At 43.7% G+C, this 71618-nt stretch overlaps 2 protein-coding genes across 2 annotated transcripts; both read right to left on the minus strand.

Annotated features, from left to right (window-relative positions):
- Nucleotides 1-19516: 19516 nt before the first annotated feature.
- Nucleotides 19517-33031, minus strand: SDR16C5 (short chain dehydrogenase/reductase family 16C member 5). Its single transcript, XM_060035396.1, has 7 exons — nucleotides 32927-33031; nucleotides 29901-30247; nucleotides 26834-26965; nucleotides 24276-24375; nucleotides 22074-22218; nucleotides 21090-21215; nucleotides 19517-19814 (listed from the first exon to the last, which is right to left on the minus strand). The coding sequence occupies exons 2-7, from the start codon at nucleotides 30231-30233 to the stop codon at nucleotides 19721-19723; spliced, it is 930 nt and encodes a 309-aa protein (XP_059891379.1). The 5' UTR covers nucleotides 30234-30247; nucleotides 32927-33031; the 3' UTR covers nucleotides 19517-19720.
- A 15821-nt stretch (nucleotides 33032-48852) lies between these two features.
- LOC132413397 (short-chain dehydrogenase/reductase family 16C member 6-like) lies at nucleotides 48853-56656 on the minus strand. The gene is made up of 4 exons (XM_069540008.1): nucleotides 56336-56656; nucleotides 51827-51837; nucleotides 50804-50965; nucleotides 48853-48922 (listed from the first exon to the last, which is right to left on the minus strand). The coding sequence occupies exons 1-4, from the start codon at nucleotides 56654-56656 to the stop codon at nucleotides 48853-48855; spliced, it is 564 nt and encodes a 187-aa protein (XP_069396109.1).
- Between the last annotated feature and the right edge of the window lie 14962 nt (nucleotides 56657-71618).

The raw sequence follows: 71618 nt of genomic DNA on the forward strand, positions 1-71618 counted from the left end.
ACAGACTAAAAAATGTTCATTGGTGATAGTATTATAAAGGAATATAGGATGATGCTGGTAGAATGCAAGGAACCTGTTGATCTGAGGAGAAAGGCATAAATCTTTTGAGGGAAGTAGAGGGACAGACCCTGTGATCAGAATGGGAAACTGAAACCTAGGGCATCAGGGACAAGGCAATCTGGCAGGCAAATGTCTTAGCTTTTGGGCTGCTATAAAAAATAAGCTAGCTCTCGGGCTTTCCTGGTGGCGCAGTGGTTGAGAGTCCACCTGCCGATGCAGGGGACACGGGTTCGTGCCCCGGTCCGGGAAGATCCCACATGCCGCGGAGCGGCTGGGCCCGTGAGGCATGGCCGCTGAGCCTGTGCGTCCGGAGCCTGTGCTCCGCAACGGGAGAGGCCACAGCAGTGAGAGGCCCGCGTACCACAAAAAAAAAAAAAAAAAAAAAAAAAAAACCCAACAAAACAAACAAACAAAAAATAAGCTAGCTCTCTTCTTCTTATAGGGACACTAATCCTACCTTGTGGGCTCTGTCCTCAAGGCCTAATTACCACCCAAAGCCCTACCTCTGAATACCATTACACTGGGGGCCTAGGATTTCAACATGTGAATTTTGAAGGGACACATTCAGCACATAACAGTGAGCTCTAGGGAAGCCCACAAACAAGGGGGTTCCTCAAGTACCACTGATGCTCGAGTACTGGATTAGTCATGGGGACAGCATCGTCTGAGCTACCCCAAAGGGTGGTAACATGGGGGGTGGGGGATGGATCCATGAGCCAGGGAACCAGGTTCAAATTCTATGAATGAGGGAAAACTTGGGGGCATTGTTAGATATCAGAGTGACAGAAGATGGTTTAAATTGTAGATGTAACTTATGGGAAAACATTGTTTCCGCTCAAAGCTGGAGGAGTAATATCCTAGAATCTTGTAAACTAATATTTGTTGAGTGCTTCCTATATGCTAGGCACTATTTTAAGCTTTTTTAAAAACCTATATCAACTTGTTTAATGGTCACAGCAACTTTATAGGGTAAATATTGTCATTATCTGCATATTACAGATGAAGTTGTAAAAAATTAATAAACAGAAATCTCAGTTAAATAGCGCCAGGATACCAGCAGGGGGAGCTCTCACACCCTGTGACTCTAGCGGAGCAGAACAGGAAGAAGCCCGACTCCTCTTTTTTTCTGGAAGGACTCAGCCAATGACAAGCCGTGGGCTCCGTTTAATGCATCCCTCTCCACTTTTCCCCTCCATAAAAGCTTCCCTTGCCTTGCAGGGACTTGCTGTGGCTGCCGTGGTTGCCCACCCCAAGTTGCAATGCTCTGCTATCCCAGGGAAGCCCCTCTTTGCTAGAGAAGCATCTGGTGGTCTGCCTATTTTGGGTCAACGTTTTGGGGGCCTGGTGGGGGCACCAGAGAAGACCACTGCCAGCTCTGGGGCCAGTGAGCAAACAGGTGCAGGACCCACAGTGGACCCCACTGAGGTCATGGTTTTTCTCCAAGACCCTGGAGTCTTTCTCCTCAGTCTGAACCTCCACCCTCTTTGCATTTGAAGCTCTCTGGGCTTTAATGGGGATCTATTTTACGGTTTTGTTTTCTTCTGGTGAAGGCCTTGTTCTGTATGAGCGTACTTGTTTGGTTCTTTGGTGTGATTTTTGTAGTATTTGTTTTACTGAAACTGTCCCACCATGCTTTTGGAAGAGGAGTTGATCTATAGGCCCTGGTGAAAAGCCCTTGACCCTGCTCCTCTGGGACCAAGCTGTTGCCTTAGAACTGGCTGGCATTAGGCCTGCAGGTGGTTTGAGTTGTCTGAACTCTTTAAGCTGCTTGAATTGAGTTATTTGAGCTGTAATGAGCTATTTAGGTTGTTTGAAAATTATTCTTTTACTCTAGAGAAAAAAAAGAGAGAGAGAGAGAGAGAAAGGGGATCCTGGTTATCTAAAGATTTTGAGCATGTGCCCCCCTACAGGGATTCTAGCTGATTTTATGTTTAAAAACCCTGGTCCTACCTCATGCCCATTTCTAACTTAATGGACCCACCTGACCAAAGGCAGATTAGCACATCAATGGCTATGATGGGGAACCTTGGAAATCCCCAAACCTAATCTTCTTAAACCCAAATTGGACATCTAGAGGTCTAGAATTTCTGGAAGTGAATGGAATGCCTATTTCGAATGGTATTTTGAGGCTTCTATACGTTATCAGGGGTTTGCCTCTCTGTAAAATGAGATTTTAAGATTAACTGAGGCAAACTAATGATTAAAGAAAGATAAAATGGCTCCTGAAGTGTCAGGCTCTTCTTCCTTGGCTTCTTTTCCTCAGACCCCACCTCCTCCTCCATCTCAGCTCTCTCCCTTGTCTCCTTGTGGTCACACTCTGCCTCTCGTACTATCTTTCTCTTTCCTTTCTTGCCACTTACACCTCCTCTAGACCCTCAGTTCCTCCGTACTAATCTCTCTCCAAACTTCCCTTTCTCTCTGAAACTCTCCCTACATCCTTTTCCTCTTAACGAATCAGAAACTGTCCCTTTAAAATTAAGACTTCTCATCAGCCAAAGGCTAAACCCTTGATTTCTTATATTCCTGGGCTAGAGCTGAACTGCAAACCATAGAGATTCTCCCAAAGTAACCGAAGAGCCTCATAGATTTGCTGAGGAATTTAATTAGTCATTCAAACGGATCAACCTGGTTTTCTCTGACTTACAGCATATGCTTGTCAGTGAAGGTCAGGCCCAATATTGGATAAAAATTGTCAATTGGGAAAATCCTGGACTCTCCAGAATTACACCTGGGTGACCAGCCGGCTAGCTTATTATATGATCAGGCTCAGGCAATTGCTAGGTGACTACATTGGGCAATTCCTAGGGCTTTTCCAAAGTCTGTTGATTGGAACAAAATTCAGGCTTGCGCACAGAAATCTGATGAATCTGTTTATGAATATTACGATCGACTTCAGATTGCTTTTAAAGAAAATCCTGGTCTTCCTTCAGATGTTGATTCCCCCTGGGTAGCTTGAACTCTATGTTAATGGGAAATTAGTAAAAATTCTAGTAAAAAGAATGGGAAATTACGTCCGCTCCAGACTTAGCTAATTTGGCAAACCAGCTCTCTTGCTCTCTAGATGAATCACCAAAAGGAAGACCGCCAAAATTCTTAATCTTCAACTCCAGCAAATGAAGTCTTCTAGACAAAACCAAACCCTCCTAGTTTCTGCTATTGTTGCAAAGATCCAGGACACTGGAAAAGAGATTGTTAGAAATTTTAGAGCTTTAGACGCCTTCAGCCTTCTAACCAGCCTTTCCAATGTCCTCCCATTCACAACGGTAAGGCTCTGAGGAACTCCAGGGGCTTTTGCCAATTCTCCCTTTTAATTGGCTTGGAGAAACATTTCCCCAGATCAGGGATGAATCTCGTCCAGTCCTACCTGGCACCGGAGCCACACTCTCTGTGCTCAACCCCACTATATACAGTAGCCCCTGCCTCGGAGGACTAAAACAGTTCACATTGTGGGTATCTCTAACGAACCTCGAGAGGTTCCTGTCTCTGAACCTGTTCCCTTTTGTTTAGGTCCTTTGAGAGATACACGCCACTTTCTCCTTAGTTAGTCTGCCCCTAGCCATCTGTTAGGCCAAGACTTCTTAGAGAAGAATCATGCTGGGATTTCTTTCTCCCAAAAGGAGAAATAATCCTAGAATTTGACAGTAGTCATCCAAGCAGCCAACCAGGTGAATTAAATCACCCTTTGATTTAATTTGTTCCATCTCTTATGGTACTAGAACTGATTCTGGAAACACTGACCATTTGGCCCTGTTGAATCAGCTACCACCCTCCTTATGGGCAAAAGCTGCAACTGATATCGGCAAAATTCACAGTGCACCTTCCGTCAAGATTCAAACAGAGGCATCCAAATCTCTTCCCAGAATTAATCAATACTTGATAAGTAAAGAAGACTTTCAAGGTATACAACCCATAACAGAAGATTGAAAGTCTCTCAAGGCCCCATTATCCCAGCGCTCTAGCCCCTGTAACACTCCCATATTGCCCATGAGGAGACTGAAGGGCTGAGGGTGGAGGTTTGTCCAGGACCTCTGAGCAGTAAACACCTTCTTATCCCTCAACACCCTGTGGTTCTAACCCTCAGACTTTACTACCATCCATTCCCACCAGAAGAAAATTCTTTACTGTAATTGACTTATGCAGTGCCTTCTTTAGTATTCCAGTTGACAAGGTTACCCAGTACCTTTTTGCCTTCACTTGGGAAGAACAACAGTTCACCTGGACAGTAATGCCTCAGAGTTTTACTGAGAATCTTCTTATTTCTCACAAATCCTGAAGGTCGATCTGGGTAATATAAAGCTCCTTAGAGGTTCTACTTTGTTGCAATATATGGATGATTTCCCTCTCTGCTCTCTTTCTCAAGCCTTCTCACAGGAAGACAGCATCTACTTGCTAACACTTTTAGCCTTAAAGGGACATTCTGTCACCAAAGAAGAATTGCAGTTTGCCCAAATCCAGAGAGACTTTTTGATGATAGCCATTCTGACAGGTATAAGGTGATATCTCACTGTGGTTCTGATTTGCATTTCTCTGATTCATGATGTTGAACAGCTTTTCATGTGCCTGTTGGCCATCTGTGTATCACCTTGGGCAAGGTGTCTATTCAGGTCTTCTGCCATTTTTTCATCAGGTTATTTGTTTTTTTTTGATATTGAGCTGTGTGAGCTGTTTATATATTATGGATATTAACCCCTTATTGATCATATCATTTGCAAATACTTTCTCCCATTCAGTAGGTTGTCTTTTCATTTTGTCAATGCTTTCCTTTGCTGTGCAATGTTTTTAGGTTAATTAGGTCCCATTTGTTTATTTTGCCTCGGGAGACCACCTGGGGAGAATATGTTATAGTGGGATGAGAAAGGAGTTAAAGATGGGACACTGAGAACAGCAACATGCAACAGACAGCATTTTATGGACTGAATATTTGTGTCTCTCCCTGCCCCCAATTTGTATGTTGAAATTCTAATCCCCAATGTGATGGTGTTTGGAGGTGGGGCCTTTGGGAGGTGCTTAGGTCATGTGGGTGGAGCCCTCATGAATGGGATTAGTGCCCTTATAAGAACAGACACAAGAGGGCCCCTCTACCCCATGCTCTCTTTTTCTCTCCCTCTCCCTTGAGAGGGTACAGCAAGAAGGTGGCTGTCTGCAAGCCAGGAAGCTGGTCTGCCAATCTACTGGCAACTTCATCTTGGACTTCTCAGCTCCCAGAACCGGGATAAATAAGTTTATTTTTTAAGCCACCCAGTCAGTGGTATTTTTTATTATTGTAGCCTGAACTAAGAAACAGGCTGCACAAGTGAACTGGCATGGAAGATGGAGGAGGGGCTATCAGAAAGATGAGACTTGAGTCAGGAAAGTGTGATGTGCTAGAGGGATATCAAGAAGAAATGCATTAGCAGTCAAGAATTCAGTACTTGTGCAGGATGCAGAAGAAACATCTACACCCAGCAGAAGAGAATCTTAGGGTAAAGAAGGAACATGGGAACGATCAGAACACAAACTACACTCTCAAAAAAGTGTTTTAGACTCTGTTAAGCTTCCTGATTATGTTTCTACATAACCCATGAATCTGGGGGGTGTGTGTGTGTCTGTGTGTGTGTGTGTGTGTGTGTGTGTGTGTGTGTTTGGGGGAAGGATCACTCTGCATTTCCACATCCCTCAGATTTCTGTACCCCTTGACTAGAGTCCTCTCTTAATGTATCATGAATAATGTTTGTTGTTGTTGTTGTTTTGGCCATGCCATGCAGCTTGTGGGATCTTAGTTTCCCAACCAGAGATGGAACCCGTCTTAATGTATCCTGGATGGTTGGGAAGTGTGATTCTGAGCCATGAGGTATATACAGAATATTGCCCAATTTCTTCTCTTTCAAGTCTCACCCCTGCTGTTGGCAGCAACAGCCTTAGCTCACCTTTCTCCTTTGGGGAGTGATTGGCAACTTCCTGCATCTGCCTAGGGTTGATTTTATTTTGAATTTGCCTAATTTGGGACAAAATGTGCTTTCCTGATTGTCTCACAACTAGTGTCACATGAAGATTGACACTGTGCTCATTATTTGGGTTGTGCTGGCCCCTGATCACCAATGAGCCATTTCCCAATGCACGTGAGTCCGTGCGTGACGGTGGAAACTTGGAAGATGAGATTTGTCAGTGCTGGTCTAGAATGTGGCTGTAGGTTCCCTCCAAGGCACAGGTGTGCTGTACATGGTAAATGGAAAAACATCAAGCTAAGCAAATGATAAACTCCACGTAACTATAAAATTCTAGGCTTACAACACAGATTGTTCTCTAGGTGAACAATCTTGTCCAAATCCCTTTAAAGTGCGATTCTACATCCTCTGGTTTGACAGCGCAGACACTCAGGTGCATGCCTTTTATCTGTAATCATGGTTAGACAATGTTGGTGATGTTTGTAATTGTCAGGTATTGCTCAACAGTGCTGCAGAACAAGTCATCCCAAAGCTCAGGGTTCATAAAAGTAGGCATTTATTTATGTATTCACAGTTTGATTATAGGTCTCAAGTCATTGGGAGGCTTTGCTTCAGGCTATGAGTCAGCCCAAGGCCATGCCTCTTAAGACATCTGATTAGATCACTTCCACTGATCACATCACCTCTTCTGTCCAAACCAAGACACATGGCAAAGCCCAGGTCAGTGGAGTGTGGAAGTGTGCTCTGCCCCAAGGGGAAAGGGGAAGGGAGTGAATAGTAAATTCATCCTTCTGAATTAAATTCTGACTGAACAGGAATCTAATCCTTCGTAGTGCTCAGATCGGAGAATGTTTTTAACAAATGAAATTCAGAAAAGTCATCTTGTTTTTTTTTTTGGCCGTGTTGGGTCTTTGTTGCTGTGCGTGGGCTTTTCTCTAGTTGCAGTGAGCGGGGGCTACTCTTCATTGCAGTGCGTGGGCTTCTCATTGCAGTGGCTTCTCTCGTTGCGGAGCACGGGCTCTAGGCGCGTGGTCTTCAGTAGTTGCAGCATGCAGGCTCAGTAGTTGTGGCTTACGGGCTCTAGAGCACGGGCTTAGTAGTTGTGGCACACGGGCTTAGTTGCTCCGCGGCATGTGGGATGTTCCCGGACTGGGGCTCGAACCAGTGTGCCCTGCATTGGCAGGTGGGTTCTCAACCACTGTGCCACCAGGGAAGCCCCAGAAAAGTCGTCTTTTAACGACTTTTAAAAGACGTTAAAAACCTTGTTCCAACTCTAATGAAATCCCCTGAGAAATCTCAAATCATTACCTTAAAAAAAAAAATACAGTATTCCTTGCTTTTCACATATTCTTAATAAAATGAGTAAACTTAGCAGGGGAAAAAACAATTACAAACAATCTAATTCATCAAAATTCTACTCACACATAACTGCAGTGATACAGGTATTGTGAATCTGTAGCAATACAAAAAATCATTTTTTCAATTTGCATAGTTTATGATGTATGGTATTGTTATCTAACCTTCTAGACTGGTCAGGAGGCACCGCTGACCCTGCCAGGATGGAAGGGATCCAATGTAATCACTTGCCATGAAGGGCCTGGTTAGTGTCCCTGAGGGACAGTGTTGTAATGGAGGGCTCGGCATCCGTCTCCGTAGCAGCTGCTAGATCAGCCTCAGCGGAAGGGAGCCTGTGGTGAAAGGCAGCCGTGCTGGGACATGCCTGGCTTCCTTCTCTGCTACCATGGCTGTTCCAGTCTATGGCCATTGTACAAAGACTGGGGTAGCTGAGGACAGAGGCTGGCTGATGTCTCCTAGCCGAGCCATCCTGTCTGTTCAGTTTAACGTCTCTGCTAAAGGGATGCTCTGTGGTGGACATTAACATGAGGTAAAAGACCTCACATGCTACGGCCACTCCCATAGGTTTATCTCCATGCCCCTTCCCCAGACCTTCTTGTCTCTGATATCCCAGATTTGCTCCTTCTAGGTCCTGATCACCCACCAAGGCATTTCCACTGCATGAGTCTCTGTGTATCCTGGCTATGAACCCCCCTCTCTTACAAAGGAGATGGCTGGGTACACCGCCTGGACCCCTGCGCAACTGGGATGGTTTCCATCCCACTCGATCTCCTAACACCCTCCCCTTCCTCCCACAGGGGGTTGAGGTGATGCATCGCTCCTTTGTTGACTTGTACCAACACTGAACATCCCCGTGTGAACAAAGCTTGGGGTTTTCCTCTGTCATCTGGCCACAGGGGACTTCCCCTATGTGTGAGCTGACAGAATGGAACTCGTGCAGCAGTGGAAGGTGACAGGGAGCCTGAGTGGCCTATCTGTGCCCCTTCCTTGTCCCTTCTGGGCCTGTCAAGCTCGATCCTGGATATACCACTTCCATCTTGTGCTAGACTGAAGCTGGCTTTGCCTGATCCTATGTCCTGGTGAGTGGGACGTTCCTCATTTAACGTGGGGAGTTCTTGCTGCATAGTTACTTGATGCTCTACAGCCAGATGCTTCATCTCTACCAGGGCCCAGCTGGACCCAGGAGCTAATTTCCTACTACGGATGGTGTGGTCTTGCTCCAGAAACCAGGAAGCGTGCCTGCATGTCTCCTATTGGATTTCCAGTATCATGGGATCTTCTGGGTCGTATGGCCCAGGTAGCGGGGCTGCTTATCCCACAGCTTATACAGCTCTGCTGCAGAGCCCTTTCTTATTCTAGGCCACTGAAAACCCCTAGCCTGCCCCAGCACTTAGTATGGGTTGGTTGCTAAAACCCTGCACGGCAGTGAGGGAAGCTTTATAAGGAAGGGGAAAGAGCAAAGCCAGGCGTGGGCAGGTAAAGCCTTACCTTGAGCCCGGCTCCGTTGGAGTGCAGAGGGCACTCTGGAGCTTAAACTGTATCCCGAGTCCACTCCTTGTACCCTGAGTCAAACAAATACAGGCCCTGAAGGTGGGGCATTGGCTCAGTCAGGCAGGAAGGAGTCTGGGGAGAAGGTCCCAAGCCTCAGCTGCTAGGAATCCCTTGCAGCAGCTGGGGTGGGTGTATCACGGGGAAAAAGGGATCTGGGTAGGGGCCCCCTGGCAGAGCTCCTCATTACAATTTGAGAGATACAGGAAGGAGAATTAGGGATAAAAGAGAACTTGATAAAGTTTATATACTAAAAGATTTTATACTTGTGGAACTACAAGTGTTTAAGTGTATAAACTTTATACTTAATGAAGAAGCTTTACACACATTCCTCTTAAAAGCAATATAAAGCTTTTTTTCTTTGCTGTAAGGAAGGCTTTTATGTTTATGTATTTGGACTTGTTAGCCCTTCCTTTGAGGTTTAACTAGAAAGGCTTCCCCTACTCCAAGGCTCTAGTTGAATTTTCTTATGTTTTTCTTCCAATACTTTCATGTATTTTGAATTAAAGTTTCTCATGTTTTTCTTTATGAATTGAATTTATAAATTGAATATTCTCATGTTTTTCTTCTGGTCCATTTACATCTTCTATTTATTTGAAGTTTGTTTTACTGTTGTGTAAGGTATCTAGTTTGTTTTCCTATTGTCCCAATTCCATTAATTAAAAATCCCATCTTTCTACCACTTTGCTGCAGAGCCCTTTCTTACTCTGGGCCACTGAAAACTCCCAGCCTTCCACCCACTCTACAAATAGGTTGGTTGATTAATACTGAAATAAAAGCCAGTTAGATTTATAAATGGACTTTTATACACTTGCTCTAAAAATTTTATACAGGAGTTAAGATCTAAGGTCCATGATAATTTAAGTCAACCTTAGAAAGAATGCATTGATGACTTTTCCACCAGACATTGAGAAAACTAGAGGCTTATCAATTTTGTTGATCTCCTTTGCTGCTTCCTCTGGTTTTGAGCATTTTTTATGATTCCATTTTATCTCCTCTGTTAGCATTATATTGATTTTTTCCTACTGTTTTCCTCTTTTCGTTTTATTGATTTCTATTCTATTTTTTACTCTTTCTTTACTTGTGCTTTTACTTTAGGCTTAAATTGCTCTTCTTGTTTCTGGTTTCTTACGGTGGAAGCTTAGGTTGTTGTCTTGAGAGCTTTCTTCTTTTCTAATTGATAACTTTTAATGATGTAAATTTCCCTGCCTACATTTTGGTAAGTTGTATTTTCATTTTCACTTAGTTCAAAAGATGTTTCATGTTTAAGTTTCTCTTGAGACAGGTTATTTAGAAATATGTTGTTTAATTTCCACCTATTTGTGGGCTTTCCAGATAGTTTTCTGTTACTGGTTTCGAGTTTAATTCCACTTCGGTCAGAGTACATATTTTGTATGGTTTCCATTTTTGTAAATTTGATGTGGTATCTTTTATGGCTTGGTATGTGGTCTCTCTTGGTGGATGTTCCAGATGACCTTGAGAAGAATGTATATTTTGCTGTTGTTGGATGGCATATTTTATACATGTCAGTTAGGTCCACTGATAGTGCTGTATCCTTATTGATGTTCTACTTGCTTTATCTATGCACTACTGATTGAGGGGTATTGAAGCCTCTAACTATAATAGTAGATTTAAAATTTCTCCTTTCAGTTCTATCAGTTTTTGCCTTATATATTTTGACTCTCTGTTGTTAGATGTATACACATTTAAAATTGTTACATCTTCAGAGAGAACTGACCCCTTTATCATTAAGTAATGCTTCTCTCTATCCCTGATAAACTCCCTTGTTCTGAAGTCTGCTTTGTCTGAAGTTCATATAACTACTCCAGCTTTCTTTTGATTAGTAGTATTATGGTGTATCTTTCTTCATCCCTTTACTTTTAACCTGAGTCTTTATATTTAATATATAAATTATATATGTAATATATAGTTGAGTCCTGGTTTTTTAATCTACTATGACAATCTCTGTCTTTTAATTGGTGTATTTAATCATTCACATTTAAAGTGATTATTTATGTAGATGAATTAAGGATTTCTACTGTTGCATTTGTTCTTTGTTTCTTTTTTTCCCCTCTTTTTCTGCCTTCTCTGGTTTTAATTGAACATTTTATGATTCTGTTTGGTCTCCCCACTTATCATATTGATTATACATCAAAAATTTTTTTAACAGTTGCTCTCAAGTTTACAATATGTAGTTTTAACTAATCTAAGTCCACTCTGAAGTAAACCATATAGTGTTGTGTGGCCTGCAGGTACCTTATAACAGAGTATCACCAATTCTTTCCTCCTATTCTCTGTGGCATTGCTGTTATTCATTCCACTAATCTACACGCTATAACCATATAATACATTGATGCTATTATTCCTTTAAGCACATAATTATCTTTTAGGTCAATTAAATAATAAAAATAAAAAGTTTTGTTGTACCTTCATTTATTCCTAACATTATTCCTTTCTTTATATAGATCCAAATTCAGACCTATATAGCATTCTTCTTCTCTCTGAAGAACTCCTTTTAACATTTCTTGCTTATAAGATAGGTTTACTGGTGATGAATTCCTTCAGTTTTTGTTTGTGTGAGAAAGTCTTTCTTTCTCCTTTACTTTTGAGGGATAATTTTGCTGGATATAGAGTTCTAGGTTGGTAGTTTTTTTCCTTGAACACTTTACATATTTAAATTCCACATTCTTCTTTCTCACATAGTTTGTAATGAAAGCACCCTGAAATTCTTATCCTTGTTCCTTTAGCTGTAAGGTGTTTTTGTTCTTTGGCTTCTTTAAAGATTTTTCTTTAAAGATTGTCTCTTTTTTTTGTCTTTGATTTTTCTGTAGTTAGCATATGATATATGTGTGTGTGTACGTGTGTGTTTGGTATTTATCCTGCTGTTGTTCTCTGAGCCTTCTGAATCTGTGGTTTGGTGTTTGTCATTAATTTTGGAAAGTTCTCAGCCATTATTACTTGGAATATTTCTTCTGCTTTCTACTCTCTTTCTTTAGGTTCTGGTATTCCAGTTATGCCTATGATACACATTTGAAATTGCCCCAGAGTTCTTGGATGTCTTTTCCCCCATCGTTTCCTCTTTCCATTTCAATTTGGGAACTTTCCATTGACTCATCTTTAATTTCATTGATTCTTTCCTTGGCTGTGTCTAGTCTACTAATGAGCCCATTAAAGGCATTCATTTCTGTTATGGTGCTTTTGAGTTCTAACTTTTTTTTGATTCTTTCTTAGAGTTTCCATCTCTCTGTTTACATTACTCTGATGGGTGTTTTCCAACACCACCAACTGAGTTGGGAAGACTACCACACTCACAACACTTCTGACACCAGATGTGTGGGGGTTTTTTCCCCACACAAAGCAATTTTCCAGTTCTCAGTGGACACTGACCAGGTGTCTTATAAATTAACACAGTTCTGACGCTATCTACCTGGAGATAGCATCTGATCCTACAGGTTATGGACTCCGTCCCATAAGACTGCCCCCACTGCAGATGCCAATTGTAAGCACAGGTTGTCACCTGTGTTTCTGACCAACTGGCTTGACACTGCAGCTTCCCATGACTCCTTTTTCCAGTTTGATTAATTTGCTAGAATGGCTCACAGAAATCAGAGAAACATTTACTTACATTTATAAGTTTATTTTAAAGGATACAGATGAATAGCCAGGAGAAGAGGTCCATAGGGTAGAGCTGGGAAGGGTCTCGAGTGCAGGAGCCTCTGTGCCCATGGAACTGGGGGTGCCCATCCTCCAGCCATGGGGATGCATTCACCAACATGGAAGCTTTCTGAAGGCTGTCCTTTGGGTTTCATGGAGGCTTCATTACATAGGCATGATTGATTACATCATTGGCCATTGGTGACTGATTCAACCTCTGGTCCCTCTTCCCTCCCCAAAGGCTTCCCAGGCAACCAGCTTGCACCCTTACGGGCTTTCCAAAAGTCCCCTCATTAATATAAACTCAGGTGTGGGTGAAAGGAACTTGTCAGATGAACAATAGGGCACCCATTTCATCTTTATCACTCTTATCACTTAGGAATCGTGAGGGTTTTAGGAGCTCTGTGCCAGAAACGGGGAAGAGGAATATATATATCCCAATATAAGTCACAGTATCACACTTATGTGCATGTTTGTGCATGTTATCTACTTTTTCCATTAGAGTCCTTAATATATTAATCATAGTTATTTTAAATTCCTTGCCCAATAATTTGAACATCTGTGTCATATCTGAGTCTGGTTTCGATAATAACTTTGTCTCTTTAGACTGTTTTTTCTTGCTTTTTGGCATGCTTTGTAATTTTTGGTTGAAAGCCAAGCATGTTTTATTGGGTTATGGGAACTGGGGTAAATAGGCTTTTGGTGTGAGGGTTGATGTTAATCTATTTAGGGGCTGGGCTATATTTAATGTTTACTGTAGCTCTAAGTGCCAGAGGTTTCAAATCCCTCCACGGCCCTTGTTTCTGTCTCCCCTCTGGTCTTTGGGTTGCCCTAAGTATTTCTCTTTAGAGAGAGAGCTTGTATGTTGCAGTGTTTTCAGCTATAATCCACTGTTATTACACTGGAGCTCTGTTGGTGTGCAGTAAGGTGTGGGGAGAAGTGTAGCAGTCTACAGACTTCTGACTGAACCTCACCTTCTAGGGGACCTGTTTCTCAGAGCTGTAATCTTCCTAAATGTTTTCCAGGAGTGTAGCTTTTTCCCTGTCCGTCTTCGTTCCCTGGCTGCAGTGTTCCCAATCCACTTCCTGGAAGCTCTGGCCCGACTTGACTACTTTCTCCTCTTAGGTGAGACAGCAGAGCTGGAAGCGGGTAGAATGACCTTCGTCCTGCTGAGATAAGGCTTTGGCAAAGTTCTTTCCCCTGGAGAGTGCTTTGTGTGGGGAAGGCCCTGGGCTTCCTTCACAATGATCCCTCTTCCCCAGAGCCAGGAAGGGATCTTTCTCAGACCTTCACTGTGAGAACCTGCTAGGATGCCCAGAGGTAAAGCCCACGTGAGTGTGAGGGCCCTTAACACTTTGATTCCCAAGAGTTTCTCACTGTCATATTAGTTCATCCTCAGCCTCTAGCAATTTGTCAGAATTGCCATTTAAGTGTTCCGACCACTTTATAGCTCCAGTGGTTTCTGCTCCAGGTAAGTAGCTCTTGGCTCCATCTCTCTGAACCAACTTCTCCAGAGCCTGCAGTGGTGGTTTGCCCTCAGTTTTCTTCTTCTTCTTTTTTTTAATGTTAATTTCTTTTTATTGGGAGGTTTAAATCATTAAACTAGTGACCTCATCCATATTTTGCAGCAAGATAATAAACCGCATGCAGCTATAATCACATTTAACCCCAAAACTACACAGAATTTGGTATAAAAGATTCCATTATATATTTTATTATTTTTTCTTAAAAATTTTCATTGAAGTATAGTTGATTTACAATGTTGTGTTAGTTTCAGGTGTACAGCAAAGTGATTCAGTTTTATATATATGTAATATATATATAAATTAAATATATATATATATATTTTTTCAGATTATTTTCCCTTATAGGTTATTACAAAATACTGAGTATAGTTCCCTGTGCTGTACAGTAGGTTTTGCCCTCAGTTTTCTGATGGGTCAAAGAAAAGTAATTTATTTTCAGTTTATCCAGATTTTGTTGTTTAAGATAGGAATGATGACTTCATGTCAGAAATGAAACCTGACATTTAGAAGACGAAACCCAACGTTCGGAAGATGAAACCTGAAACCAGAAGTTGGCATTTATCAGCTAGTCCTGCGTGCTTATATTTAGCACTGTCTTTTAGAAGATAAACGTCCTTACCCTCCGTGTTTACAGCTTTGTGGCTTCAGCCAAAATTTTAAGATGTCAAGAAAATGTTCCATTTAATATCCTGTAACATATATTAAATATTTGCATACCTAGTACATAGTACTTTGCAAAGTGACTGAAATGTAATTTTTTGAAAGGAAGAAAGGAAGAGATAGAGAGACAGAGAAGTTAGAAAGGAGGAAGTCAGAAGGAAAGAGAGAACAAATAGGAACCATAAGGAGAAAGAGAATTAAGATCCAAAGTTTATCCAAAATTATATCAACATAAGTGGCCTACGTATACTGAATAGTAACATGAATAAAAATCAAAGTAGAACATTATATTTTCTTTTTTTTTGGTATACTCCCAAAGGCAGCCAAATTCTTTTAGATAACAAAGAATTAAAATATTTATTCTATAAAAATCCATAGCTCCAGGACTTCCCTGGTGGCGCAGTGTTTAAGAATCCGCCTACCAATGCAGGGGACACGAGTTTGAGCCCTGGTCCGGGAAGATCCCACATGCCGCGGAGCAACTAAGCCAGTGCGCCACAACTACTGAGCCTGAGCTCTAGAGCCCGTGAGCCACAACTACTGAGCCCGTGTGCCACGACTACTGAAGCCCACGTGCCTAGAGCCTGAGCTCTGCAACGAGAAGCCACTGCAATGAGAAGCCCGCGCACCACAATGAAAAGTAGCCCCCGCTCGCCACAACTAGAGAAAGCCTATGTGCAGCAGTGAAGACCCAACGCAGCCAAAAATAAATAAATAAATTTATATATATAAAAAATCCATAGCTCTAAATAAATACTGAAATACCCTTAACAAACAGGTTAAAAAATGTCAACGGAAATGTGTTATAAAGAGATTTCAATGAGTCTGGTACCAGACTCATTGCTACAAACTAGAAGTTTAAGGTCAGAGTTTACATAGGGGACATAGTAGAAACTGATGTTTATTGAGTGTTGGTATGTACCAGACCCTACATTAGGCATTTTATCACTGTCAACTCATTTAATCCTTGTAGCAGTCAAAAGAATTACAGCCATTTGCAGAATTGGAAAAGGGTTTCAGAAAGTTCAAGTCACTTGACCTAAGTTGCATAGCTAAACTGATTCAAAACCTCTTCTATGACTTGGTAGCGCTTGTGGCCAAGATTACTAATGCCCATTTTCCCACATTTAGAAATCTCTGCTGTTATTAGATGGAGTCATGGCTGCTGTAATCAAAGCTACAATCCCCAGTCTCACTTGCATCTAATAATGTTTGAAGAGAGTGTTATGTGGCTGTTTCTAGAAATATCCTTTAAAGGCAAATTGGTGCCTATGTCATTTTCATCCTTACCCTTCCTACATTTGCTGCCTGGAAGGTTCTATGATGGCTGCCATCTTGGTGGTGATGGTGGTGGCCACACTGCAGGGATGGCCGAGTGAGGAGCTGTCCGTAGCCCAGGTCCCTGGAAATTCATAGAGCAGAACCAGCAGAGAAGGTATCATCCACTCACCTCTGGACTTTCACACAACAGAGAGAACACACTCATAGTTCCTACCTCACTGTTATTTACGATCATTATTATAGCTGAACATCATTTTAAAATTAATATAGAACTCAGTACCTTGTCGAGCAGTGCTGCATATGGCAGAAATGAAAATATGAGGTGTAAGTTCAAGTTCTCAGGTGGGAGGTGGCAAGGGTTCATAATCGTACAGACTAGAAACCTGGTGATCTGTGTTTGGCAGTGGAAACATTTAGTTCAAACTGACCTTACTCTACCTTGAAAGCTCTGTCACCTGGTGAGGGAGATTGTAGCATGAAGGGAAAAGGTAAGACAAATTCAGAATCTTGCTATGACTTGGATGTTTCTGCTGCTTTAAGTGGAGTCTCCCAGAGTTGAACCCAGGCTGGAGAGCACCCGTGTGCAAACGGAGGTGTGAGGGAATAAAAGTCTGTCCCAGGAGGCCCTCTCTACCTACAATCTAGAGCCTCAGATGGTTGAAACAGCCAACACCTTCTGTGTCTGATGAGAAGCCCTTGGAAGGGTGGATTCCAGACAATGGCCTTAGCAGAGTAAGACTGTGGTCCTAAGCCTTTTTCCAGCACCTTCCACTAAAGGTTGTTTGCCAGACATGGTATGCAGCACCGTAGCAATCATCAAGTGATAGGTTTTTCCCCTAAAGCTATGCTTCAGATGGTCCCAAGAGAGTCTTTACTAGATGGGGAGGGACACGGGGAGAGAGAGAGGCAGAGCATAGATGCCAGTAGCAGAGCAGAGCCAGGACAGAGCAAAGTTCTGGACTTCGCAAGACATGCGGTGAGTGGGAAGGGCTTTGAGGCGGAGTGGGTCTGTGGGTTCCATCTGATAAGAGGATACATAGATATTTAGGGAAGCAGACTGTGACAGAACTGTAAGTTGACACCAACACCTGTTTTTATCCTTTTCTACAGTGATATAACCCCTGATCTATAGCTGGTTCATTCAGGGCCAAACGGGGACCACACTTAGCATCCATGGCAGGCTGGTTTAGTCATGTGACTAATTCTGGCTGATAGGATGTGGTGTTTGAAGCCCTGACTCCTAGTGTGATGATATTTGGAGATGGAGCCTTGGGGAGGTAACTAGGGTCATTCGGTCATGAGGGTTGAGCCCTCGTGATAGGGTTAGTGCCCTTATAGGAAGAGGGAGAGCATGATCTCCCTCTCCATGGCCACACATGGAAGAAAGGCCATGTGAGAACACAGTGGGAAGAGGGCTGACCGCAAGCCAGGAAGAGCCCTCACGAGAAACTGAACCAGCTGGCACCTTGATCTTGCCCTTCCCAGCCTTCAAAACTGTGAGAAAAATAAACGTTTGTTGTTTAAGCCCCCCAGTCTGTGGTATTTTGTCATGGCAGCCTGAGCTAACTAATACAACATCACAATGTAAAAACCAAGCCCCCAAAACCTCCCCAAACCACGGTCACACGTGTTCCCCAGCCAAACTCCTTCTAATAGCAAGCGTTCTTCCTCATTCTTGAGCAGCGCGCCCACTACAGGATGATGCCATCCGGAGGGCAGCGTGCCCACTTCTGGGGACAGCCCTTGTTTTCCAGCCTTTCCAGTCTTAAGGCCTCCTGAGGTGTTGGGCTCTTGATCGTGGCTTCATTAGGATTAAATTTCAGATGGAAGCTGCTGGGAAACACACGCTGAGGACACTTGCTCCTCAGTGGTGTTAAATCAGCTTGTTATTTGTTACCCTCTAGAATCCTCTAATTTACATGTGGTCTCTTCTCCCGTGAACGCTTCAAATAAATCTGAATTCACTTAGACAATCGTACGGGTACTGTAAAACCACAATTAAATTTCAGGCCTTTGTAGTCGTCCAGCCAAGATGCACTCCAATTAGAAATAATTGCTGTTAACGCTGTTACGATGTGGTACGGCCCACTCTGCCCCAGACCTTTGTTCTACAAAATCCCCTGAGAGTCTCTTCTTTATTCTTCAACTAAATAGATAGGCGCCTAGAATATACGCTTTTGGAATTGTAATACAGGAGCAATATTGTGCCTCTCTCTTAATTAACCTTGTTAACCAAGGATTTGGAACATGAGTTGGTTGGCGTAAGCGGGCCTTTGATCCTCTGAATGCACGTCTCTGGTTGAGGAGGAAATAAAACGCTTTTTCTTCTTCGGCGTACGCCAAATACCTTTATGATTCTGGCTTAATGAAATAACGTGTGTAAAGCGCTCAGCTTCGTGCCAGGCGCGTTAATATGAGCTATCGTTTTTAGGATCACAAAAGGAGTTTTTAAAAGGCTTTCTGAAGGGACAGGAAATACAGGGGCGGAGCTGTCGGAGCCATGCAGGAAGCTCAAGAGAAATCAGTCCACAATGAATCCCAGACGCCGCATTCCCTGAGACGGTTGCTCCTCTAAGAGAATCTTACCCCCAAGATACTCAAACTCTCATTTCTTTTGACTCTCACAGGGTCTTCCGGGATACTTCTCATCCCTTCCCACGCGCCACCAAAGGATGGGAAGAGACAAAGGCTGCTCTTTCTCTTGCAAGGTAGGTGCTCCCACCAGCCTGGGAAGGAGCTCCAGGGATACGGTAATTAACGTGTTTCTCTTAATCGTGCTTTTATAGTTAATCTCCAAAGCGTGAAAACAGTTGGCCAGTTGATTAAACTGTAAGCATACAATAGATCTGAAATGAAGGCAGCCCTGAGGAATGCAAATGGATAAAATTTTTCATTCTGTGATAAAAATACCTCACAACGACCCCAACTTGAAATACTAAATGAAGCACTTGAAATTACCCACATGAATATGATTTCTGGCTTAATAGGGAACAGGTCATCTAACTCAGTAGAATATCATTTCTTCAGGGTAAGAAGCAACCATTCTTGAATCTCTTCTAGGAAAGAAATGTGACCCTATTTAGAGTGTGGTCTAGAATCACTGCCCCTCGGGTCACCCAGGGAATGTGCAGGAAGGCTCCCTGACACAGTGGCCCTGGTGCACCCTCACCAGGATACCCAGGGCTAGAAGCAAGCATTTGTGTGGCTACTGTGCAGAGGGGGACATGGGAGGCTGGCCTTTCTACACCAGGCGGCACAGTTTCAACAAGGCCAGGGCTGAGAGCAGGGCAAGGGGGAATCCAGAGCTCTGTGTCCTCTGGAGAGAGGGCACCCAGTTCAGCACTCACCCATCAGCCCTCATCTCCGCTGCCCAGCGCGGGCTCAGCCACAGCCAGCCCCATTTGAGCCACCTCCCCAAAGACCAAAGCGAAAGGCAGTTCACGAGAGAGAGGATTATCTCACTTTCACATCTGTTGCAAGCAAATGACAAAAATGGGCTGTTTTTTTTTTGTTTGTTTGTTTTTAATTTAAAAAACTCAACAGAAAAGCAGTACACAACATTATTTTCAAAGGCATTGGTTGAAAATACTAGTCCGGACAGCAGACGAAGAACTTGTGGTTTCCAGATACATTCGGTCGGACAAACACTTCTTCATTGAAACAGACATTGCGTAGCTTTGGGTATCAGGTGACATCAGCCAGAGTTGGTCTTTAGTCTTTCTTCTTATGGCCACAGAAGCCATCCATTGCATTAAAGACACCCATATACTCAGCCAAAAGCATTCCAAGCTTGAGGGGCAAGAAACTAAAGAGAACACAAGAGTGAACTTTCCCGGTTATAATTCACGAAAGCATCTTTACTGGCTCCGCTGAAAAGCAGGGCCACTGACTTGTTGCAGAAGTCATTCACACACGCCCACCTGAATGTCCCTGCCTCATGGTCACTCGGGGCTTGTCCACCACGTGGGAGGACACTGGCCCAGGGTCTCTGGATCTCTCCTTGCTTTATTTACACTATTCAGCCTCCAGGGCCTCACTACACTCTGTAACGATGGACAGGAAGCCGTGAAGTCCTGTGGAGTCGTGAGCCTGGCTTGCATCCCAGTTCTGTCACCCGCAGTGTCACTGGCCTCTGGAGACTCAGTTCCTTCCACTGTCAAAAGAGGTCATCGCTCTTTCTTTCTGGGACCACTGGGAGGATTAGATGCAATAGCTCCTCCGAGCTTTGGCGTGACCCAACTAAGACTGTTCATCTTCTCCACCCTGCTCACCCCTCCTGACACTCTGACCCCGTCCATCCAGATGTTCACACAGCAGGGCGAGGAGAGGCACAGCAAACAAACTGGAGACTTGTCCTGGGAGTGAGGTGAAGAAAAGGGCCCCTCCGAGGGCAGCCCAAGATATCCAGGTGGCTCCTGCCCTCCCCGGCTTCTGGCCTCTGGTCAAATGTTACCCTTCTCCATGAGACGCCCGTGCGGACCTTACTGACAATTCAGTCCTGCCGTGCTCTCTTCCACCTCTTGCTCTGGGATCACCTTCTCCTGCTTTGTATTTCCTTCATAGCACTGAGGACCACCCAGAATATCTTTCTTTTACTTTACTTTCTTGTTTGTTTGTTCCCTCCACCAGCCCCCTGAGAAGAGAATCTCCAGTGAGAGCAGGGACTCTTGTCTCTCTTGTTCTTTGCTGTAACCCAGATCCTGGGATGGCCAACAGAGCACGGCACACACACTAGCCACTCTACTGATGATTGAATAGATATTTGAAGGAGTGTGTGATGTGGTTCCCTGTCACTGAACTTCTTCAGGTTTCCAAAGCCTTCTCAGGACCTATGCAGATAGCTCCCCAACTGGGCCCAGAACTAACAGCCTATGAAAGTAAACGTAACCTCCATTTTCTGACTCATGGGAAGCACCGCAAGTATGCAAATTTGAGATTGTGTCAGCAAATGGGAACAATCGAGGGATCAAAATCCATTCATTTAACAGGTAGTTTTTAAGTGGCTCCCCTCTGTAGGACCTGGAGTCATTTGTTGATACGATTGACACATTACAGAAGTAATAGAAGCAGATACTGTTACCTTTTTAAAAACACTATGAAGTATATAAACCTTGGCATATATAAGTACGATTTTTCTTGCAGGATAGCATCTACTATCTTCCTGACTGCATATTCTGGTTCCAGAATCGGTAACAGAGAAGGACAGCTAGGGGGTCAAAAAAAAAAAAAAGCCGTATATTAAGAAATTAATAAAAGCAATTCTTAAAAATAGGATAAAACAGTTGTAAGACATTATCATTTATTTGCTTCTTTCCCTGCCAGATTTGATCTTTTTCTATACTTACTTCCTTATTACCTACCTGGCAAATAATAGCATAACTAGGATTCGAAATGGAAAATGATTCTAATTAATACACTGATGTTACAATATGCACATATGTGAAACCATATTAAATGAATGGTCTAAATGTTGTAAAGCGAGTCTTTGAGAAATCACTGCTGGGACTTCCCTGGGAGTCCGGTGGTTAAGACTCCACGCTCCCAATGCAGGGGGCCCAGGTTTGATCCCTGATCAGGGAACTAGATCCCACATGCGCGCCGCAACTAAGACCCGGCGCAGCCAAATACATAAATAAATGAATATTTAACAAAAATAACAAAAAAAGAAAGAAAAGAAAACTACCTGCCTGTCATCTCATGAGTGCAGACTGGGTATTTATGCCCCTTCAACAATTTCTGGTCCTTCTGTGGAATCAGGGAGAAGGCAGGATGGAGTCAGGTGGCAGAAAGGGGGTGCGATGGGAGTGCCGAGGAGATGGGGGAGGAGGTCTGGGCCACAGGGTGGCTGCAACTTGGATACAGCCTTGATAACCCATTGCTTATTAAACCCAGTATCTTAAACACAACTGCATTTGAGGAAGGAAATTCTGAAACCATTTATAAATCAGGCTGCATGCTGGAAAAATCTTTTTAAACAACTTTAGAAAACAGATAGAACAAAATAAAATGGATGGCTAATCATTTTTCAAAACATAGTTTCTTTGAAATCAGAGGACATGCTTACCCAGTAGTACAGCCGTCAAACATTCCAGTGTTTATAAAAAATGGGCACACAATAGTGGTTTTGATCCCGTTTTGTTTCTTGGCAAATGTTTCCATAAATACCGATTCAGCAAATCCAAAGGCTGCAAATTTACTTGCACAATAATCTGAAAAAAGACAAACGATGCTAACGTATAGCGTAAAGTTTTTAAATGTCATTACATTAAGGTTTCCTCGTAACATGAATATCAGCAGAGAATGGGACGGCAATTTCAGAGTCCTTATTCTGTATGATCTTGGTCTGCTCCACCTGGAAGGGGCCAGGAGTGAGCGGGAAGGACCACGGTCACCTCAAGGTCAGATTACAATGACCACGTGGATTCGCGGAGAAGCAGGGCTGCGGGGAGCCTCCTGAGGGGCGGGTCACACAGCCGGCCTTTACTCCCGTGTTAGTGATGGTCAGACACTCTGCCAGCCATGACACGCGGCACAAGATGTGCATCCTGTCCCTGTCCCTGTCCCAAAGAACTGCAGCCCAGTCGGGGCAGGAAGACACACAAAAGGAGAAATAAAATAATAGGTCAAGTGGGAGTCTGGGCAGTGGAGATCAGTGTGGGCCATGATACTCAGATCAAATTTTCTTCCAACTCTAATTCTTCCACTTCCAGAAAAAAAACAAAGGACTCTGTCCCTTCCGCCTCAACTGCTCAAGTTATCTTCAAGTGCAGGGGGAGGGGAAACTGGTATTTGTGTCAGTTTTGAGCTCTCTGTCCTCAGGTACACTCACTTCAAGTAAACACCTGAATATTCAATTTACTAAATGGAAACGTGGGGAGAAGAGGAGTTTAGGTGGACTTATCCTTTCCTCTGCCTCACACGATGCACACCTCCTGGCTTCGGTGGGAAGCAGCTCCTCCAGCTGGCAAGATCCAGGCTACACGTGCCAGGTGTGGGCTGGTGGGGGCCCGCTGCTGCCCAAGACAGTGGGAAAGCCAACAGAAGAAGGGGCCGGGGGGGGTGTCCTGAGCCGCTTCTGGGATCATCTGAGTCGTTTGGTAGAAATGCAGCTCTCTGAGCTCCTCGACCCGCGAGATGAAGAGGTGTGGGTACGGCCCAGGGCCAGGGAATCTGCATTCTAAATAGCATATCTGAGGTTCTGACACAGGGGAGCCACCACTCACACTGTGGGAACTCAAAAGGCTTACACTTGTTCCTAAGGGGAGCACGGGTGGGAGAGACGTCCGTCTGAAGACAGAGATGTTGTGTCCAAGAAAAGGATTAAGACGAGCTGTAAATACACTTGTATGATTTCAAGACCCGTGATTTCTCAGATGTACGACAGAGGTAATAATAACACCTGATGAATTCTAAGGAGGACAGAGGAAGGGAAATCCAGGGTACAGGGAGATGTGTACAGACTGCTAATATTTTGGGTGATGGGTGGTTCCGGAAACCTATCCACGTAGCTGAGACGTACTTGCTGAGACTAGTGTTGTGAACCTTCCACCACACTACTCAGCTCCAAAGCACTAGGCAGGGCCCAGTCAGCCAGCTGGGCCGTCCACTACTGAGTGCTGCAGTTAGGGTTCCGGTGGGTGAGCCTCCAAGAGGGACAGGACTTCCGCTCCTCCTAGAACCAGCTCCCCAGTGGGCCGCCTTCACCGAAGATCTTGGCGTACGTCTTTGTCCCCTCCCCACCGCTAATGTCAAGTCAGTTGCCAGGGAAATGGAAGTCACAACAAGTTCCTGCAAGTCTCCAACCAATGGAAAAGCAAAGAGGTTAATTTTAGGTTTCCTGGGGTGAAGACATTTTCTCTAAACTCACGGCTAGGGGAGATCACTTAATGGAAACTTAGGAGGGGTGAGAGTCCTCCTGGTATCATCCTGATAACAGTGCCGGGTGAGCTTTGGGGGACGGTGACTATGCTGATCACTTGTGTAAGAAATTTATCAGTAGGGTCTCTCTCTTTCTCTCTTTTTAAACCCAAGGGATTGCCTAAGACCTAACGCTTCCGAAGTGCACAGTTCAACTTCGTGTACGTATAAACTGCTGGGTGATTTGGCCGGACCGTGAAGTTCTCAACCACTTACCTTACTTGAATATCCCTCTTCATCTATTATCCTTCATTATGAGTGCATAAGGTCAGTGCTGATTATTCAGAGCTATTACTCAAGTTAAAGTTACAAGAAACTTTGCAATTGTGAAATATCACATTTCTCTTACCGGCCAGTCCATTTACTCCAATTAATCCAGCTGAACTCGAAATGCAAACCAAATGTCCATGGTCGTTAGCGATCATCGCAGGTAGAAAGGCTTTATAAGTCTAAGAAGATCAAGGTGAAATGTTTAACATTTGATGCCACATTTTATATTTTTTCCAGATGTTTATAAGATCACTGTGATTGAAAAAAAAATTAAGCTCAAAAAAATACCTGAAGGCACTGGGATATTCAAACTTAACCGTCTGGGAAATAACCATCTTAACTGGTTTAACCTGTATCGATGCTTTCCTGATGGCAATTCCAATATTATTAAAAATAACTTATTCAGACGTATATTTTGCTCATGTTTGACTTTTAAAAACACAGTATTAAGACAATAATTGAAGCAGTATAGGAAACTCTTAGTTGTGGCAGCCACGACCCACAAACCAATAAGAACACTCAAGGATATGATTATTTCAACTCATGGTGCCTTTTTTCCTCCCTGGGCTTATAGCTGAATTTCAAATTTTTCTGAACATTGTTCACAGGACATGCGACTGCTGGCTTCAGTTTAAAAATATCACTTTATTTTTAAACTCATCTATACTTCTCTGAATAATGGTTTCTTATTTTTATTCCATGTCATAAAGGAGAATATCTGTTAGACAGGAGACACACACTGTGTCTCAGTATGTATTATATAGAATACCTTCACCTTTCCTGTGGGACCTGGGAAAAAAAGCTAAAAGAGAAATAAACTTTGGGACATGTATTCTGCAACAAAGGAACAATGAATCAAATATGGATAGTTGCATATTTATATGAAATAAATTTATATTCGTATTTTCAAATAGGAATAATATGAATAAATATGAGAAAAGGGATCTCTAATAAAAGTCAAACAACCTTTGTTCGTCTGCATCTCGCTGAGTTTCAGAGAGAAACTAACAGAGAGAGAGAGAAGTGGAAAGTCAAAGAGGCACCAACAGCTCAGCGTGACCCACGGCATCCTGAGTTCCGATGGTCCATGGTGATGGGCATCACTGCTCCGTGGGACACGCCCCTTGGAAGCACGGTCACCACGAGCTCTCTGACCCTCAGCAGTCACGTGCCTACTCCGGGCAGGTGCTCAAAGGGCGTTTGCGAACCCGCCTGGGAAGAGTGTACAGAGTGTGAGGACTCGAGGGCATGACAGGAGCCAGGGAAATACCAGCAGCTCAGGAGCAACTAGCAGGGGAGAGAGAAAGAGGAGACCAGGATGGGGACACGGACAGCGGTGGGGAAGGAACACAACGCCCCGGGGGTGGACACTTAGGAGACGACGCCCTCACATTCATGCTGACCGTACCTTCTAACCTCTGTCTCGAGAAGGAGCGGGGCATTTGCAACAAGACAACATCAATCCCGTGCAGTCGTTCCTGAAGGAACTCGGTGGCCCCTTAGCTCGGAATCTTTCCATCTTTCTCCCCAAAACTATACGGAACGCTGAAACTACCACCAGCAGCGTTACATTTTTGGTGAAACCAGGGGACACAAAACCTACAAACTCCAAATGGCATGTGAAGGCTGTCACAGGAGAGCTGGGCAGGAGCCCCTGAGGTTGGCGTGGGGAGAAAGGAGGGGGTCTCTGAAATGTCTGGCAAACTCTCACTCCCCGATGGAGAGAGCTGGTCTGGGGGACGGGCTGTGGGCAAGAGCCGGGTGCGGGGGCAGAACGAGGGCACGTGTGTGGCTGGGGAAGCTGACGTGACTGGTCTTTGCAAAAGCCAGGAAGACGCAGCCTGAATGTGGGCACGTCGCCTTGGAAGTCAGGGCTGTGCCTCAATGTTCAAGGCCCCTAGTCACCAGGTGGGACTGGTGGGAACTCTCCTTTCCCTGGTTAGGTACCGAGTAAGGTGACCATGCGTCTTGGTTTGCCCCGAACAGACCTGATTGATGCTTGCTTGTTAATTACGCCTCCTTTCACTTCAAGAGAGTTCTAGCCAGGAACTCTCTTAGGCAAACGATAAGGTCACCTGGTCATGTCTAAGCACGGTCACTTTTAACTTCTATGGTCCCTTGTCTCACTGCTGTTTTAAGGCTTCTTCATGAGGTGCCTGGGATAGTACCTGACACAAGTTGGCCTTCAGTTCATGATTATGACAGGAGGAGAGGACAGTTGTGTCTTTGTAGGATTCTCTGAGCAGAGGCGCTGGGAGGTGTAGGTTAAGTTGGATCTGGAGAGGACAGCTCAAGCTAGAATTAAGAAGTCTGTGCTTTATTTATAGACCAATACTACTGTAAGAGAACATGAGGAAGGCACTTTAAGATGACAGAGTAGGGGCTTCCCTGGTGGCACAGTGGTTGAGAGTCCGCCTGCCGAGGTATGGGACACGGGTTCGTGCCCCGGTCCGGGAAGATCCTACATGCCGCGGAGCGGCTGGGCCCGTGAGCCATGGCCGCTGAGCCTGCGCGTCTGGAGCCTGTGCTCCGCAACGAGAGAGGACACAACAGTGAGAGGCCCACGTACCGCAAAAAAAAAAAAAGGTAAAATGACAGAGTAACTTTATATTTATAATGAGAAGAAAAAATAATTACCCATAAATGTGCTTTGAAATTCACATCGAAAGACTTTTCCATAAGCTCATCCGGGCAGTCGAGGAACTTTTTGCCTGTTACGATTCCGGCATTGTTGATGAGGATTGAAACGTCGCCAACTTCTTTCTTAACCTGAATTGAATAAGGAGAACAGCATCACCAGTGCAGTGCAGGCAGACCTCGGAGATACTTCGGGTTCGGTTCCAGACCTCCGCAAAAAAGCAAATACCGCAATAAAGCGGGGTCACACGAATTTTTCGGTTTCCCAGTGCATATACAAGTTATGTTTACACTATACTGTAGCCTATTAAGTGTGCAATAGCATTATGTCTTAGAGACAAGTTGCCTTAATTAAATTTTTTTTTTTTTGCTAAAAATACTAACCATCACCTGAGCCTTCAGTGAATTATCGTAGTAACAAAGATCACTGATTGCAGATTACCAGAACAGACATAATAATGATGAAAAAGTGTGAAATACTGTGAGAATTACCAAAATGTGACCCCGAGACATGAAGTGAGCAAATGTTGGAAAGATGGTGCCAACACTGTTGCTCAAGGCAGGGCTGCCACAAACCTTCAATCTGTTAAAAACCTTCAGATGGAAAAAAAAAAACACAGTACCTTTGAAGTGCAATGAAATGAGGTATGCCTGTAATTCCTTACATCATCCAGGTTCACTTCCCCATAGTTTTATATGCTTCCTGTCCTTGTTAACTCAGACTGAGTTCATGTGCTCTAAAAACAAAGTATGTTTATCTCCTTTGCAGAGTTTATGGCGCACCAGAAATCTAGGTCTGATGCCTCTCTACTCATGCTCCTCCCGTCCTATGATGGTTCCAACACTGCAATGCTACTTTCCTTCTACAGGTAGAGCTGCTCTTATACTCAGTGGTCCTATGTTAAATGACGTATAAGCAGCACCCCATTTTAATTAATGCAGTGGCACACCAGGCATGACAGCCATGCCACATAAATCACGACCTGGCCCGCACAGCGATGGGGGCGGGCGGTGGGGGAAACGGAGGGTTTACGATATTCACATGCATAGTTGAAACACACTGTTGAGCTCAGAACCCGTCCGTCCTGTTCTCACCAGCTGGCTGGTTCCCTTCTCCCCAACACAGACTTTCAGGTGTAAGATCTGTGAAAGGAGGATCAGAGGGGGCCCCGTCTGCTGCTGTCACACTGGCCAGAGTAGGTGTCAATAACCTTCAGGAATAAAAATTCTGGGAGCGCCGCTGGAGCCTTCCCCTTAGAGCAGACCTTCAGCATGTGACCCAGGCCCTTTGTCAGAAATGAGCAACAGGATTTTCTAGGCTTGACGACAGGGGATGCGGCTGTCCCTCTGCCTTTGTGTTTTGAATTTCATTCCTGTAATGTGTCGCACAGCAGGGGCCCTGTCCCCCGCGAATCAGAGGGCGCCACTGGTTGCAGCACCACTTACATCTCTAGCTCTGTGTGTTGTGTGCACACGTGTGGGTGTGCACGTATGGGGGTGAACCTGCCTATGAGAATGGTGCAGCTGGGCACAGGGAGGCGGTACTACTGAAGCCAGGCGGATGCTGCCACCTTCCCCATCTGCTGTTGCAGAAGGCCCGGGTCCCAGCAAGGAGGCTGACGTGCTGGGTATCCACCAGCCAATGAGATCCACAGCCTGGGGGGATGCAATCGAGAAGTTTCCGGATCTGAAAGTTTGCCCCTTGTTTACTCCTTTTTATGGGAAAAAAATCTCTGGTCCCTATCGTCTATCAAGAACAAGAAGTGGAAATGGTTGCTTTATAGTATCAATATCTTAAGGTCTTTTGTGTTTAAATATGAACCAGTCACTGCTTAAGAGTGGCTGGAGACGTCAGTCATAGCCAGCGGAAGTCAATGTGCCGGGCCATTGGCGCTCCAAGTGCAAAGAGCTTACTCTGCGAGGGTGACCAGAGCAAACACCCCTGCGCTTTGAAGGGTGGTCCCTGCACAAGCCCATGCCAGTTTGTTAGGTCTGGATCCCCAGACTCTGCTGGGCAGCCTGCGACTGATGACGGTGGTGGTCACGGACGTATAAAATGTAAAGACAAACTTAAAACAAAAGAAACTCACTGGCCAGGGATCTGCGCTAGGGAGTGAGGTGAGAAGCCGCAAGGGGATCCGGGTTCGAGCCGACAAGCTGTGCAGGAACTTCCCACAGGCCGGTCTGCTTCCTTCCTTCTCGCTGAACTGGGGAATTCTGAGAGCCGCAGAGAGTGATGTGTGGAGCGCTCGTGCCGGTGAGCGGGATTTCCCTGAAATCCTTCTCAGGGAAAAGAGGCGGCCACCAAACAGGTGCGTGCCTCCATGAGCTAAGAACGCCCGTACCGCTGGCCTGCCGGAGCTCGGGTTTCCTGAAAGCGTTCTTTCTAAGTGCATCTGTGTCACTGCCAGAGCAGCAGCTGCAGTTGAGTCTTTAGGATGAATATTCTGATTTTCATAGGACCACTTAAGAGAAATACACGTAAATGGAAAGCACTGATGGGGGCAGGGGGGACAGCTGGACTTACGATGAGGCTAGATATGGGTTCACATCCTGGCTTGGTCCCATGCTAGCTCTGTGACCCCAAACAGGTTATTTAATAGCCCTGTTTCTCAGTTTCTTTAGCCTCAAAGAAGGGTGCTACGGCCCATCTCTCGCACGGTAATGGGGGCCAGCACAGCCAGCACACGCGCTGGTTAGAGTGCATTCTTCAGAGTTAGAAGACTCAAGTCCCAGCTGTAGCTCTGCTACTTATTACCTGTGTTTCTCAGGTAAGCGACTCACCTGCCCTAAGTTTCCATTTTCTTATGTGTGATGTGGAGATAATAAGAGGCCTGACTTTACAGGATTGTGATATAACTCACACAGGGTGCTAAGCACGGTGTATTGCACGCAGTGAGAACTCCAAAATCCTAATTCCCACTCTCCAATATTTTTTAAAGTAAAGGGATGCGGGAGAGGTACATCAGCACTGAGGAAGGCGAACAGACAAAGAAACTGACGGATGTCAAAGAATTTACGTAGCGGTCTCACTACCCGTAGGAAACAGCAAGCACCCAAGATGTACCTGATCGGCCACTCTATACACTTCCTCCTTCCGGCTGCAATCACAGGTATACGCATAAACCGCTGTGGCTCCAGCTTCCTGAGCCATCTTGCAGGTCTCCTCATTCCCCTCCTGGCTGACATCCCAGAGAACAAGCACCGATCCCAGGCGGGCAAATTTGAGGGCTAAGAGCCTTCCAAGTCCACTCCCAGAGCCTGTTATAAGTACGATTTCACCAGCAACATTCTTCTGTGGCCTTGGGATTATGGCAAAAACCAGAACCTCCAGAAGGGCAAACACTGATTTTCCCAAGAAAACGAAAAACGTCTTGACTGAGTTCAGGTTGGGCGCCATGTTCTGGCTGACACCTGTAAAGCAAGAGAGACTCACGTGAGGACCTCGGTATCCATTCCCTCCGAGCTTGCTTACTCCACGGAGCTCACACTTTCTGCAACAGTGAAAGAAACCAAGAAGCGTGATGTAAACATCTCTCCTGGCAGCAGACTCTCAACTTAGAAAGGGGAGGGAACCCACAGGGACCATCTCGGCCAACCTGCCTTCATAGCAGCAAGGTCATCGCTATCCGCACACCTGCTAAGCATTACACGGGACAGAAATGTTCAGTAATCAGGAACTGTACACGTGCCCAGATTTAACCCAAAGGAGAAGTTCACTGTTTCTCATAGTTAACCTGTCTTCATAATAATCACAGGTCCTGACTATTCACGGGCAAAGCCTTGACCATGTGGTGTTTATGACGTAACTGCTCCCTTCTGGTTTTATTTTTACCTCCGTTTAGGTTTCTTATTTGCACTGTTTTCTTATTTGCGCTGTCGTTCTTTAAAATCTGAGATTCAAGAGGAAAATGTAAGGAGGGGAATAACCAGACGTTCGAAAGCTTTCCCCCGGACTTGCTGTCAGCACACCGTACCCCTTCCCCACGCTCTGAGGCCCGCACGCCAGATCACTTACCACTCGGCCCTGTGATTGTAGGATATCGGTGGGAGATGGGTGGGCCCTGCCCCTGCCTAGCTGTGGAACCTGGGGCGGCCCACGAAGGCCCTCTGGGCCTCGGTCTCCGCACCTCTACTGGTCCTGTGGCCTCGGGTGGTTTTGCAGATGGGATGAAAATGTCTGCGGTGCATGTGACCACAGTGCTGGCCAGCAGTAAGTGCTTTACGATGTTACCTTGTTTCTCAGACCCACAGGAAGGCACTCAGTAGGTCTGCTGAATGAATAAAAGGCCTCCCTTTGACAAACGCATACAAGGCTCAGTGTTTCCATCCTATCAGTTACTCACACTTCAGTGAGAATGAGTGTATAAGATGCTTCACTAACAACCAGCTGAGAAAGAAGGGAAGGTCTTATTTCCTCCGGGATGAGGAGAGAAGGGGCAAACTGCTGTGGGTGGAAGGCTTCCCTGAATGGAGTGGTCACCTGAGAGCAGGGATGAGGACAGAAGATGGACATCATTAGTGAGGTGAAGCGGTTCTTCACTTGCTTTGCAGCTTGGCTGGGGACAGACTAATTCTCACAGATTCACCTACGGGACGGCTTAAAGCATGGTCAGACCCTTAGGAAATTGTGACTTAAATTGTTGTTTCTTGGCTCTTTCTACAGATGGGACTGAGGACCAGAAGAGTATGTGTGTGGTGTAGCCAGGGTCCCTGTGCTAGTTCGTGCAGGCCAGGTGAGTTCATTATCATGTTTACTGAGCACCGGCCCCGGGCAGGTAAGATGCTGGTCCCTGGGGCTGAAGGGGTGGGCAGCCTCCCACAATCTCTGCCCTGGTGAGATGCCTCTCTCCTCAGTGTCTCCAGCACCACAAGGGTGGCCGGAAGCCTCACCACTGTGCTGGCTGACATGAAAGTTACCGGATTCTAGACTTCGGTGTTCTGCTGTCTCAGTGCCGGCGTGATGCAAGCCCTAAAACAAGCCCCTTGTTAATCCCTGTCCTGGCAGATTCTTCCTAGGTTCTCCAGAGCCTAGCATCCTGAGGTCTCCGTCATTTGGGGTTTAGGGTGTCTGCTGGGTACCTGCACAGGTAGCGAGGTCTAGAGATTAAGGTTTGGGTTGGAATTCGGGATCTGCCACTGACCTCTCAGCATCCTTGCTAAAAACTGTTGCATCTCTTCTGCCTCAGTTTCCTCATCTAAATAGCGGGATTCTACGGGTACATGCCAACATTTATGAAGTAGGGAAGGTGTGCAAGTTAAATGAGGTTAATACAGGTATTAAGGAAAGGAGGATAGTATGGTCACTACTACCCCGTAGGAAACTTCTGAGCAGACTGGGGAAAAACAAAGAAGGGGGCAGCCCTCTCCAGGAGGTAGAAGAGGGCGTGCTGTGGGATCTCAGCCCCCGCCAGGTTATGCACCCCTCCACCCCCCGCCCCCCATAACGCGGAAGCCAGGCACATGAGAGCAAAGTAAATAATAGCTAGGGCTGTGATTGGTGTTCCTGCTAGCAATGTGAACTTCGGATCCTCATCCATACCAAAGAAAGAGGGTTACAGCATGCAGACGATGTACCCAGGCAAACGTCTGGTTCTGTTTTAGTATAAAGTTTAGCAAGTCAGGGAGCATGTGCATTACATTTAATCAGGCTGAAGGCGTCTTTGGTGTCTCCATCCCATGGCTTTTACCCCCTTAGTCCAAAAGCTGAGCTAACTTGGTGCAGCCTAAACAGGTGACTTCCGCTTCCCCGGCCAGGGCGCGGCCGCAAGTCGGCCCTGGTGCCGGGGGGGGGGGGGGGGGGGGGGGGGGGGCGGAATGGGGTGAATGCGGGAGGATGGCTGGGGAGGGGCAGGCAGATGCACAGAGCAGCGGGGAGCAGGGCACCTGGTCAGAATGCCCCGAAGGTGACGAGGCGACCAGGGATCAAACCCCGCGCTGCTCCGGGATGGGGCGGGAGGCCACCAGCTCACTCCTCGGGGGCTCGCGGCGCTCCCCCGCGCTCGTCCCCGCCGCCCAGGCTCCCGGGCTGCGCCGTCTCGAGCCCCCGCTCCGCCTTGACCTTAACGCCGCCAGCGGGCCTCGGCTACTCACCCGGGATGCGCTGCCCTCGCTGCGACCGACTGGCCGGCCTGCTCCGCCACGGGCCTCGCGTCACTGGTTCTCAGCCTCGCGAGGTTCCGGGTTTATCCCCGCGCCGCCGGAGACAAAGTCCAAGGGCGGGACGGCCACGCCCGCGCGGGGGTGGGGCGCCCGGGGACCCCGCCCGCCGTGTGGGCACGCGGTCTTTTTTTTTTCCCAGGCAGCCGCGTGCAGGAGCTGGAGATTCTGTCGCGGGGACCCATCGCGCACCTGGATTCCGAGCAGGAGAATCACCAGGGGATGTTTAAACATTGCGATGCCCAAGCTGCACCCGGGATTATTAAGTCAGAATTGCCGGCTTGGCAGGAGGCCCTGGTACGAGCGATTAAAAAGCTCCCCAAGTTGGGGATTGGCTATATTTAAAATGCATACCCAACAAGGACCTACTGTAGAACTCTGCTCAGTGTTATGTGGCAGCCTGGATGCGAGGGGAGTTTGGGGGAGAGCGGATACATGTATACGTATGGCCGGGTCGCTTTGCTGTGCACCTGAAACTCTCACAACAGGTAATCGGCTCTACTCCCACATAAAATAAAAAGTTTAAAGAAAAAAAAAAAAGCTCCCTAGGTGTTTTTAAAGCACAGCTGGAGGTTGGGACCCCCGTAGAAGAGAACCAGGGGGCGGCAGAGGCGGAGTCCCTGCAGGAGGGGGCCAAGTCCAGCCTCTGAAGCCTGCAGTGCGGGGCACAGATACCAGTTCGGGTCAAAGTGTGACTCCTCCGCTTGGGATCAAGGTCTACAGCTTCGCTGGCCCGGACTTTGGCGTGTGGGCCTGGGGGAGGCGGGTGGGGGCGGAGCTAGCTGGGGGCCGAGGAGAAGCGGAAGAAGTTTGTTCTGACTAGATCAGGTTGGGAAAAAGAAAGCCAGCAGTGCTTCTGATCCAACCGCTGTTTATTGAACGTCTTCTCTGTGTGCAAATATGCAGAAGACATAGCAGTGCTACATCTGTCAGGGGAAAAAAAGAAAAAAAAAAAGAAAAACATCGGTTAAGAACCTTAGCTAATCATTTAATATGAGTCACCACTGAAATGACTGAGGTTGGAGTTTGATGGGTGGCGTGAGGAGAAGAAACATCCAGTTACAGGGTGCTGAAAGAAAAACTGGGAGTCGGGACAAGATTGCCTTTGGAGTTCAGCCAGGGTTGAGCAGCAGGTCCAGGTGTGCTGAACACGCAGAGGAGAGCTGGTTAGCCAACGTATATCTGGGACAGACCTGGGTATGTGAGGAACTGCACCTTTGTTCTTTATTCGACTGTGAGAAGAGCCAGGTAGGCTGTATAAGCCTGGAGAACGGGGCAGGTGTGTTCATTGGTTTCAAGTCAGCGAACATCACCCGAGGACACGTGCCGTGGGGGGCCTCTGCATGGCTGGGGGAACCGCAAAGTCTTTTTTTGGGGGGGGTGGTGAGACACAGTCAGGAAGTGCACACCTGCAGATGATATAGACATGCAGGGTGCTGCCCCGGGTGCATGGAAGAGGGGCACCTGCAGCCTAGATGAGGAGAGGTAGCTGGGAAGAGCCTTCCCCACTCGGGGACAGAATGGGTCAAGGTGCGGGGGGGGCACTCAGCAGGGAGTGAGAAGTTGGGTGATGGACACCAGGCCACACAGCCCACCTGCAAGAGGTCAGATCGGGGGACGTCGGAAAACGGCAGCCTTATGTCATCTTCATGGTTTCTCTGAGAAAAATCCTAGGCGGTCTTTCTTCTTTCTGGTGAGAAGTTCACAGCAGACCTCAAGAAAGAAGTCTCCAGCAGTATTAGAAAGCTCGTTGAAACAAAACCGGAATGTAACGCAGTGGGGCTCCACTGATGATGCAGTTCAGGGAACTAGAGGCCCCGCCTTTGGAGAAGGCCTCAGTCTGACTTGGTGTGGGAACGCTCAGTGGATGACAATAATCCTGAAAACTAAGAAAGCACATTTTTTCTTTCCTTTTTTTTTTGCGGTACGCTGGCCTCTCACTGCTGTGGCCTCTCCCGTTGTGGAGCACAGGCTCCGGACGCGCAGGCTCAGCGGCCATGGCTCATGGGCCCAGCCGCTCCGCGGCACGTGGGATCTTCCCGGACCGGAACATGAACCCGTGTCCCGTGCATCGGCAGGCGGACTCTCATCCACTGCGCCACCAGGGAAGCCGTAAGAAAGTGCTTTTAAAGGGTCTTTTGTGGCAAAGGCTATAGGGACAGATAGTTTATGATGGCAGATGTACAGTAGAATGGGCTAATGAACGTATGAAAGAAAATGCTCTAACTTTATTCTTAGAGAAATGCATATTAAATCATTCCTTGCCTTCCAAATTGACAAATATTAAAAGAGAGAGAGAGAGAGAGAGAGAGAGAGAGAGAGGGAATGTCTTCATATGGAGGTAGTATAAGTTATACAAATCTGGAGGGCAAGTAGGTATCAGAAACTAGAAAGGTACGTAACCTCTCACCCAGTTCCACATATGGGTTTATCTTTACAAAATAATCAGATATCATTTGTTGATTACAGGAATGGAAACTGGCTACTGGGAGTCGGGGTTGGAAAGGAGAATTCTGATTGTATTGATTCATGGAAGTGTATTACCCTTTCTGGAAATACATATAATACATATATTATTAAATATATATACATTATATATATATTATTATATATAATTATATATATAATATATATAATTATATATAATAATATATATTATTACATATATATGTATATATACATATAATACATATATTATTAAAAAGAAACTGATCATTAATTTCTAAGAAACATGTGCAGATGGAGTACTCTACAGTCATTTTAAAAATAAAATCATGTTCTCAAGGATATAGAAAAATACTCTTCACATAATATGAGTTTAAAAAGCATAGTATAAGACTAAATATATGATACGATCCAACATTTCTATGAAAACTGTATTTATATGCATTAGAAATGCTGGTAGTGAATTCACCAGCATCTTGATATTTTTTATTATCGAATAGTGGAATTTTGGTTGGTTTTTATTTTTTCTTTGTGTCTTTTTGTATTTTCCAAATTTTCGATTATGTGCATGTTTTTATTTCATAATAAAGTGTTTCTCAGAACATATATACACAGACATTTCCATTCAAGATGGCAGACAAGCATTTTCTGCCAAAATTCCATTGAAATGAAAGGGAAGATGTAAAAATGTGAATAGAAACAAAGTAGTGCTGGAAAAAAAGGAAAGGATCTATCAGTGAGGACTGACTAGAGGTCGGTAAGCAGATGGATCCCATTTCCAGAAACCAGAGCAAAAGATATTTAACCTAAAACACACCCGTGGCAGGCACTACAGAAATGAGTCATTCTTCCCAACAAAACCCTGAGTAACTACAATTCAGTAAATAAACACGAAAGAGTGGAAATAGGACACAGGGTATCCGGATGGAATAAGAGTCTTGATATAAAAAACAAAACACTGAAAGTACTGAAATAAAATATAGAAAAATTATTTTGTAATTTGGGGCTAGGCAAGCGCCCACCCTGAAACCATCAATTATTGATCTGACTCCATAAAAAGTGCAAACCACCACACAGTAAAAAAATATCATAAGCAAAATGACAAGCAACAGACTAAGGAGGCAATGTTCTCACATAAAGAATCGACATTTGATAATTAGGCATAATTTAGAGCATTTCTCTAAACCACTCTGAGTAGGGCAGTAGGAAAAATGGGTAAAGAAATGCACAGGAATTAATAGGCAAATAAATTACAAATGACTGAAAACATCTGAAAAGATGCTAGATGTCACTAGTATTCAGGAAAATGCAAACTGAAAAAGAATATGCTCTTTTTAATCCATTAATCCATTAATCCATTTTTAATCCATCCAGGAATGATGAGGGTGTGGGAACACAGGTATTCTCGTGCACTGAGTGTGAGAGCAGATTCTGATGTATCCTTTATGGAAGGTGATTCGGCAGTAGCTCTCATGCCTTTGACTCTGCTCTTTCACATCTAGGGATCGATCACATAGGAATATTGACACTTGTGCATAAAGAATTCTCCCTGAAGCTTGTTTGCAATAGCAAAAAAATAGAAACTCCGTTAATCATGGTGTAGTCATATAATAGAATTCTATGAAGCAACAAAAAGGATGACGTTAGAACGCTATATACTGACAGGGAAAGATCTCCACGGTACGTTAAGTGAAAAAAAAAAAGTACAGACTTATCCCATGAAAGTTAAATTTAAGATTGCACTGTGTGTGTGTGCATGCGCGCGTGTGTGAATACAGATGGAAACACTTAGAGCAATGGGTTTGAGGACACACACCAAACTGTTCAAGTGGTTACCCCTAGGAGGGGACCAAATTCAGTGAGGGCCATTAAGGGAGGCTTCTCGCTTTAGGATATAGGTTTCTTTTTTTTTTTTAACTTAATTTTTACTAGAGTATAGTTGATTTACAATGTCGTGTCAGTTTCCGCTGTACAGCAAAGTGACTCAGTTATACATATACATATATCCACTCTTTTTTAGATTCTATTCCCATATAGGTCATTACAGAGTATTGAGTAGAGTTCCCTGTGCTCTACAGTAGGTCCTTATTAGTTATCTATTTTACATATAGTAGTATGTGTATGTCAATACCAATCTCCCAGTTTAGCCCTCCCCCCTTTCCGCCTTGGGAACCATAAGTTTGTTTTCTACATCTGTATGTTTCTTATTATTAGACATTTTACAAATGTTGTGCATTATTTTGTAATCTTAAAAACCAAAATACCGTTTAAAATGGACATACTGTCTGTTTAGAAAAGACTCATTTTAAGAACAGATTGTCAACACAACACTGTAAATCAACTATACTTTAACTAAAAAAATAAAAGTTTTAATTCCAAATCTCCAGAAAAAAAAAAAAAAAAGAAGACCAGGTTGCCTTTGGGAATTACTTTGTAAAATAGTGGAAGAAGTCTAGTCAACAGGTGACACATTCAAACTATATTAGTTTTACCAAAAATGTATTATTTGGGGATACTGTCTGGATTTGGTTAGAAGGAAATTATAAAATTCTCAGAGAAAAACAAAATTAACTTAGAAATAGATTTGTTTGTTCCATGCCAAGAGGAAAGCAGTGTTAGCTGGGACAGAAGTAGGAAATGGGTGTATGTGAAAACTTCAAGGAGGTACGAAGCAGAGTGGGCTGATTTTAAGGGAATTAATTTCCAGGTCTTAAACCCCACATGTGATCTTTCCTAAAGTGACTCATGTGAGTGGATAGGAAGAACAATACATATAAACAAGTAACCCAAGAGTTGAAGGAGGCGAGGGACAGTTGTGCTGACACATGGCTGGGGAGAGTAACCATATACCACAGAAACTCACAAGTTCCCCTAAGACTTGGGGAAGACAGTGATAGGACAGGGCACATGACTGGCATTCCCTGTGTGCTGCATTTCTCAGGAGGGCTGGTCACACAGCAAAACACTCTTCATTCCACCTCTCACAGAAAAAGACAAAAGGAGGGGTTGTTATGAGTTTGTTCTTGCGCCTCTATTTATCCCAAGATCACTTTTTTTTTCTGAGTAATCATAGCGTGAGTGTCATGGTGGTGAATTAATGCAGATTTGACCTGGTTTGCTATGCCAAGGTTGCTTGAGTCATGTTGGAAGACAATTCAGACACAGCCGGTGTCTCACGACACGGATAAGTTTTCTCCTCTTCATTCTGCCTTTCTGTTCTTGGATTTCTTTTCCCTTTTGATTCTGTCTTTGGTCAGGAAACACTGCTGGTGAAGGGCATTAGCTGCCTGTATTGGCTATTGATATACGATCAGATCGGGAGCAAGACAGGCAATCTGCCTCCTACCTCTGCCCCCAAAGCGTTACTGAAGTATAATTTACATGCTATAGAATTCACCCATTTTAAGTGTACACTTTGGGTTTTAGTAATTTACATAGCAAATTTACATATGCAACTTTCGTTAATTTAGCATATTTACATAGTTGTGCATTATTGGGCTGCCTTCCATCACCCCAATAAGTTGTTGGAAGCGTTTTAAACCAACCATCTGGCTGAGATTTATTGTAGGGGATAACACGGATGATATCAATTCTGGTCCCAGCTGCACTGTATCTCTCTAGGGCAGTTCTCTAGAGAGAACTCCCTCCCCAGCTCAACCCTCTGACAGTGTATCCTTTCTGGGATTCTGGGTTCATGTGGATGTTTCCCAATCCATCCTCTTGACTTTTACAGGCCCCGTGTTTTTGTCTTTTCTCCCCACTCTGTGACCACCTAGGAGACCCAGGTACACATGGCTGCCCCACCTCCTGACAAACGCCAGCATAAGAGAGGCTTAACTCTCAGGATTTTCACTTTCTTATCCTTACCTATCCTTTTCAAAACAGTTCTACCAATTGGTTTAAAATATTAAAAAAAATTTTATCCAGAATGTTTAGATCCATATCAGAAGGCTTTCTCTGGACATCTAGTCCCTCATATAAACAGAAATGGAAGTCATTATACTCATCCTTAAAAACTTTCTTTTTTGAGTTTTGAAATAATATTTAGAATATGCCAGGAGTCTTCAAAATGGGTGTATGTGAAAACTTCAAGGAGGTACGAAGCAGAGTGGGCTGATTTTAAGGGAATTAATTTCCAGGTCTTAAACCCCACATGTGCTCTTTCCTAAAGTGATCTGCCCGGAACTAGACTGTGCTCTGCTGGTTCTCCTTTTCCACCTTCCCTCATAATCGAGCTGGTCCTGTTGTACAAAGTCTGGGGGTGCTTCTCACTCTTTCTGAACTTTACTCATGTTTTGCCCTGGATGCAAACCCCTCTTGGATGACAATTAGATAATTCTAAAATGGATAGCTCCTGAGGAAGAGATGCACGAGGGCAAAGGAAAGCGAACACAGAGCTGAAGGGAGCAGTGCCTTTTCATCCAGGTGGCCAACTCATGACAACGCTTCCTGCTTTCTCTATCTTAGTGCTAGAATTTAGAAGTGAGGTTTTTTGTTTTTTTTTTTAATTTTATATTGGAGTGTAGTTGATTAACAATGTTGTGTTAGTTTCAGGTGTACAGCAAAGTGACTCAGTTATATGTACACATGTATCTATTCTTTTTCAAATTCTTTTCCCATTTAGGTTATTACAGAATATTGAGCAGAGTTCCCTGTGCTCTACAGTAGGTCCTTGTTTGTTATCTATTTTAAATATAGCCGTGGGTATATGTCAATCCCAAACTCCCAATCTATCCCTCCCCCCGCCATTCCCCCCTGGTAACCAGAAGTTAGTTCTCTAAGTCTGTGAATCTATTTCTGTTTTTTAAATAAGTTCATCTGTGTCTTTTTTTTTGGATTCTGCATATTAGCAATATCATATGATATTTATCTTTCTCTGTCTGACTTACTTCACTTAGGATGATAATCTCCAGGTCCATCCATGTTGCTGCAAATGGCATTATTTCATTCTTTTTAACGGCCGAGTAATATTCCATTGTATATATGTATCACATATTCTGTATCCATTCCTCTGTCGATGGACATTTAGGTTGCTTCCATGTCTTGACTATTGTAAACAGTGCTGCAATGAACATTGGGGTGCATGTATCCTTTTGACCCATTTTTTTCCCCAGATATCTGCCCACGAGTTGGATTGCTGGATCATATGGTAGCTCTATTTTTAGTTTTTTTTTTTTTTAAATGTTTATTTGAACTGTAATAGAACTCTTGAGTTTTTAGAAGGATACATTCTTTTTTGCGGTACACGAGCCTCTCACTGTTGTGTACTCTCCCGTTGCGGAGCACAGGCTCCGGACGCATAGGCTCAGCGGCCATGGCTCACAGACCCAGCTGCTCCGCAGCATGTGGGATCTTCCCGGACCGGGGCACGAACCCGTGTCCCCTGCATTGGCAGGCGAACTCTCAACCACTGCGCCACCAGGGAAGCCCCTATTTTTAGTTTTTTAAGGAACCTCCATCCTGTTCTCCATAATGACTGTATCAATTTACATTCCCACCAGCAGTGTAGGAGGGTTCCCTTTTCTCCACACCCTCTCCAGCATTTACTGTTTACAGATTCTTTTGATGACGGCCATTCTGACTGGTGTGAGGAGATAGCTCATTGTCGTTTTGATTTGCATTTCCTGATCTTGGAGAAGTGGCTTCATGTAGGGGACGTCCTGTGGGCCCAGCAGTGCATCTCCCTCTGGTCCCCAGGGTTACGTGCTCTAGGGGTGCCCTTTATGCGGGCTGCGTGGGCCCTTCTGTTGTGGCAGGCTGACTACTGTGGGCAACTAGTTAATTGCCGGGCCCTGACTAGTGTAGAGGCTGCTGGCCCACTGGTGCGTGGGGCTGGGTCACAAGGTGGCTGGCTTTGGAGCCCTGGGAGGGTCCCGGGGCTAGTGCTGGCCCGTTGGTGGGCGAAGCCAGGTCCTGGAGTGACAGGCTGTGGGGCGGGGGGTCCTGGAGCTAGTGTTGGCCTGCTGGGTGGGCTGGGTCTTGACATGGCTGGCTGCAGGGCCACTGTGGTCCCGGGCCTGATGCCCACCCACTGATGGGTGAGGCCAGGTCCTGGGGTCTCTGAGCTGGTGTCAGCCTGCTGGCACGTGGGACCGGTCCTGGCACTGATAAACTAGAGGGAGGATTCCAACGTTGTGCTTCCCAGCACCAGTGTCCTCGTGGTAGAACGAACTCCCAGAATGGCTGCTGCCAGTGTCCGTGTCCCCAGGGTGAGTCCCAGTTGCCTCCTGCCTCTCCAAGAGGTTCTCCAAGGTCAGCAGATGGGTCTGACCCAGGCTCCTTTCAAATCACTGCTTCTGTTCTGGGTCCCAGAGCATGTGAGGTTTTGTGTGCACCCTTTAAGACTGGAGCCTCTATTTCCCAAGCCCTTTGGCTCTCCCAGAAGTAACCCTGCTGGCCTTAAAAGCCAAGTGTTCTGGGGTCTCATCTTCTTGTGCAGGATCCCGGGACTGGGGAGCTTGATGCAGGGCTCGGACCCCTCGCTGCTTGGAGAGAACCTCCGCGATTGTAATTATCCTCCTGCTTGTGTGTCTTGACAATACTGCGTCTCTGCCCCGCCTACCATCTCCTGAGGTTCCTGCTTTGTATCTTTGCTGTAGATCTCTTCTGCTAGTCCTCAGGTTGCTCTCATAATGGTTGCTCTGTAAATAGGTGTAACATTGGTGTGCCCATGGGAGGGGGTGAGCCCAGGGTCTTACGACTCTGCAATCTTGGCCACTCCTCAGGATATACAATTTTAAAAGTTTTAACAAGTTTGAAGGCTATTGACATATACCAATTTTTCTTTAACGTTTTTATATTGTCTTTTTTTTAATTGCTTTTGCAATTACCATTTCAGGGTTTTATCATTTTAGTCACTTTAGTAATAGATTTGTAATCAATATTGATTAATTTGTAAAACTTTAAAAATCTGCTTCATCTAGCAAGAAACAATGGACAAAAATAAACAGAGGAACTATTCAATTATCAAATACAATAAAGCCATGGTTAGAAATTAGTTTTGAGTTAAAGGGCTTCTACTGAGTTAGGTCAACCTCCCTTTAATGATATAGACAGAGTGCTCATTTTAGCATTATCTTAGTGGCTCCAAACTGGACCAGGTATCCAGATAGCTTGTGGCGTATTCACACAAGGGAATACTAGACAGTAATGACAAGGAATGAACTACTCTGGACACAATCTGTGGATGCAGCTCACAAACAAAATGTTGGGCAAAAGAACGATATGCACAAGTAGATAGTGTGTGATATCACTTATGTAGAATTCAAACCCAGCAAGATTTATCTCTGGTGCTAACAGTGGTTACCTAGATGGAGTAATGACTGAGAGAGGGGTCACAGGGGGTGGTCCTGGGGTGTCCTTTATTGGCTACATCATGATCCGGGTGGAAGTCACAGAGATGAGTTCACTATAAAGAAAATCTATCAAGCTATACACACTGGGTGTACTTCCCAGAATGTATGTTCTATTTCAATAAAAAGCTTACTTTAAAAAAAGACATCGTGCTTCTTTTACCCAGTTGAAACCATGGCCACTCTTTCACATTAAATACTCTTTGTTTTACCTGTCTTTTACTGTTGCTGATGACGATGGTGATTTTCAGGTGGATATTTTTTCACTTAGCATATCTTTTAGCCTCAGCCTGTGGAAAAAACACAGCTTAGTGATATTTTTATGCCAGGTCCCACCTTGTTAAGGATTTGCATCCTTCCGCAGCCTTTTCGGCTGAAGCAATCGCTGAGAAGCAGGTATACTTTTGAGTCTGATCATATTTAACAAGCTTTCACTTGAGCTTGGTTTCCTGTAGCATCTCTCATTTACAGCAGGACTGAGGTGGGGTCTGAAACGCCAAGTGCCCAGAAGATTTTCTCGTCGAATTGCAAAAGCCAGTGCTTGGTGGGGATGCTGTGGGACCGCCCGCTGGCTTCCAGGGGTGCAGGTGGGTGCAGCAAACAGCGCCCCGAGGCGGTGGTGCTGGGGAGCCCGGGCTGAGCACGTGGTGCCTCTTCCTGTGCCCACAGCTGGGACACATGCCTACCGCATGCCCAGGCTTCCACCACCCCTACTCACGTCCTTCCAGCCACTCCCACCGCCTCCCAGGGGGCCAGCTCACATGCAACCAGAGCCTCGGGGGCCAAGACAGCCAATCTCTTTGCCTTTAGGCTTAACTGATCCCTTGAAAGTTTAGCAGTAGACTCACGTATTCTTCAAGAGATTCATTCACAGACAGCTTCCATCTTATCAAATTCATAATCATGGGCTTTGCATATCTGCTGCCACAGTCTAACCTCTACAGTTTGAAAAATGACAGTAGTAAAACCTGGAGAAGCACCCCTCTAGGTTTATTAGGTGCAGAGCACCTCTGTCCCAGAGTGGGAGCAATACCGGCCTCTGGGAGGACCAGCAGGGCATCCTTCATCCTCTCTGCGACCCCAGCCACTGGCCGCTCCTGGTGAGTTGGGAGCCCAGCCTGGCCTCTGCTGAAATGTGGCTGTTCCTGGGGAGGGGGGTTCCAGGGTGCATGGGAGGGAGAGGGAGAGAGGGCAGTGGGACACAAGTGACCCTGGACCCCGGCTCAGCAGAAAGGGAGGAGGAAACTGCCTGGCCGGCTTGTGGATGGAGGCTGACAGCAGGCAGTCCCATCAGGTGACGACGGCACAGATCCTCATGTGTCTGTTGATCTGTTCCATCCGTCAGGGCCAGTTGGGGAATGTCAGCATATACGGTGGAAACTGCGGTGAAGTTCGAATGCAGGAAAGTTCACAGGCGATGTCGTCCGGCTTTGACTTGGGTTTACAGGATGTTAGAGCTGGGAAGGATTCTGGAAATCAGTTAAATCCAGAAGTTTTCTACCTGTGGTTTTGCAGACGTGACTTAGGTGCTGTGGGACCCTCACCACCCAGTCAACTAGATCAGGTATGTTTTGAGCCTCTTCTGTATTCGGGAACAGCAAGTGGTTCTGAGTTTGGGCCCTGAACTCAGCGGGGGCAGGATGGAGGTGCAGCAGCCCGGACGAGACCCGAATCTACCCCTCCTGGGCTCTGTGACACTGAGTGACCTGCTGCTGGACCTGCTGGAGCTTCAGTTTTCTTCTCTGTAAAGTGAGCGTCACAACATGTACTTATTCTGGTTGTAAGAAGTAAGTGATGATAATGAAAAATAGTCAAAGCTAACACTTACCGAATCCTTGCAACTTGCCAGGCGTTTTTCTGAGTTCTTTCCGTGAATCACTCAGTGAGTTCTCTTATGGACAGGACACTGTAGTGCAGAGAGGTTGACTTGCCCAGAGTTACAGTTGCAATTGGTGGTACCAGGGCCGGATTCCAAACAGGGCTACCATCTTGACGACAGTGTTCTCCTGCCTCTCGCCATGGGTAATAAACTATGGAGAGCGGTAATGTATTGAGCCTGGACTGTGTACCAGGCACGGTGCTAAGAGCTTTCCATGGATGCTTGCAGCGCGCCTCCCCCAGCAGTGTTTGGAGTTGTGGTGTGTTATTACTCTCATCTTACAGGCAAGAAAACTGCAGCTTAGTGAGTGACCTTGGCGAAGGTCAGCTAGTTGGTAAGTTGGGAGTTGAACTTGAACCAGCCATCACGTGGCCTCTCTTGCAGGAGACCCAGCACAGTGTGTGACACAGGGCGTCACGACCAGCTTCAAGGACCCTCGAGTGTGAGGATGCACAGGGTCCTGTGCTCGGAGGGCTTTGTATGGACTTAGCGTAATGCTCTGCCTTTGCTCTCTTCAATTTGCTCATCATTTATCCTTGAGCTTGTGTGTTGTGAGTTGAGTTTGATAGGACAGCAGAGTGTGTGCGTGGGCACATACAGTGAGCAGGTAGCTGTGTGCACGCAGGGCTGTGGTCCAGCTCCGCCCACATGCACAGTGGGTGGTGCACAGAGAGATGACTCCGAAGGCATGTGCTTTTGCTGTGGGGCAGTTTGGGGTGCACAGGGCCCAAGAAGGTGGCTGGGCCTGGACCTGGACCTGGCCTGGTGGTGGCCGCAGGGGATAGAGGGCTCCACACGGGGGCAGTGCCAAGACCCAGGGTGGAAGGCTGGCTTGTCCTTTGTCCCCAGAGCCTGTCCCTGAGGCACCCACCTGAGCACCAGAATAGAACCTGCTGTTCCGTCTTGCCTCTTGCTTCAGGGAGGGCTTATTCATCATTCCAAGACGTTTCTGGAATTCTTGCCAGCTAACGCCTAAGGTTCATCCTAAGATGATCTTCTCTTCTAAGAAAAGATATTCTCCATTTTCTTTTTTTGCTTCACTTACCTTTCATCATTTTTCTTCCAAATTCTGCAAAGTTACCCTCAAATTCTCCTATTTTCCTTTTCTCTTACTGAGTCCGACTAGTGAGTCAAAAGTACGTTCAATAATCTCACAAATATTTATGCTTTGCACTTAGGTTCTCGATAAAGATTTATGACAAGAATGAGCCCTAAATAAAGATTTTCCAGATGGGAAGGGATCCAGATAATTTAATCATTAACCTCCTTTGCTTTTCAAAAATGGGAAACTTCATGTTTCAAGAGTCTAAAGTCATTTTTATCTCAAGCAGCTGTTATTATTAGAAAGTTCTTTCTTAGGTTAAGCCCAAAATCTGCCTCCTTTCCAGTATCAAGAAGAAAAGGCTACTTTAAGAAATGAACTTACGTAAAAGAAAGTGCTCTCAATTTCCAAACCCTTGGAAGATTCTAGTCATCAGTTTCAGAACCATCACAAACTTCTCCTATCTCTTCAGCCTATAAATTTTTTTCAAGTATTTAACTAAAAAATGGCTAATTCATTATTAAATACTGTTTTCACATATTTTAATTTTTAATATTTTTACTATTTTTTATTGCATTGGATTATGAAAACTTTTGTAGGATGAGAGTCACTATCAAGTATAATATTATTCTGTTGCAAAAATGAATCTTCACTTCTCAAAACACGCCCATGAAGTGTTTTAAGTACGGGGAAAGGGTGAGGGGGGCCTTCACATGTAAAGTACTAGGGTAACGGGTGGTTTGAGAACTTGGTGGAAGGAAATAATAGAGGCGACCAAACTTCGGACACGATAATCAATTCAGTTTTGCTGCTTCTGTTGGACAGAATTCATTGTTATATATGAAAACTGGGAACAGAGTTACATGGACAGCTGTTATATATTCTCAAATTTCAAAGATACTGAAATAGGAAGAGAAAATGCAGTGCCCACCAGGAAATCGTTTTTGGGTTCAACTCCACATTCAGACTCAGGGGACAGGTATCTGCTCCGAGGTGGAGAGGAGGAACCAGGGAGGGGGTCCTTCCCTCAGTCCAGGTAGCACTGGGCACAGATGTCAGGAAACTTCTCAGGTGCCAGCTCGTAAGTGCGACGTCCCTCCCCATCAGGTCCTTAGAATTCATTCACAGCTCCTCTCAATCTGAAGCAAGGTACCAATCATTGGTCCTTTTCATCATGAGCAACGTCGCTTAGAAACGTGTTTGACATTTGACTCTTGCCAGGTTACCAGGGGAACAGAGCTAGGATGTCAACCTAAGGGAGCATTCTCTTGAATAAAAACAAAAGGGTGGTTAACCCTTTACCTACAATACAAATGAAAGATAACAGAGAAACAGACTATGCAGTTTCTAGATACAGTAAACCTAGGAGATGAGAAAGCCAGACTTCCAACAGTATTAAAACAGGCAAAACCCAGCCAAAGCCCCTATGTGGCTGAAAGCTGTCACAAAGATCTTGTACCTCACTTAGTGACTGTCTTATTCGCCACTGTGTTTCTAGTGCCACACATAGTAGGTACTCAGGAAACACGTGTGGAATGAATGAACAAGTGACTGCCTGAGAGACCATCCCGAGGCCTGACAATTGAAAATAAGATGGGCCCAAATTAGAAGGAGCAGTACCCCTCTTGTCTGAGTGAAGTGGAAGGTGATGCCCAGTGAGGGGGTGTGGACCAGTTTACTTAGAGATAAATGGCTGTTCAAAAGCCACTACTGGGGGTCAACCCAGGTGACAAAAATATGTCAATGCTCCTTAGGCATTAAGGAAAATGATGGAAATTGATGGAAGTTTAAGAAAAATTTAAGTGGTTCTTCGAATACTTGGTTTAAGAAGGTATAGAGATGTCAAAATTCTACAAAGGTTTTATCTAAGAAATGACCAGATTTGGTTGTATAGCTGATTCACTTTGTTATAAAGTGGAAACGAACACACCATTGTAAAGCAATTATACTCCAATAAAGATGTTAAAAAAAAAGAAAAAGGTTTTACCTACAAAACTGTTAAAAGAGAACTCATTTCCTGAAAGTTATTGCACTTTGGAATTTTTATCCCTCTTTTAGTTCAAAAATTTTCTCTAGTTTGTTCACCGCAAGTTAAAGTTTCGTTGCAAGAATATAGAAATATTACGTCCCCAATAATGGGATAGATCTTATGTGTTGAGTGTTCACTTTTTGGTTAACCAATATTTACTTTACTTGATACTTCTTTTTTTGGTTTTACCGTTACTCGCTAGCTCTTGACCTGTTAGAGGCAAAGCTACGTTGCTGTTCTGTAACTCAGCTCAAGAACATTTCCAAACTCGGAGCGTCATTTAGGAAAGTTTGCTGAGAGCTGGCAAGGTGAGGTGCACATTCGAACGAGTATATACTTTTTTAAGGGGAGTGCCTCCTATTGTATATACAAATTCATCAGAGTTAAGGCTACTTTATTGACTGAATTATGAAAATAAGTCTCCTCCTCAAACCAGCAGTACCTAGTCTAATGTGTACTTTTTTTCTTATGGAATAAAGAAGTTAGGAATTTTTGGCATGTTCAGATGCAAACAAACGTGATTAGTTGTGGACTTATTTTGTCAAATAAGCAGATTCAATCTCCCTAAGGACCTTGATGTGGTCATCCAACTCCAGTAGGAATTAATAGGCAAACAGAAAAGTGTTATTTTTCTTCATTGCAAAACTGAAATGTTTCTTTACATCTGATGTTGAAAAATTATCATCCTAAAACCCTAAAACCCAAGGTCATTATTTATAATGACTCCTTTTCTAAAAGTATCATATACTATTTAAAAATTAAATTAGTGTCAATTTGCATTAATATGTTTTTATTAATACATTATATTCTCTGAGTTCATTGGAATGGCTGCACTATCCTTATTTACCAAACTAAAAAGTGACAGGAAAAACTGTCAAATATATAATTTGAATGCCTAGGGAAACTATCAGTGTGCAAACCATGTCCTGGGAAGTAGGCTAGCCCTTGTGAAAGCCTCAGTAATCCTCGGTAGACTGGACAGCTCTAAGCGTGAGGAAGAGCTCCAAAAGGTCTATCCTCACAACACTTGGTTTTATTAGCGCATGTGAGGCTTCAGCTATAGGTGTTTCCTCTCGTTTTCAGTCTGAACTTCACCTGTTTTCTCTTGACCTGTCAACAAAGCCACGGAGGTGTCCATTCCAATGTTTCGGCAAGGGTGATCATCATGTCTGGAGATATTATTCTAGAGAAAAGCAGAGGAAAAAAATCAGAATCCTTTAAAAGGAGTCAAAGTGACATCTTTAGGGACTGCCCTGGCGGTCCAGAGGTTAGGACTCTGTGCTTCCACTGCAGGGGGCGTGGGTTCCATCCCTGGTGGGTGAACTAAGATCCTACAAGCTACACAACGCAGCCAAACCCGCCCCCTCCAAAACAAACAAACAGAAAAGGGACATCTTTGTAAAGATTACTTTGAATTACACAACGTGCGAGTTGTCGTGATTCACACTGTGCACGTGTCACCGTTGAGAAGGATGGGCAAACACTGCGTCACGTGCGCTGAGCGCAGTCCGACAACCAGGGAGCCTTGAACAATCCCAATGCTCAGGCCACAGCTTAGCCATTTTTTTTTTTTTTTTTGATGTGGACCGTCTTTAAAGTCTTTATTGAATTTGTTACAATATTGCTTCTGTTTTACATTTTGGTTTTTTGGCCACGAGGCATGTGGGATCTTAGCTCCCCGACCAGGGATGGAATCTGCCCCCTCTGCACTGGAAGACGAAGTCTTAACCACTGGACCGCCAGGGAAGTCCCTTCATATGTTAACTCACTGCTTTCTGTGGTAAGACCGTGTATATCCTGATTTACTAAACTAACACATGGTAGCAAAAAGTAGAAAGAAAACCAGACCGATTAAAGCAGAACTCCTCGGGAGGGGGCAGGCATCAGTTGTTTTAAGTGATCCAGTGGACACCCGAGGTGGAGAATCATTGCTTTAGTTTCTTGAAGAGAGAGGAACTGTGCCTTCGGCTGAGTTCTGCTTAGATCAGCTCAGCTCTGCTCAACTCAACACAACTTAGCAATTATTTATTGCTTGCATATTCTGTGTTAGCTGGAGCAGGAAACTGTGTCCTGTCCTCAGGCCGTGTGTGCTATCAGCAAGGAGGACAGATATCATACACGCAGCCCACAGGTGTGGTGGGTGCTACAAAAGTAAGGGAGAGATGTGAGCGTTTGCAACATAAGGGACTGACCTAGTTCAGCGGCCAAGGCAGGATGAACAGGAGGTGGTGTCTTAGAATCTCCTGTGTGGCTCCCTGTTCAGGGAATGCGTGAATAAACCCACAGGTCCCAAAAATATGTTGAAGAGGGTATAAATAGTAAAGAAAGTCCTAGATTTATTAATAACATAATTTCATAATAGTGAATCACCGGTTGTGTTTTCCACTCTGCTAGTAACTTACAGCAAGGGAGGAGTATATCTGATGTTAAGAGCTTAAAATCGTTATCAGATGAAAACTTTGTTCCAGAGTTTATTAGCTGTTTAATCCTATAAAAATGACTTACTCTGTAATCTTCAGATTCCCTAAGTGTGATAAAATGCATGCAAGGCTGTTATGCAGAGTCGGGCACATATAGGCTCCTGTTAAATGTGAGACGTTGTTCCAGAGAAGACAGTAGGCCTGGCCTGAATCCACCCGCAAAGACTCTAGAACTCTTAGCATGAAGGTGCCGGTGCTCTTTTACTAAAAGCAGTGAGGAACTTACCAAATATCCTTAATACTTTTCCGTCAACACACTCAGGTTTATTTGTCCTTTGTTTTCAAAATAGAGTTTTACATTAGCTGAACCAAAAGAATTCACCAAAAAAATTGGTGTTCTATTTGTTTCTCTTGAAGTTAATAATTTGTACTCTGTAAGACCCAATAGTTTCTAAATTTTCTCAGTGTCTGGAGTAACCAAGCCCAGATAGAAACAGTCCAATAATTACCGTTGAACTATTTAAATATTACTTTTCCTTTATCATTTAAAAGGTATGAGGTTGCTTTCTGGCAAAAGAGGAAGCAATGATGAGACAATTTGTTCACACATGACCAAAATGATAGAGAAGTCATTATTAACTTACTCTTTAAGGAGCAACACAACATGCAAAAGTGTGGGCATTATCCAGTAAACCTGTTCCTCTAAAATAGCATTTATTATCCAGTAAACCTGTTCCTCTAAAATAGCATTTAAAACTTTTGGGGCAACACATTCCTGCTCCAGTATAGGCAGCAGAAGTGGATCCCTGGAATGAAAACAACAAAAAGTTATGTTGTCAGAGTGGTATTTTTTTGCTGCCATCGTGAGCACTAATTATTAAATTTTAGATATCAAGTTATTAACTTGATAATTAAGTAGATTACAGTAATTAATTAGATGTCATTAATTAGATGTCTCTAAATATGCAAACCCAATGTAAATATCAGGAACTGCCTTGTGTTTTCTCTCATGACCAACACTGGGACCAGTGCTGATACATTTAATTTTTTAGAGTGAACGCCTGGCCTTTATTGATTGTCTGCTCTGTGATGGTCTTCACCTGTGGAAGGAACGGCTTTGAGATTTTTTTTTTTTTTTTGTATTTTTCTTTTCTCTCTTTCAGTCCAAACATCAAGCAATTGTACACTATTAAGAAGCAAAATTGCAAAATTTTATTACCAAAAGGAAACATCCCCTGAGCGTGTGTCATGTGTCTTTATTTTAGGCAGACTATTGTTACCACGTTAAGCAGACTTAGATGTTTGTGAAATCAGTTGGAGTTGAGATGGGATGAGCATGTAGTAAAGCTCCCATTAGTCATTACTTTGACATTTTTACTTTTATATTGCGCTTCTCTATTATTTGAACCACACTGCCTCAAAACTTCTATTTATCTCAGCTGATTATTGAAAGCTGATTGATTTCTTGTAATTAGATATTGGTAATTAGTCTTTATATTTTTTCTCCTAAAATTTCCTTAGAACCATAGCCTAAAGGGCTCCAACATTTATTAAAAAAGTTTTCCAAAGAAGAAATACAAATGGCCAACATGCACATGAAATTGAGCCCATGAAAAGGTGCTCAATCACGATGCAAAGCAAAACTGCAATGAGATGTCACCTCATACCTGTCAGCTGGCTATCATCAAAAAGACAAGCGATAACAAAAGCTGGTGAGGGTGTGGAGAAAAGGGAATCCTTGTGCACTGCTGGTGGGAACGTAAATTGGTGCAGCCGCTATGGAAAACCATACGGCGGTTCCTCAAAAAATTGAAAATAGAGCTACCATATGATCCAGCAATTCCACTTCTGGGTATAAATCCAAAGGATTTGGCATCAGGACCTTGTAGATATATCTGCACTCTCACGTCCATTGCAGCATTATTCGCAGTAGCCAAGATATGGAAATATCCTAAGTGTCCGTGGGTGGATGAATGGATGAAGAAAATCCACATACACAGTGGAATATCATTCAGCCACGAGAAAGAAGGAAATCCTGCCATTTGTGACAACTTGGATGGAACCTGAGGGCATTATGAAAAGGGAAATAATCAAGGACAAACACTGTATGATGTAACTTGTACGGAGAATGGAAAAGAGCTCAATTCATAGAAATAGAGAGCAGAGTGGTGATTACCAAGAGCTGGAGGTTGGGGAAATGGGGAAATATTGATCAAAGGGTACAAACTTCCAGTTATAGCCTTAACAATTTCTGGGGATCTAAAATACAGCTGTGATTATAGCTAACAGTATTTTGTTACATACTTGAATGTAGCTAGGAGAGTAAATCTTAAATGTTCTCACCACAAAAAAAAAATGGTAATTATGTGATGAGATGGAGGTGTGAGCTAATGCTATGGTGGTAATCATTTTGCGACATATAAATGTATCAAATCAACACATTTGTACGTCTTACACTCACACAATTTTATAAGATGATTATGTCTCAGTGAAGCTGGAAAAAACATAATCTACACATCAGTGTTCATTTCATACTCTAGCAGTTAGGATTATTCATCTTTCTTTTTCTAGAGACTTAGTTTTTATCTTTTATGAACTTAGGAACTCCACGTTTATACGGGCCATCATTTAATATCACTGTTGTCATTGGCTACCATGCCACCTCCTCTTGGCTGGTTACATTTATTCTGTGGCCTTGACCCTCTAGCTTTTGCAAGTAATGTTCTGTTACGTTATCAGCAAAAGTTTCTTAGCAAATGCAAAGGTCTCATTTCTGATTTTATCATTTGAAACTCTTCTTGCCATTCACGGCTGTCCTTTCCAACCAGATATACTTTATCTCTGCCTAATTCCAGAGCTTTGAAACTCTTCTGTGTAGAGTTCTTTTGTAGACACACTTCCTTCAAATTTTCTAGAAGTCTATTTCTAATAATACTACATTTTCCCTTTATGGCCATTCCGTCAGCTAATATGAATTTTTAATCCATTATTTTATTTAAAATATTTATTATAGAGAATTTCAAAGAAACAAAAGTAGAAAAGTATAATGAACAGTGATGTGATGGTAAATGGTGAACAATGGTTCCTCTGGGGGGGGAAATGTATTTATGGCTTCTAACCTCACCTGACTTTACTCTCTACTTTGCTCACTGTGCTAAGACACAGCAGCCTTCTTTCAGGTTCTTAAGAATCCCCATTTCCTTCTGATCTCAAGGGCTTTGTGCAGGGTACTTAGACGCTCTTCCCACTTGCTCTTTACCTAGTTAATTCCTACTTCTCTGACTTTTGGGTCTCAGTGTTCTTTTCTTTTTTTTTGGCTGCTCTGTGTGGCATGTGGGATCTTAGTTCCCCAACCAAGGATCGAACCTATGCCCCCTGCAGAGGAAGCATGGACTGCCAGGGAAGTCCCCAGGTCTCAGTTTTCAGTGTCACTTCCTCTGAGAAACTATCACTGACTCCTCCTCCCCATTCTAAAGTATATGTCCTTTATTCTCTCTCATAACACCTTTTTACTTTTATATCACTTAATCACATATTATTATCAATTCTTACTAACATTGTTATTTAAATAATAATGTTAGAACAAAGAAGTAGAGAAAATAATTCTTAAAGAGGAAACTTACTTCAGTATAACAAAGGTCATATATAAAGCCCAGAGCTAATATCACATTCAATGGTGAAAATACAGTTTTTGATTACAGTTTTTAGCCTAGTTTTCTACTAGACAGCAAGAAAATTTTAAACGAAAAGGAAAGATCCATGGGGGGTGCTGGAGATTACAATACTTTTGATAAAAGGAAGAGGATTGTGAGGCTGTCGTTTCATTGCTGACACGTTTGTGGGTCACTACTGGGGAGGCACCAGGGCCCCTGACGCCAGGCAGATGGAATCACAGCTCAGCTCTGTCTCTAATTTGCTTCATGACTTGGTTTCTTGTCATCAGTAGAGTGGACAATGTTATAGTACCTACTTTATTATAAAGATTATATATAATAATGCTGCAGACCTCAGAGTCCTGATCTGTGACTTAGTGGTGGCACTGGGACTGGGGCCCCTCCTCCGCAAGCTCCTTCCTTGAGCTCACCCCAAAGACCTTCATCTGTGAACCTTTCCTGTCACACTGTTTTTGCTTTTGCAGAATAAGAACTGATATTGATTCCACTTGTTCTGTTCTAAAATACACCTAGTGGGGGCTTCCTTGGTGGCGCAGTGGTTAAGAATCCTCCTGCCAATACAGGGGACATGGGTTCGAGCCTTAGTCCGGGAAGATCCCACATGCCACGGAGCAACTAAGCCCATGCGCCACAACTACTGAGCCTGTGCTCTAAGGCCTGTGAGCCACAACTACTGAAGTCTACGCGCCTAGAGCCCATGCTCCACCACAAGAGAAGCCACCGCAATGAGAAGCCTGCACGCCGCAACAAAGAGTAGCCCTCGCTCACTGCAACTAGAGAAAGCCCGCATGCAGCAACGAGGACCCAACGCAGCCAAAAATAAAATTAAATAAATAAATAAATTTCTTTTAAAAAATAAATTAAATAAATAAAATACACCTAGGGATCTATATATAATCCCTAGGTTATATTCTCATTAGCTGGTGGTGCATTATAAAGAACAAATCCTATGGGGCCCCAAAGAAAAAAGGAGGCGATAGAAATTGAAGGAGAAAAGTGAAGAGGAGGTTTCAGAAGGTAAGTGTCCCAGAGCCGGGAGTTGATCAATGTTTTCTGAGTGAGTAAGTAAGTGTCTTCTACGTTTGGAGCATGGATTGCCAGAGGGAAGGACAATCTCTTGGAGATTCTGCTATCAAACCGAGCTGTGTGCACCCTTTCAGATCATGGTGCAGAGGATGAGAGCGACTTTGACTCCAAGTCCTGGTGGGTTTGGCTCCGCCTATGACCAGTTTCAGGATCTTGGGCAACTTACACATTCTCCTCACTCCTAAGTTTCCTCATTTATAAATGGGGAGGGTGATGACAATATACTCCCAAGAGGGCTGTGTGTGTTTTATTAAATGGGTTATTAGGTGCCTATAGTGCTTAGAATAATAGCTCCTGGTAATATCGTGTTTTGTCTTGTCCTGTCTTCACCCAGTTTTGAGGCCCTGGCTAGAGGCTAGTCCATTCCCCCTCTTGATCAGCTGATTAAGTCTGCACCCCAAGCACCTCCCTTACTGGGCTCTCACTCTGTAGACTACCGTACACCTGTCCTAATCGCCCCAGGGTCAGGTATCAGATGGCCAGGGATGCCCTGTGTGGCCCAGATCCTGCCGACATGATTCAGGTCAATCCATCCTAAGCCTACTGGTCCTGCCTCACCTGTTCCTACTTGTGGAAAGCACAATAAAGTCTCTGGTCCACGTCCTCTGTCTCACCTGCCTCCTGACCAGCCTGGTGTTTCCCCTGGTGGCCCTGCGTGGCATGCCGTGTTCTCCCCAGGGAACTGTTAGTCGAGCAGGACTGTGACACTATTTCTGGTTTCTCTGCTTCATCTGCGTATTTATCTTCCCTGCACCTCACCCAAGGCATATGGTCGAAACACCACTCAGCAGCTAGACCGTTGTTAGAGTGCGTGGAAACTGCACAGCAAGTAGCTGTTATTATTAAAGTATTTATCGATATTTAGTGTGAAGTTAGAACGAATATCCACAGGCTAAATCTAAGGGGAAATTTAGTCTAGAAACATGCTTAATGCTTCTCCCCTATCCTCCATACTTTCTACCCTCAGTACAGGCTGACAGTGGATGTACATTGGGATCATACAATGCAGAGACTTAAGTTAAAGCTGAGTGTCATATTGAAGATCATCTGGTCCAATCTTTTCATTTTACTGATAAAGAAACAGAGACGTAGAGAGGACAGGTAACTAGGTAAATGAACAGCAGAGCCAGTGCTAGTTCTAGTTTCTACTGACCTCTGATGGCAAATGAGTCACCAGAAGAAAGCAGCTGGGCAACAACTCAAAAGGCTCAGCAAACGCCCACTTGCATTGTTTTCTTCCGCTTCCCTTTCTGGAGGCCACAAAGTCAGATTTCTGACATGCAGAATCAAGCGAGAGGCACACAGAACTCTCAGAGGAAGTGGATGACAGATTTTCTCCTCTTCTCATTGTAAAAGCATACTAGATGCAATGCTTTTCTTGGGCATAGAAACTAAGAAGAACACCAATCAGCTTACCTGATCAGCAACTCTGTAGACGTCTTGCCTGTTGCCACAGTTACGTGTGTAGGCAAATACTTTCTCATCATCCTTTTCTTTGATCATTCGACACGTTTCCATGTTGCCTTCTTCGTTAACGTCCCATAGAACTAAAATGGCTCCAAGGCTGGCAAATGTTATGGCCAATAACCTCCCAAGTCCACTTCCAGCTCCTGTTATAAGGACAATCTTTCCAGCAACATTCTTCTTCTTCTTGGGAATTATCCTGTAAACTAAAGATTCTAAAATATAATATAGAAATTTCCCCCAAAATATGGAGGTGTCCAAAATTGTACTCATGTTAATTCACTGAAGAAAGGAACGTCTTAATTAGGAAAGAGGTAACTGATAAATTCATGACATATCACAACAACTGCAAAACACGTAAAGCACTTAGTCCAAGGGAAATTACCTTTGAGACATCAGTTCTTCAAAATACAAATTTCAGCAATAACTACTACCATCTTTGAATGCTTAAATTATATAAATAATGAGTATGAAAATATTTTATGTTAACAAGAATCTTTCCAACTTACAGGGCGCTTTCTTACAGGTAATCTAGTTTGACCTACAGGTAATCTAATTTGACCTACAGGTAGATCGCATGTTACTAGGACAGCTTCATAGTGAGGGACATAAGATCTTTGAGTATCGACTTGCCCAACATTATGTGACTTGTACACCAAGACTTCGGATTCTTAGTCTGGTCAGTTTTCTATTACATGAACTCGATTCATGATCTCATATCTAATAGAAATTTGCTTTTCATTAAGAAGTTGTTCAATAACGTAGAAATAATATTTATTGTAATACAAATAAAGTCTTTTTATGTTTTCACATGACATTTGTAATATCCCTCTGAGAGAGTCAAACCAGGTACAGTTATTACTGGTTTATAGTGAAAACCTGAGACTAAAATGATTGAGTAGATTTATTCAATGTCACATAGGCAGCTAATAAAATAGGGAATATCTGGATTGGGGACAGAGGTCTTCTGAGTGCCCAAGCCTTTACCATTAGAACAGGCTTTTTCTGGAGTTAATGTGCCTTTTGCGAAGACCCACCTTTTAAAAAATAAAATAATGGAGCATTTTTTGTCTTTGGTGACATTTCCTTGATTTTTGATAATCATATTGTTACACTTGAACATTCTTACATGATCATTTCTGTATAAGTTAGATGCGGACACCTATAAAAACCCACATTAAAGCGGATCACAGCTCCTACACTGTTAGTGGGAAAGTAATTTCGCGCAGCCACTATGGAGAACAGTATGGAGGTTCCTCCGAAAACTAAACATAGAACTACCATATGATCCAGCAATCCCATTCCTGGGCATATACCTGGAAAAAACTATAATTCATGAAGATACATTCAACCCTATGTTCACAGCGGCACTCTTCACAATTGCCAAAGCATGGAAACAACCTAAATGTCCACCGACAGATGAATGGATAAAGATGTGGTAATATGTACAATGGAATACTACTCAGCCATAAAAAAACACAAAATAATGCCACCTGCAGCAACATGGATGTAACCAGAGATTATCATACTAAGTGAAGTAAGTCAGAACAGAAAGACAAATGCCATATGATATCGCTTATATATGGAATCTAAAATATGGCACAAAAGAACCTATCTACAAAACAGAAACAGATTCACACACACAGAGATCAGACTTGTGGTTGCCAAGGAGGAGGAGGGGAGGGAGAGGGATGGATTGGGAGTTTGGGGTTGTTAGATGCAAACTATTACATTTAGAATGGATAAACAACAAGGTCCTACTGTAGAGCACAGGGAACCATATTCAACATCCTGTGATGAACCATAATTGAGAAGAATATGAAAAAGAATGTGTATATATGTATAACTGAGTCACTTTGCTGTACAGGAGAGATTGCTGCAACATTGTAAATCAACTATACTTAAATAAAAAAACAAAACAAAAAAACAGACCACAGCTTCTTGAGGAAATAACAAACACTAGCACCATAATAATAATAACAACAGCAATACGTTTGGACTCTTCCTACACACCTGGCAAGTTCTAAGTGTTCTGCATGCGTTGATTCATTTAACTCTTCCAAGCGCTGCCCTGTATTACAGTTGAGAGATCAGAGTTACTAAGAGGCTAAGCCAACTAGCCCATGGTCACACAGTTAAAAATAATGAGGATGGAATTTGAAGCCACACAGTGACTTCACAGCCAAGCTCCAGATGACAAGAGATATAACAACAAAAACAAAAATGCAAAAGTTGAGTCTGGTAAAAAGAATTATTTTTGCGTTACATCTATTTCATTTTAAGTCAGTGAGGAATTAACGTTGAGATGTCTCTGGGACCCAAGTGAGATTGCCAAAAGACCCAGGCTACTTTCATCTTGCTGTCAGTCCTGACCAGCCAGAACTTTCCACCGAGAAAAGATATAAAAGAGCATTACTGCAAGAGCACTGTTATAAATATTTATGTGAATTTCCAAAGGGACACAAAAAGTCCCCAGGAAAGCATCTGGGCCTTCACTGGATTAAATGAGTATGGACTGAACCTGAGTCACTTTCAAAACATTAGGCATTGAGTTTTTTTTTTTTTTATGAAATAACATTTATTTTCCTGTTGATATATTTGAATAATTTGCATTGAAGTTAACACGCACAGGAAAGGAAGAATTCCCTAAAGATTATTGCTTTTTTTTTTTTTTAGTTTATGTAGCTTTTTATTTTTTTACATCTTTATTGGAGTATAATTGCTTTACAATGGTGTGTTAGTTTCTGCTTTATAACAAAGTGAATCAGTTATACATATACATATGTTCCCATATCTCTTCCCTCTTGCATCTCCCTCCCTCCCACCCTCCCTATCCCACCCCTCCAGCCGGTCACAAAGAAGGGAGCTGGTCTCCCTGTGCTATGTGGCTGCTTCCCACTAGCTATCTACCTTATGTTTGGTAGTGTATATATGTCCAGGCCTCTCTCTCGCTTTGTCACAGCTTACCCTTCCCCCTCCCCATATCCTCAAGTCCATTCTCTAGGAGGTCTGTGTCTTTATTCCTGTCTTACCCCTAGGTTCTTCATGACATTTTTTCCCCCTAAATTCCATATATATGTGTTAGCATACGGTATTTGTCTTTCTCTTTCTAACTTACTTCACTCTGTATGACAGACTCTAGGTCTATCCACCTCATTACAAATAGCTCAGTTTCGTTTCTTTTTATGGCTGAGTAATATTGCATTGTATATATGTGCCACATCTTCTTTATCCATTCATCCAATGATGGACACTTAGGTTGTTTCCATCTGTGGGCTATTGTAAATAGAGCTGCAATGAACATTGTGGTACATGACTCTTTTTGAATTATGGTTTTCTCCAGGTTTATGCCCAGTAATGGGATTGCTGGGTCATATGGTAGTTCTATTTATAGTTTTTTAAGGAACCTCCATACTGTTCTCCACAGTGGCTGTATCAATTTACATTCCCACCAGCAGTGCAAGAGGGTTCCCTTTTCTCCTCACCCTCTCCAGCATTTATTGTTTCTAGATTTTTTGGTGATGGCCATTCTGACTGGTGTGAGATGATATCTCATTGTAGTTTTGATTTGCACTTCTGTAATGATTAATGATGTTGAGCATTCTTCCATGTGTTTGTTGGCAATCTGTATATCTTCTTTGGAGAAATGTCTATTTAGGTCTTCTGCCCATTTTCGGATTGGGTTGTTTGGTTTTTTGTTATTGAGCTGCATGAGCTGCTTATAAATTTTGGAGATTAATCCTTTGTCAGTTGCTTCATTTGCAAATATTTTCTCCCATTCTGAGGGTTGTCTTTTGGTCTTGTTTATGGTTTCCTTTGCTGTGCAAAAGCTTTGAAGTTTCATTAGGTCCCATTTGTTTATTTTTGTTTTTATTTCCATTTCTCTAGGAGGTGGGTCAAAAAGGATCTTGCTGTGATTTATGTCATAGAGTGTTCTGCCTATGTTTTCCTCTAAGAGTTTGATAGTTTCTGGCCTTACATTTAGGTCTTTAATCCACTTTGAGCTTATTTTTGTGTATGGTGTTAGGGACTGATCTAATCTCATACTTTCACATGTGCCTGTCCAGTTTTCCCAGCACCACTTATTGAAGAGGCTGTCCTTTCTCCACTGTACATTCCTGCCTCCTTTATCAAAGATAAGGTGACCATATGTGCGTAGGTTTATCTCTGGGCTTTCTATCCTGTTCCATTGATCTATCTTTCTGTTTTTGTGCCAGTACCATACTGTCTTGATTACTGTAGCTTTGTAGTATAGTCTGAAGTCAGGGAGTCTGATTCCTCCAGCTCCATTTTTTGTTCTCAAGATTGCTTTGGCTATTCGGGGTCTTTTGTGTTTCCATCAAATTGTGAAATTTTTTGTTCTAGTTCTGTGGAAAATGCCATTGGTAGTTTGATAGGGATTGCATTGAATCTGTAGATTGCTTTGGGTAGTATACTCATTTTCACAATGTTGATTCTTCCAATCCAGGAACATGGTATATCTCTCCATCTATTTGTATCATCTTTAATTTCTTTCATCAGTGCCTTATAATTTTCTGCATACAGGTCTTTTGTCTCCTTATGTAGGTTTATTCCTAGATATTTTATTCTTTTTGTTGCAATGGTAAATGGGAGTGTTTTCTTGATTTCACTTTCAGATTTTTCATCATTAGTGTATAGGAATGCCAGAGATTTCTGTGCATTAATTTTGTATCCTGCAACTTTACCAAATTCATTGATTAGCTCTAGTAGTTTTCTGGTAGCATCTTTAGGATTCTTTATGTAGAGTATCATGTCATCTGCAAACAGTGACAGCTTCACTTCTTTTCTGATTTGGATTCCTTTTATTTCCTTTTCTTCTCTGATTGCTGTGGCTAAAACTTCCAAAACTATGTTGAATAAGAGTGGTGAGAGTGGGCAACCTTGTCTTGTTCCTGATCTTAGTGGAAATGCTTTCAGTTTTTCACCATTGAGGACGATGTTGGCTGTGGGTTTGTCATATATGGCCTTTATTATGTTGAGGAAAGTTCCCTGTATGCCTACTTTCTGCAGGGTTTTTATCATAAATGGGTGTTGAATTTTGTCGAAAGCTTTCTCTGCATCTATTGAGATGATCATATGGTTTTTCTCCTTCAATTTGTTGATATGGTGTATCACGTTGATTGATTTGCGTATATTGAAGAATCCTTGCATTCCTGGAATAAACCCCACTTGATCATGGTGTATGATCCACTTAATGTGCTGTTGGATTCTGTTTGCTAGTATTTTGTTGAGGATTTTTGCATCTATGTTCATCAGTGATATTGGCCTGTAGTTTTCTTTCTTTGTGACATCCTTGTCTGGTTTTGGTATCAGGGTGATGGTGGCCTCGTAGAATGAGTTTGGGAGTGTTCCTCCCTCTGCTATATTTTGGAAGAGTTTGAGAAGGATAGGTGTTAGCTCTTCTCTAAATGTTTGATAGAATTCACCTGTGAAGCCATCTGGTCCCGGGCTTTTGTTTGTTGGAAGATTTTTAATTACAGTTTCAATTTCAGTGCTTGTGATTGGTCTGTTCATATTTTCTATTTCTTCCTGGTTCAGTCTCAGCAGGTTGTGCATTTCTAAGAATTTGTCCATTTCTTCCAGGTTGTCCATTTTATTGGCATAGAGTTGCTTGTAGTAATCTCTCATGATCTTTTGTATTTCTGCAGTGTCAGTTGTTACTTCTCCTTTTTCATTTCTAATTGTATTGATTTGAGTCTTCTTCCTGTTTTACTTGATGAGTCTGGCTAATGGTTTATCAATTTTGTTTATGTTCTCAAAGAACCAGCTTTTAGTTTTATTGATCTTTGCTATCGTTTCCTTCATTTCTTTTTCATTTATTTCTGATCTGATTTTTATGATTTCTTTCCTTCTGCTAACTTTGGGGTTTTTTTGTTCTTCTTTCTCTAATTGCTTTAGGTGCAAGGTTAGGTTGTTTATTCGAGATGTTTCCTGTTTCGTAAGGTAGGATTGTATTGCTATAAACTTCCCTCTTAGAATTGCTTTTGCTGCATCCCATAAATTTTGGGTTGTCGTGTCTCCATTGTCATTTGTTTCTAGGTATTTTTTAATTTCCTCTTTGATTTCTTTAGTGATCACTTTGTTATTAAGTAGTGTATTGTTTAGCCTCCATGTGTTTGTATTTTTTACAGAACTTTTCCTGTAATTGATATCTAGTCTCATAGCATTGTGGTCGGAAAAGATACTTGATATAATTTCAATTTTCTTAAATTTACCAAGGCTTGATTTGTGACCCAAGATATGATCTATCCTGGAGAATGTTCCATGAGTACTTGAGAAAAATGTGTATTCTGTTGTTTTTGGATGGAATGTCCTATAAATATCAATTAAGTCCATCTTGTTTAATGTATCATTTAAAGCTTGTGTCTCCTTATTTATTTTCATGTTGGATGATCTGTCCATTGGTGAAAGTGGGGTGTTAAAGTCCCCTACTATGAATGTGTTACTGTTGATTTCCCCTTTTATGGCTGTTAGTATTTGCCTTATGTACTGAGGTGCTCCTATGTTGGGTGCATAAATATTTACAATTGTTATATCTTCTTCTTGGATTGATCCCTTGATCATTATGTAGTGTCCTTCTTTGTCTCTTCTAATAGTCTTTATTTTAAAGTCTATTTTGTCTGATATGAGAATTGCTACTCCAGCTTTCTTTTGGTTTCCATTTGCATGAAATATCTTTTTCCATCCCCTCACTTTCAGTCTGTATGTGTGCCTAGGTCTGAAGTGGGTCTCTTGTAGACAGCAAATATATGGGTCTTGTTTTTGTATCCATTCAGCCAATCTGTGTCTTTTGGTGGGAGCATTTAGTCCATTTACATTTAAGGTAATTATCGATATGTATGTTCCTATTCCCATTTTCTTAATTGTTTTGGGTTCGTTATTGTAGGTCTTTTCCTTCTCTTGTGTTTCTTGCCTAGAGGAGTTCCTATAGCAGTTGTTGTAAAGCTGGTTTGGTGGTGCTGAACTGTCTCAGCTTTTGCTTGTCTGTAAAGGTTTTAATTTCTCCATCAAATCTGAATGAGATCCTTGCTGGGTAGAGTAATATTGGTTGCAGGTTTTTCTCCTTCATCACTTTAGATATGTCCTGCCAGTCCCTTCTGGCTTGCAGAGTTTCTGCTGAAAGATCAGCTGTTAACCTTATGGGGATTCCCTTGTGTGTTATTTTTCCCTTGCTGCTTTTAATATGTTTTCTTTGTATTTAATTTTTGACAGTTTGATTAATATGTGTCTTGGCGTATTTCTCCTTGGATTTATCCTGTATGGGACTCTCTGTGCTTCCTGGACTTGACTAACTATTTCCTTTCCCATATTAGGGAAGTTTTCAACTATAATCTCTTCAAATATTTTCTCAGTTCCTTTCTTTTTCTTTTCTTCTTCTGGCACCCCTATAATTTGAATGTTGGTGCATGTGATGTTGTCCCAGAGGTCTCTGAGACTGTCCTCAGTTGTTTTCATTCTTTTTTCTTTATTCTGCTCTGCAGTAGTTATTTCCACTATTTTTTCTTCCAAGTCACTTATCAGTTCTTCTGCCTCAGTTATTCCGCTATTGATCCCATCTAGAGTATTTTTAATTTCAGTTATTGTGTTGTTCATCATTGTTTATTTCATCTTTAGTTCTTCTAGGTCCTTGTTAAATGTTTCTTGCATTTTGTCTATTCTATTTCCAAGATTTTGGATCATCTTTACTATCATTCTGAATTCTTTTTCAGTTAGACTGCCTATTTCCTCTTCATTTGTTAGGTCTGGTGGGTTTTTATTTTGCTCCTTCATCTGCTGTGTGTTTTTCTGTCTTCTCATTTTGGTTATCTTACTGTGTTTGGGGTCTCCTTTTTGCAGGCTGCAGGTTTGTAGTTCCTGTTGTTTTTGGTGTCTGTCCCCAGTGGCTAAGGTTGGTTCAGTGGGTTGTGTAGGCTTCCTGGTGGAAGGGACTAGTGCCTGTGTTCTGGTGGGTGAGGCTGGATCTTGTCTTTCTGGTGGGCAGGTCCACGTCTGGTGGTGTGTTTTGGGGTGTCTGTAGACTTATTATGATTTTGGGCAGCCTCTCTGCTAATGGGTGGGGTTGTGTTCCTGTCTTGCTAGTTGTTTGGCATAGGGTGTCCAGCACTGTAGCTTTCTGGTCGTTGAGTGAAGCTGGGTGCTGCTGTTGAGATGGAGGTCTCTGGGAGATTTTCGCTGTTTGATTTTATGTGGAACTGGGAGGTCTCCTGTGGACCAGTGTTCTGAAGTTGGCTCTCCCTCCTCAGAGGCACAGCACTGACTGCTGGCTGCTGCACCAAGAGCCTTTCATCCACACGGCTCAGAATAAAAGGGAGAAAAAGTAGAAAGAAAGAATTAGTAGAAGTAGAAAGAGAGAAAGAAAGAAAGGAGGGAGGGAGGGAGGGAGGGAGGAAGGAGGGAAGGAGGGACGGAAGGAAAAAAAGAAAGGAGATAAAGTAAAATAAAATAAAGTAAGATAAAATATAATAAAGTTATTAAAATAAAAAAATAATTATTACGAGAAAAAAAGAAAAAAAATTTAAAAAACAAAAAAACACGGACGGATAGAACTCTAGGACAAATGTTGGAAGCAAAGCTATACAGACAAAATCTCACACAGAAGCATATACATACACACTCACAAAAAGAGGAAAAGGGGAAAAATCATAAATCTTGCTCTCAAAATCCACCTCCTCAATTTGGGGTGATTCGTTGTCTATTCATGTATTCCACAGATGCAGGTACATCAAGTTGATTGTGGAGATTTAATCCGCTGCTTCTGAGGCTGGTGGGAGAGATTTCCCTTTCTCTTCTTTGTTCACACAGCTCCCGGGGCTCAGCTTTGGATTTGGCCCCGCCTCTGCATGTAGGTCGCCGGAGGGCGTCTGTTCCCCCACCCAGACAGGACGGGGTTAAAGGAGCTGCTGATTCGGGGGCTCTGGCTCACTCAGGCCGCGGGGGAGGGAGGGGCACGGAGTGCGTTGCTGGGGGGGGGGGGAGGGAGGGGCACGGAGTGCGTTGCTGGGGGGGGGGAGGGAGGGGCACGGAGTGCGGGGCGGGCCTGCGGCGTCAGAGGCGGCGTGACGTTGCACCAGCGTGAGGCGCGCCGTGCGTGACGTTGCACCAGGTGCGCCGTGCATTCTCCCGGAGTAGTTGACCGTGTATCCCGGGACGCTGGCAGTGGCGGGCTGCACAGGCTCCCCAGAAGGGGGGTGTGGACAGTGACCTGTGCTCGCACACAGGCTTCTTGGTGGCGGCAGCAGCAAGCGCAGCCTCGTGCCCGTCTCTGGGGTTCGCGCTTTTAGCCGCGGCTCGCGCCCGTCTCTGGAGCTCCTTTAAGCAGCGCTCTCAATCCCCTCTCCTCGCGCACCAGGAAACAAAGAGGTAAGAAAAAGTCTCTTGCCTCTTCGGCAGGTGCAGACTTTTCCCCGGACTCCCTCCCGGCTAGCCGTGGCGCACTAACCCCCTGCAGGCTCTGTTCACGCCGCCAACCCCAGTCCTCTCCCTGCGCTCCGACCAAAGCCCGAGCCTCAGCTCCCAGCCCCGCCCGCCCCGGCGGGTGAGCAAACAAGCCTCTCGGGCGGTGAGTGCCGGTCGGCCCTGATCCTCTGTGCGGGAATCTCGCTGCTTTGCCCTCCGCACCCTTGTTGCTGTGCACTCCTCCGCAGCTCCAAAGCTTCCCCCTCCGCCACCCGCAGTCTCCGCTCGCGAAGCGGCTCCTAGTGTGTGGAAACTTTTCCTGCTTCACGGCTCCCTCCCACTGGTGCAGGTCCCGTCCCTATTCTTTTGTCTGTTTATTCTTTTTTCTTTTGCCCTACTGAGGTACGTGGAGGGTTTCTTGCCTTTTGGGAGGTCTGAGGTCTTCTGCCAGCGTTCAGTAGGTGTTCTGTAGGAGTTGTTCCACGTGTAGATGTATTTCTGGTGTATCTGTGGGGAGGAAGGTGATCTCCGCGTCTTACTCTTCCGCCGTCTTCTAGGCATTGAGTTTTAAAAATGCTAAGTTACAGTCCCTGGCCTTGAGGAGCATGGAGTCCAGTTCTGGAAAATGACAAGTAAACACAGGGTTGCAGAGTGAAAAGTGCTGCTGATAAAACCTGGACAAAGCTTGGTCCCAGGTTTGGGGACAGGGAATGAATTTCTCAGTAGAGGAGTGAAGAAAATGGACAGGAGGATTGCATCTGAGTTCTCGCTAGAAGGCTGTGCCTTTAAGACAGCAAGAGAAAGGGCATTTCAGATCTCTCCTATTAACCTATTTGCGTTTATGAAGAATATTAACTATATCCCTAATGGTATTATCCTAGGAAAACTTTAGAGACCCCACTTACCTTAATGTTCAGCAGGAGTTAATGCAGATGTCAAGTATTCAGTCAGGAAAGAGATCAAGCTACGGAAAGTTCTCTCTTCTCCAAGCTTATATAGACTTTTCTGGCTTGAGCACAATCCTGGCAACATGTAGTGTGTTGCCATCGTGAAAGGAAACCATATCTTATCATCTATTAAAAACAAATACAGGGCTTCCCTGGTGGCACAGTTGGTTGACAGTCCGCCTGCCGACGCAGAGGACACGGGTTCGAGCCCCGGTCCGGGAGGATCCCGCGTGCCGCGGAGCGGCTGGGCCCGTGAGCCATGGCCACTGAGCCTGCGTGTCCGGAGCCTGTGCTCTGCAACGGGAGAGGCCACAACAGTGAGAGGCCCACATACCGCAAAAAACCCCCCCAAAAACCAAAAACAAATACAAACGCAACAGAGAAGGCATTCTGGATCACAGGGTTCTCATGTGGAGAACGAGAAGATTTCAGCTTTCCTCTCCTCCTACTTTTTCTGTAGGAGGCAGTTCATTCTCGAAGTAGATGATTTATCTTGAAAGAAGTTCAAGTAGCTTTCTCTAAAAATTATTAAATTTCAGCAACAGATTGTTATGCTTTGGGACCATTTTGAGGACAATATTTTGACATTTCTCCAATCATTCATTGTTTAAAGTTTCCCTGAACTAAGAGGCCGCACTCTCGGGCCTCAGAAAGCATTCAGTTTGGGAACAAAGGGAAAAAGTACACGTAAGCCCTAGATGTAGGAAGTACTGGTGAGAAAAGATGATTACTCCCAGGTGGTCCTTGGGCAGTCATGGTAACCAGGCTGTTAGAAAAAAAATCATGAAACATTGTGATGAGCAAACATTTATCAAGTTCTAAACCGCATCACACCTTTCCATTACCTCGTTTTTTTGTAAGCCTCAAAAAGGCCCTGTGGGGTGAGTATGAGACTCAGGTAGAGACAAAACTCAGCGGCACATGGTTTGGGAATAGAAGTGGGACTTGAACGCAGACTGTGATTCTGGAACTTCTTCTGCCCCTTTGACCACCACACATTGAACTTCCCAGTCAGTAAACTGGACTTTGAATCACAAGGACCTTCTTTCATTTTTCAGGCCCTCCTGAGCCCTTCGGGTTAAAAGGTTTGTCTATGAGCATGGAATATGTATTTGTAGAAATCTCCGACTCTCGGGAATGTTAAAAATATTGAAATAACCCATATAACAAAAGCCTTTTGTAAATTGTAAAGTGCTGCGCGAATGTTGATTTTTAGCATCTGCATCAGCAACTTTTGGGTGATGGTGCTGAATCTGCAGCCGGTCCTCCGTGAGGAGACCCCTCAGGGAGGTGTGGAAAGCTCTTCTTTACTGCGGAGGGTGTGTCTGCGCTGTGACCTTGCTGAGTGGGGCTTGGGAGCCGGGTTTGCACAGGATTTCATCTGAGTCGCAATCCTCACGTTAGCTGTTGGTGAATGAAGGCCCTGTTGCAAGGTCAAACGCATGCAGTCGCCTGTGTGCACAGCGGCGCCCACAAGTACCAGCCCCTGGGCTCCTTCTTGGCTTTCTCCGCTGTCCTCTCACCACCTTTTCCCTCACCTCGCCCAGAGTGAGCAAAACCAGAAAAGAAAAAAGAGACCCTGGAGATGAGAATAGAATTACCTCATGCCCCTGTTTGCGAAACAGCACTAAATTATGGCCAGAGAAACTGGTTCTCAGCAGCGGGAGCCTAATATTTGCTCCTGAGGGGCCAGGAAGCCCAAATCTTATCTGCAGAGACACTGAACTCCAGTGGCACAAAGTCCTCCTTACAGGGGATGAAGCAACAGAGCTCAGGTCGCAGCCAGACGCTGTCTTTTTAAATGATTTTGGTTTGACGTGTCTTCCCACACCTTCTGCTGTCTCTATGGCTCTCAGATAAAGGAGTGTCAACTGTGAGGACCTGCCTGAGTTTCACCCACTCTGACCTCACTGAAGCGGGTGATATACATCTTAAACTCTCACATCCCACAGTGACCTGGAGTGAAGGTGTGTCCTGTGAAGGGACATGATTTGCAGGCTTAAGCCCTCCTGAAGGTGTCCTGAAATTTTACTTGTAGCTCAGTTAGGAAGGTGGGAACCAGTGTTTGACTCATCTCAGCATCTCGATCAGGATACATCATTTTCCCCCAATTTTTATTATGAAAAATTTTCCAACACACATAAAACTTGAATAGTACGTAAGTGTTCCAAGAACCTACACAAAGACAATTTTAACATTTTACCATATTTGCTTTTTATCTCCTTCACTCTGGGTGAACTATTGCAATGTACGCTGTAGGCACGAGCCTTCACTACAAGTACCGTGCACTCATCTCCTGAGAAGGAAGTTACCGTACTTCACCACAGTAAGATGATCACACCTCATGAAATTAATATTAATGCTATAACGTCATCTCACATGGACCTATATTTAAATTTGCCCGCTTGTCCCAAAGATCCAATCAAAGTTTATGCACTGCTTATGGCTGTCATGCCCCTTTAGTAATTCTCACCTAGGATGGCTCTGTCCATCTCAGAAAGTTTTGAAAAATACATAGTCACTGACGTTTTGAAAAGTCTAGGCCAGGTTTCTTCTAGAATGTCCTGTAATTCTCTACTTGTCTGTCTTTTCTCATGGTGTCATTTAACTTGACCTCCATCCCCTGTATTTTTTGCAAACTTTAAGTTAGACTTAGAGCCTTGATGATATTCAGTTTAAACATTTTTGGCAAGAAAACATCATACATTCTGTTGAGCACTTCCTACTGCAACCTGGCGTAATGTCTGGTGTCAGGCTGTTCTACCAACAGAGATGCTAAATTTGGTCCCCAGGAGAAGGTGGCACCGCAAGTTTTCTCCATCGAATTTCTCCTTTACAATTCAGAGTGGTCTGGGGGATGGTACCTGGGCACCCTGGGGCTGTATTGCTTCCCACAATCTTTTACTTACTGATTTTTAAAAATATATAGATTTTAGTTTTTAGAGCAGTTTTAGGTTAATACCAAAATTGAGTAGAAAACACAGAAAGTTTCCGTATGCTCCCTCCCCTGCCACACAAACACTTCCCCCACTACCAACATCTGCACCAGCTGGTACCCTGGTTATAATCGATCAGCCTACATTGACATGTCATTCTCACCCCAAGTCCATAGTTTACATTAGGGTTCATTCTATTCTTGGGTTTTGACAGATGTATAGTGACATGTATCCACAATTACAGGATCATACAAAGTAGTTTCACTGTCCTGAAAATCCTCTGTATTCACCCCTCCCTCCTCCAGCCCCTGATCTTTTTATTGTATGTATAGTTTTGCCTTTTCCAGAATGTCAGAGTTGGATTCATACAGACTGTAATCCTTTAAGATGGACTTTTTTTACTTGGTATTATAGTATACATTTAAGTTTCCTCTTTGTTATTTATGGCTTGAGAGCGCATTTCTGTTTTTATTGTTTTATTTTATTTTTAAACTTTTATTTTATATTGGAGCATAGTTGATTCATGATGTTGTGTTAGTTTCAGGTGTACAGCAAAGTGATTCAGTTATACATATATCTATTCTTTTTCAAATTCTTTTCCCATTTCTTTTTATTCAATGTATAGATTTTTAGTTTCTTTTTTTTAAAATTTATTGATTGATTGATTTTTGACTGCGTTGGGTCTTTGTTGGTGTGCACGGGCTTTCTCTAGTTGCGGTGAGCGGGGGTTACTCTTTGTTGCAGTGTTCAGGCTTCTCATTGCAGTAGCTTCTCTTACTGCAGAGCATGGGCTCTAGGTGTGTGGGCTTCAGTAGTTGTGGCTCGTGGGCTCAGCAGTTGTGACACACGGGATTAGTTGCTCCGCGGCATGTAGGATCTTCCTGGACCAGACCTCGAACCCGTGTCCCCTGCATTGGCAGGTGGATTCCTAACCATGTGCCACCAGGGAAGCCCCGCATTTCTTTTTATTGTGGAATAATCTTCCATTGTCTGGACACACCGCAGTTTATTTATCCATTTACCCATTGAAGGACACCTTAGTTGCATCTTAGTTGACAAATGTGATTGAGGCTGCTAAAAACATCTGTGTGCGACTTTTTCTGTGGACATAAATTTTCAGCTCCTTTGGATAAATACCAAGGAGTGTGATTGCTGGATTGTATGGTAAAACTATGGTCAGTTTTATGAGAAACTGTGAGACTGCACCATTTTGCATCCCCATCGGCAATGAATGAGAGTTCCTGTTGCTTCACATCTTCACCAGCACTGAGTGCTTTCAGTGTCTTCATCTTAGCCATTCGAACAGGTGTGGGTGCACCCATTGATTTTAACCTCCACTCATGACCCTTGCCTGAGTCAGTGTTTATACTGGGGCTTGCAAAATGGTGAATTTCTAATTTAGCATCCCTTACTACATTTATTAAATAGCCTTCTTCTGTAACAGGAAACATTTTGCCATGTTTCTTTCTTTTTTTTTTAATCTCTCTTTCACAGTGGGGAATTCTAAAGAAAAGAATGACTCTCTTGCCCATGTAGCTTTAGCATGCTTTGTGCCCCTCTGGGACTCACAGAAAGCTACATGAAGACTGACTGTTACTCCATCATTTTTTTATATTCCCCATAAAACCTAGCCCAATGCCTTGCATATAACAAGTACTCAGTAATTATTTGTTGAATTGAATAATGAGCTTCAAATGTTATTATGGCTGTGGTCAATAAACTCTCAATGTATTTTTCAAGGTCTTGGAAAATAGAAAATGACATGAAAGAAATATATGATAGCAGAAGAGATATATTTTGAAGTATAATAACTATAGAAGCTCAGAGTTTGCCACATCATCTTTCAGATTATTTATCATCCTGTAATTGCTGGTTTACATGGCTCTCTCTTCCCCTAGACTGTGACGTTCTTAAGGGCAAGGACTGGGCTGATTC

Source organism: Delphinus delphis, chromosome 17 (genome assembly GCF_949987515.2).
Source record: "Delphinus delphis chromosome 17, mDelDel1.2, whole genome shotgun sequence".
Classification (NCBI taxonomy): Eukaryota; Metazoa; Chordata; class Mammalia; order Artiodactyla; family Delphinidae; genus Delphinus; species Delphinus delphis.

Bases quoted from the DNA above. Each gene is read 5' to 3' on its own strand.
- SDR16C5 (XM_060035396.1), bottom strand. From the start codon at position 30,233: ATGGCGCCCAACCTGAACTCAGTCAAGACGTTTTTCGTTTTCTTGGGA. The intron at 26,966-29,900 runs GTACATCTTGGG...TATTCAATTCAG, and splicing joins TGTATAGAGTGGCCGATCAG to GTTAAGAAAGAAGTTGGCGA. The intron at 21,216-22,073 runs GTAAGCATGTCC...TTGACCCCCTAG, and splicing joins TTTGACGGCTGTACTACTGG to CTGTCCTTCTCTGTTACCGA.
- LOC132413397 (XM_069540008.1), bottom strand. From the start codon at position 56,656: ATGAGTACAATTTTGGACACCTCCATATTTTGGGGGAAATTTCTATAT. The intron at 48,923-50,803 runs GTAAGTTAATAA...GCTTTTCTCTAG, and splicing joins GTTGTGTTGCTCCTTAAAGA to AATAATATCTCCAGACATGA.